The sequence below is a fragment of the Lacerta agilis genome, chromosome 12 (assembly GCF_009819535.1).
Source record: "Lacerta agilis isolate rLacAgi1 chromosome 12, rLacAgi1.pri, whole genome shotgun sequence".
NCBI lineage: Eukaryota > Metazoa > Chordata > Lepidosauria > Squamata > Lacertidae > Lacerta > Lacerta agilis.
In genome coordinates, this window is record NC_046323.1 from 20,303,036 (window position 1) to 20,369,753 (window position 66,718).

At 43.5% G+C, this 66,718-nt stretch overlaps 2 protein-coding genes across 2 annotated transcripts; both read right to left on the bottom strand.

Moving 5' to 3' along the window:
• Positions 1 to 10,651: 10,651 nt before the first annotated feature.
• PRR15 (proline rich 15) lies at positions 10,652 to 17,733 on the bottom strand. The gene is made up of 2 exons (XM_033166236.1): positions 17,639 to 17,733; positions 10,652 to 11,617 (listed from the first exon to the last, which is right to left on the bottom strand). The coding sequence occupies exon 2, from the start codon at positions 11,534 to 11,536 to the stop codon at positions 11,138 to 11,140; it is 399 nt and encodes a 132-aa protein (XP_033022127.1). The 5' UTR covers positions 11,537 to 11,617; positions 17,639 to 17,733; the 3' UTR covers positions 10,652 to 11,137.
• Positions 17,734 to 23,455: 5,722 nt separating this feature from the next.
• LOC117055494 (beta-chimaerin) lies at positions 23,456 to 48,730 on the bottom strand. The gene is made up of 7 exons (XM_033165035.1): positions 48,161 to 48,730; positions 36,786 to 36,870; positions 32,185 to 32,358; positions 30,063 to 30,140; positions 25,461 to 25,598; positions 25,183 to 25,288; positions 23,456 to 23,700 (listed from the first exon to the last, which is right to left on the bottom strand). The coding sequence occupies exons 1-7, from the start codon at positions 48,626 to 48,628 to the stop codon at positions 23,529 to 23,531; spliced, it is 1,221 nt and encodes a 406-aa protein (XP_033020926.1). The 5' UTR covers positions 48,629 to 48,730; the 3' UTR covers positions 23,456 to 23,528.
• Between the last annotated feature and the right edge of the window lie 17,988 nt (positions 48,731 to 66,718).

Here is a 66,718-nt window from a genome sequence, read left to right on the forward strand (position 1 = left end):
GACTCTTGAGAGTCCCATGGACTGCAAGAAGATCAAACCTATCCATTCTCAAAGAAATCAGCCCTGAGTGCTCACTAGAAGGACAGATCCTGAAGTTGAGGCTCCAGTACTTTGGCCACCTCATGAGAAGAGAAGACTCCCTAGAAAAGACCCTGATGTTGGGAAAGATGGAGGGCACAAGGAGAAGGGGACGACAGAGGATGAGATGGTTGGACAGTGTTCTCGAAGCGACTGGCATGAGTTTGGCCAAACTGCGAGAGGCAGTGGAGGATAGGCGTGCCTGGTGTGCTCTGGTCCATGGGGTCACAAAGAGTCGGACACGACTGAACGACTGAACAACAACAATCTTGCATTAGTTCACAGCAAAGGCAGCAGTAAAAATTGAGCAGGCAAAATACAGTGGTACCTCGGGTTAAGAACTTAATTCGTTCTGAAGGTCCGTTCTTAACCTGAAACTGTTCTTAACATGAGGTACCACTTTAGCTAACGGGGCCTCCCGCTGCTGCTGAGCCGCCATCACACAATTTCTGTTCTCATCCTGAAGCAAAGTTCTTAACCCGAGGTACTATTTTTGGGTTAGCGGAGTCTGTAACCTGAAGCGTCTGTAACCCGAGGTACCACAGTTACATAATATAATATACTATTATTACATAGTATAACCAGCTTCAGGCATGTGCCTGGAGCAAGTGGAGGCATGTCTGCATCCATCTCTGGTCAAAGGAAGAGATAGAGAGGAACAGGAAGTACTATATGCTCCTTCCTCTCGGGAGAGCAGGGGAAATGACATCACACAGAGCCCCCTCTACCAATTCTATTTCTGTGGTCTCAGTTTCAGCAATGCAGCTCTGTGGTCGTAGCCCCTTCTCATGCTAACAAGCAATAATACGCATTTGTTAGTTCAGGCTGCTAATCCCTCACAGACATGACCTTTGTTAACATTATAGCTTAATTGTAGTTCAGAAACAGATAACATCCTACTTTATGATAGCAATACTTTTTTTGCAATGCCGTGATATCCCTGCAGAGGAACTTTTATAGAATTGTCATAAATGTGGCCTAGGAACATAAATTACCTTGCAAATAAGCCTCAATCTCAGTTTGCCAAGCAGCCAGAAGAATCATGCTTGCCATGCATATCATTGCGACTTTGTGCGTTGAGTTGGAATGTGGCCTCTGCATGCATGGGGATGGGGGCGAATATGTCCCTTGATGCTGCCCTAAACAAGGACTATCGAGGCAAGCTATCTCTTTGATGAAAAACAAAACTTGGATTATTTTTACATACCGGTATTTAAAACCTGCCACTACACTGGAATTGTATTGCTACCTGATTGCCTGGAATAGCAGGAATGGAAAAAGAAACTCAGTGCAAAGCTGTAGACTAGTGTCATTTGGGCTTTATGTTAAGATTTCCTGCATATTCAAATAGAGAAGTAGTCTTCAGCTGTCTCATAACTGGGACCTGCCTTTAACCCAAAGACATATCTGTTTGTATGAAAATAGTGCTGCTGTTGAAACCCACCTTAGAGCTGACTGTGAACCAGTTCTGGGTCCCGGCTCTCCAGCTGAAAACAAGTGATCTAGTGCTATCACTCACAGCATGGTCACAACAAGTGTTTAAGCAAGTGCAGAGCAAGAACCAAGTGTGGTGAGCAAGCTAGAGCAGCCTCTCTCAACCTTGGGTTCCCAGATGTTGTTGGACAACAACTCCCATTATCCCTAGCCAGCAGGCCCAGTGGTCAGGCCCAGGGGCAGACTTTGGTAATCTTTCAAAATATGGCGCCCTTTGCGAGGCCAAAATTTGGCACCCCCAAATGGATCTTCTCAGTGTTGGGTCTTCTACATTTTGCGCTAGCTCTGCTCGGCGCCACGTGCGGCAGAACCGGTTGCGCTGCTCGAAATCCAGTGCCGTCGGAGATGATGCGAGTTGTAGCCCAAAACTTGTGGGGGGGCACCTTGTTCTTGTTGGCAATCCCCCCTGAATTAGAATCTTAGAAAGCTGATTATCAAATTCTCCGAGTGAAGGATGTGCCATAAAATATCTTCGGAAGTGTAACCATATAGTGAAGTCTGTGCTTTGGAGAGTTACTAGAACCAGCATGCACGCAAACACAAAGGTGTTATCTGAAAAAAAACAGAAGAAAATCCCTAAAAGCTAACAACCTTTCGAATCTCCATTGGGAAGGACCTTTCAGGGCGTGATTCATCACGAAGGGTGTGACCCTAAGAAATTATCAGTTCATTTGACCTCAGGGGTGTGGAACTTATTTTACTGCTTTATAATTGCTTGTGTTTATGATTGCATGGACATTGCCCATTCTTAATAGCTGCATAGCATGACCCAGGTCTGTTCTTTTTTTCTGCTTGTTTCAGGCTTCCTTTATCAAATATCAAAGAATTAAAGTTGAATCTAACTGAAGATACATGAGTATGCATTTCTAGAATCATTCCCATGCCTTCCCAAGATACTGCTTTGCCACAAATCTCAACTGAGAACAATGTGGTCAAAAAGCACCATCGCACCATCCTGCTTCTCATAATCATTCATGCCAGTATGATGTTTATATATTTTAGCCTCTCCATCTCTCTCTATTGCAAGTAATTGCTCTGAAAAGTGCCCAAGTCCTTTGTGGCCATATATCAGCTATCTAATGTGTAACATTAACTTTGTTGTGAGCCCCAGTGCCATATAATTTTTTTTGGGGGGGGTTCCCAATTTATAGAGGTAGAGGTAAAGGTACGCCTGACTGTTAGGTCCAGTTGCAGAGGACTCTGGGGTTGCGGCGCTCATCTTGCTCTATAGGCCAAGGGAGCCTGCGTTTGTCCGCAGACAGCTTCCAGGTCATGTGCCCAGCATGACTAAGCCGCTTCTGGCGAACCAGAGCAGCGCACAGAAACACCGTTTACCTTCCCGCCAGAGTGGTACCTATTTATCTACTTTGCACTTTGACGTGCTTTCGAACTGCTAGGTGGGCAGGAGCTGGGACCGAACAACAGGAGCTCACCCCGTCGCGGGGATTTGAACCGCCGACCTTCTGATCTGCAAGCCCTAGGCTCAGTGGTTTAGAACACAGCGCCACCAGCGTCCCTCCCAATTTATATACTGGTATCCAATTATACACCTCCAATTATACACCTCCTTATTGGAGATGAAATATAATAAATTTCTTCAATTAAATAGAAGTACATAACTTCAGAAAGCATATAAATTACAGCTGCAACTTTATACATAATACTCATTGACATAGCAACATTATGTTAGCTTATTATTGCCCTGAACCATGGGGTACCTGGTGGCAAGTGCCACTGGAGTGCACAGTCCCATAGTAGATGCTAGTATGCAGTCCAGCAGGCCAACAGGTCCCGAGTCCAGTCGGGCAAGGATCCCTCCTCTGCAGCCAATTCAGGGGTCATGACACCTGGAGGTCAGCCCTGAAGAGCTCCCTTGACCATCCAAGCCACGGTCTCACCAATGTGGGAAGTTGAGCAGACACAAAACCTCATATCTTCTGCCCTTTTATACTTTGCATGCTGATTGCAGCATCTGGGCTTGATGAGGCAGGTGACCCTCACCTGTTCCAAGCCTTCTCCTGCAGAAGAATCACACACTTCCTCCCACTGGTCCTGCTAGCTAGGGATGATGGGAGTTGTAGTCCAAAAACAGCTGGAGACCCAAGTTTGGGAAACCATGCCCTAGAGAGCCTGCTGTGGAGACAGGGCTCCCTCTACCTCTGGTGATGGGCCCTGCTGCTCTGGTTCCTGTGCATTGACACCCACCCCCTCACCATCCTCTGTCATCTCATGGGTGCTTCCTACACCAACCTCTCCTTCATCATCTCCAGCTTGCCCTGGGGTGTCCCAGTCCTGGCTACCCCCCTCGTCAAGATCCACTTCCTCCTCCCTGTTGCCCTGCAAGTTCATGACAATTATATTACAACAATGTTTTATTTCTTTGCGTTAGTAACTTTTAAAAAATTAGATAAATAAAAAGCTGTAATGTGTGTATGATTGTGGGATTTGGTGGGCCTCCTAGAACCTGGTGTGTGTGTGTGTGTGTCTTTGTCCACTGCACCCCTAATATGGCAGTCCATGTGACCCAGGAATCCTGGGTTCAAAGGCGCAAATCAGCCATTAACTCAATTCATGATTCGAGACAACTCTCACGTAATGCAATGGCAAAATTCCCACTGACTTATTTGGAAGTCCAAGAGAGCACTGAGAATTCCTTTGTTCTAGCCAAGATCCTACAAACAATGATCCAGATGAGTGCCTTATGCACACATAGATTTAGAATGTGATCACTGGAACTGGAGATGTAAGATGTGCCCAGAAATGCCTACTGTCATAGCTACTTGGTGGAGACAAACAGAAATATGAGCTTATGAGGCAACTTATTCCTCTGCACTATTTGCTCTCCTGTTGTTTTCCAAGAAGTTTGTAGCTGTGATTTTACAATTCTGTGATATTTCATTGTTTTTTATATAAGTGTTGTGTCCAAGAATTGAGGCAGGGGTAAATAATGAGGATTTTATTCTAAGAAAAGAAGCAGCAATCATAGCAAGACTAAACAAGTATGCTTAGGCCTAGCCATTCCCTGTTGTTACTCCCAATCTTTTTTATGAGCTGAATCTCTTCAGTTAGCTATTACACACAGCTGTTTTTAAAAGGAGAATTAAAGGAGGAAATCCCAACTAAATTACCACCATAAGCCAAGAGGTGGGGACATATACTGGTATTTAAAAACTAAGCATAAATAAATCCCATCACAGATGTGGACACATTACTGGCATTGAGCCTGAGGGAAAGGAAAGCAGAGCTCTGGTGTTGCTTCAGGTCTGTCCTGCTTGCAAGCTTCACCTTCACTGGAAAGTGCCTCAGATTGCTCCAATAGCCTTTTACTCCAAGAGAGCACTATAGATTCTGGTTGTACTGGGAGTTCTGCAATGGAAGCCAGAGGGGAACAATGTGACATCCTTGGGCCTGAGAGGAACTGGCACTTCAGTCACGTCTGGTGGAAGCGTTTCTGGGGTTGACCCTGCACACAATTCTGTTTCTGATTCTGAATTTTTAACCTCATTCCCCAAAGAAGGGGATGCCAATCCCAAGGTTATGATATGTGCCCTGAGTCCTTTTAAGTATCTAGGAATGTCCTTGCTATAAAGCTTGGAGGGCATCGTGGTCCTCAAGTCTGAATTCTCAACTTGCGTTGGCTGCAGTCAATAGTTCTGTGGCACCTAAAAGTCTAACAAACGTTATTCTTTCATAGGCTAGAGTGCAGTTCATTAGATGCATCCCATGAAGTGCACTATAGTCCCTGAAAGCTTATATCTTAATAAAATGTGTTATTCTTTCAGGTGCCACAACCCAAGTCTCTTTGTTGTTGCTCCAGTAGCTCACATAATTACCCCTCTGGGAATTTTTTTCATTAGCCTTGCCAAGCTTACAGAAAGGCTATATAGTTCAGCAAGGAATATCACTCAAGTACATTTTGTATTAAAGTATCTGTATTAACCACATAATAAATGTCCATTGAATTATGGGTGTAAATAATTTTGATTACTATACTACTCTGCCGGCTTCACAATGTGAACTGGAACCTCTGCCAACTTAGGAGGGATTCCTTCTCTGAAAGTTCACTACCACAAAAGCTCTTTACATATGGAAATTGGGTATTATGCAGCATGCTTTGCACATGTGTTTCCAACAAGTGGTCCACCATTTGCTCTCATACCGACCTATGAGAAGGTTATAGCACACATTTGAATTCCCTCTGATTTCCATCTGGCAGCTCAGAGAATGTTTAGTCTTTTGACCTAGATCAGGCTGAGTACATGTGTTTTACCCAACATCACATGATGTGTTTTATATCAAAGCATCAGTTTGAACTGGCTTCCTTATTCAAGGCAAAATTGGTGTATGTTTGCAAGCGCAAGCCCGTAACCATTTTAATTCTAACGCTGTTGTGTGTATGAAGTGCAGGGATCCCAGCCAGGCCAGGACAGCTGTCTCTCTCCTCGTGGCTTAAAGGAGGACCATTGCAGGCTTGCATAGTGGGTTACCCTGACTTCCAGCTGAGCATGTTCTGCTGCATCCAGGGCCGGCGCGTCCATTTAGGCGAACTAGGCAGTTGCCTAGGGCAGTGTTTTTCAACCTTTTTTCGGCAAGGGCACACTTGTTTTATGAAAAAAATCATGAGGCACACCACCATTAGAAAATGTTAAAAAATTTAACTCTGTGCCTATATTGACTATATATAAAGTAATTCTCTTGAATAGGAATCAAATAAACACAATTTTTCCCACGGCACACCAGGCAACATCTTGCGGCACACTAGTGTGCCGTGGAACAGTGGTTGAAAAACACTGGCCTAGGGTGCCAAAATGGAGGGGGCGCTGGTCAGCCTGCCCCCCGCCCCCGCCCAGTGCTGCTCCGCCAGTGGCAGAGTGGCGGAGGAGGGGGGAGCAGCCCGAAATCGGGCTTCTCCGCAGGGCCGGTGCTAGGGATTGGCGCCAGAAGGTGATCTCGCCTAGGGCGCAAAAAACCCTAGCACCGGCCCTGGCATCAATGGTGCCTGGTTTTTCACTGCTTAAATTCCCATCTAGGAGAATAATTGCTGGGCCCTAAATCAGGAATGGGGAACCGAATGCATCCCTTCCCAAGTGTAATGGACTGGCTAGATGCAGAAAAGTGGTGGGAGTCACCAGCTGGGGAACCCCCAAGGGAACCCCCAGGGGAAGAAAGCTCAGAGCCAGGGGATTGGTGGTGGGGCAACAATGCATGGTCAGAGGAGAAAAAACTGGGAGGAGGAAGTGTCAGAAGCTGAAGAGGCAACAGGGTTTAGTGAGCAGGAAGAGGCTGTGGCAGAGAGCCGTCCAGACTCAAATGCAGGAGAGGAGGGGAGCCAGGGGACAAAGGTGAGGCAGGCTGCAAAAGAAGCCAGGGAGTCTCCGCCCCCTGCTGCAACCAGTTCCCTTCCCCGCTGGTCTCCCAGAACATGCAGAGAAATTAAGTGGGTGGAGCAACAAGAGACAGGATGGCAGAGCCTTAGGGTGCTGGGAAAGGAACTAGGGCAAGAGCCTTAGAGAGCAGTGGGAAGGCTGGAACCTCCAGTCCTCGCAAAGGCATCATTGGGGCAAGACCTACTGGGAAGGGTTGCTGTGATCACTAAGACTGAACTGTTTTGTTTCTTTGAATGAAGAAGGTGCTTGGCCTGAAAAAGATGCCCCACCCCTGCCCTAGGTATTTTCTGTTTTTCACAGAAACAATGCACCAGTTCCTAGCATGACGGACAGTTAGGCATAATCAAGCCAGTACCCCCTGCAAGTTGCCGGACAGAATTTCAGTAACTTGTCTCTTTAAAAGCTTACCGGTTAAGTTGGTACATTTTCATGCATTGTTAAGTACTCAATGAAAGCAGAGAGAACTGGGAGCTGCTGCGGTTTATTTAGGCAACAGGGAGGTGTTCTTTCTGGGGAGGGAACAGATCGAGATTGGCGAAAGGGTGTGTTTGCAGATGGCCAAGGGGGGAGTGAGTCATAGCAAGGAGAAGTTTGGCTTCTGAGAAACATTCAGAAACAATGTCTTATGTCACAATATCGGCAGCATTGTGTGTGCTTAACAGTCAGACAAGCAGAAAGACCCTTAGACACACAAAAACCTGGTTTGTTTAGGAAATGTGTTGCAAACAGGGGGCTAAAGTCTACGTTCCACCTACGACAAATGTGTCTTTTTTGTCCCACTAATTTCCTCCTGTTGCATAACTTTATGAGAAGATAAATAAAGGATTTAGATGCCAAATACTTTGCTCAGTGTTACTGACCACTCTCATTTGTTTAGAGCTTTACACCACACCTCAGTGACACTTGCTTCTAGTTGTGTTTGAAATACAACTGCATCCAAAGGAGGCCGGGGGGGGGGGCAGGGGGGCGGCATCTGTCTGCTTTCAATATATTAACGAAGAGTTGAACACCAATTGATTCATTAAAATGGCTGAATACAAATTCATTCACGCCTTACCTGCATTTGCATGGTTGCTGACAAACCCACCTGCAATGGTTTCAGAAGAGCTGGCTATGCAGATTGTTATTTGGGTTAGATTGCAAGTGTGTAAGGATGTCATATCCTTTGGAGCAGCTGTGGGCAGCAACTTGAGCCTCAGCTCAAAGTGAATCCTGTCTCCCTTTGGGCAACTGCACTAGAAATGGTGCCGGCGAGGCGTTTTCTTATCGCATGCTGGTGGTTTTGCTTATATCAGAAGCTTCTTTCTTTGAAAGAATTAGAACTGGTTATTTTCTAGGGATACTTCCTATTTAGAGTTTAATTTTCCAAAGGATGAAATGTAGCCACCGTTCTCTTTCCCCCCTTTTAATATGTAAAAAAATAAAAATAAAAGAGAGGGGGTGAGAAGATAGGAGAATCCTTTAAGACAGCATTTACAACAAGGGACTGGATAGGATTTGCATTGTTGGATTAACAGGATCGAAAAGGCATCTCTAGAGTCTCCAAGGATGTATATTTCTGACATTTTAAAATAATGAACTAAAATACTATGGCAGGGTGAGTATTAAATGGTGCTTTTATTTTCCTGCTGCAGAAAAAGGATCCCCCCCCCCCGACTTAAAAGGAACAGAGCTATCTGCACAGTCAGAAGTAAGTCCCACTGAATTAAATGGTAAGTATGTATGGCATCATGGCTCGGCACAACTTCCACTGGTGTGTGGGTGGCCCCTGGAAGGTTCCACAAGAGGGAATGTGGCCCTTAGGCTGAGAAAGGTTCCCCACTCCTGTGCTACATACAGGCTGGCTGGAGCCTTCATGAAGAATTACCAAGGGCGTGTATTGAGAAGCTTGTTTAATTGAAACCTATGAGACACAGGGCTACAAAAAGCTCGTCTGCTTCCTCCAAACACATCCAATGCAATGCCAGAAAACATACGAGGATTTGTGCTGTTGTCTCCATGGCAGCATGTCTGGCACGGAGACTTTCCAACACACTAGCACACCTGTAACGGTTCTGTGGCGAGCTTTGACACAGTAAGAATTATTTGAAAGCAGCCACACTACAGCTGTAAAACAGAAAGTGGGTCTTAATTTTTTTCTTTTTTAATGTTAGGTCTCCAAATTTTAAATTACAGGTGTCCAGTTAATATATAGTTCACATAAAAGGTCAAAACAAAAGGTAAAGGACCCCTGGATGGTTAAAGATGACTATGGGATTGCAGCACTCAGGCTGAGGGAACCGGCGTTTGTCCACAGACAGCTTTCCAGATGATGTGGCCAGCATGACTAAACTGCTTCTGGCACAATGGAACGCCATGATGGAAACCAGAACGCACGGAAACACTGTTTACCTTCCCGCTGCAGCGGTACCTATTTATCTACTAACACTGGGGTTCTTTCAAACTGCTAGGTTGGCAGGAGCTGGGAAAGAGCAATGGGAGCCCGCTCCGTCATGGGGATTCGAACCGCCGACTTTCTGATTGGCAAGCCCAAGATGCTCAGTGGTTTAGACCACAGCACCAGTAGAGTGCTCTACCAAATAAAAATTCAAGCTTTTTTTTTAAAGTCTCCCATCAAAATCTCAAAGCCACACACTTTCCTATCCTACAGATAACATATCTTTCCATCTAAACTTAGAGAAACTCCTGGAGATATTTCTGTCATTCTCCTATGGTCTGGCACCAGGAGGCATAGGGGGATTTTGAGCTGCAGGGCTATTGGCACTGCATTGAGCAGACAGCCCAGCTCTGTTCTCCTCCAGCAGTCCTTTTACCCAGAGGTATTTAGGCTGGGTCCCTTTTGTTCAGCTTCTCCAGAGGAGGTATCGGTTACTTGAGAACCATAGTACTAAAATGTATCAGGTTCGTTTCTTAACAAGGAGAATGACAAATATTACTCCCTTATTGCATCCCAGTTGAAACAGCTGCTTCTAATTACTAGAAACAAAATGCAATGTTGTTTCCCTTTTCTCCTTCTTTGTAGAGAATAAATTTGGGAGCAAGAAGTGCAGTACTTCCCCAACTATAATCTCCCTCCCTTCCCTTTATAATCCACTGAATAGCAGACAGATTCGTTTACTGACATTTCTCCCAACAGGAATACAATTGTTAAGAATCTCCAGGTGCCACTAGAAGGTTTTGGCCTTGAAATAAGATAAGATGGAACATTTCCAACTCCCTCTCTTCCCAAAAGGAGGCTATTAAAAGCATACTAGACTAACACAAAGCCTCCTTGGCATAAAGGAAGAGAACCATAGGTTGTTGTTTTTTCTCCCTGTGTCTTTTTTTATTAAAATGAAGTTATTCATTTGGGACTGTGGTAATTAGTTCTTTGTAAAAAAAAAAAATTACAGCATGGCCTCTTTCATCGCAGGAGCAGCTGAAAATAGATAAACAAATTTAAAAATAGAAATGTGGATTTTCATAATTTTATCAGCAGCAGCTAATGCAAGAGATTGGAATTCTGGGTCCATTTGCATGACAGTGACTTGCAACAGCAGACAACTGGGTTGCAGGTAACCTTCAAAAATAGGTTTTTAAGCATGTGTTCTGAAATCTCATAAACAACTCACCTAGGAACCTCCCTCAACTTATTTTAGTTGGTGTGCCTTTTAAAATATATATATACAGATGTTCCGCTTGACTTGATTATCATTATCATTATTATTCCATATAGCAGCATATTGTGCACTGGCGGTTTTCTGCAATAGGTGGTTGTGGGCGTGAAATAAATCACAATGACGATTTCGTTGCGGACATTGCCCGCTGAACACTTTAATTTCATGACCGGAAAGGGCAGCTGAGCTTCAGCGGGTCTCTTCCTTACTGCATATTCCTATTGTTCCAGAGATTTGCGGCCCTCCCCGTGAAACAGGAGACCCCCGTGGTCGACTAAGGCGGACGCCTCGACATCATCAGTCCCCTCGGCGAGGGCGAAAGAAGCTTTGCAAACTCGCGCGCAAGATCCGCAAGGCCACAGTTCCCTAAAAGCGCAGCAGAGCGCGCGCGCGTGCACACACACACTCGCTCCTCCCCTCGGCCGGAGACGAGGCGGCAACCAGGCCGCCTTTCCCCAAGATCAGACAGGCATCTCCTCCTCTAGGCAAGCGGGCCTGGAAGGGGACGGCGGGGAGGCGTGGTCACTGGCACGGCGTCTCTTCGCCAGGGCGCGCCGGGGCGGGATTCCCGGCTGCGGCGGCTGCGGCTCCCGGCGCCCCTTCGAAGAGCTTCTGGGGACTGTCCGCCAGCAGCGTGGCGCGCACTTTCCGCTTCTCCTTGAAACGGCCCGAGCGGGAGATCTTAAGGTTCCGACGGCTGCCCGAGTTGGGCTGCTGGTTCTCTTGAGAGTCCGAGGGGCTGGGTGCGGCGGGGAGCATCTCCGAGGGCTCGGGCACCTGCCGAGGAGACCACGCAGCCGCAGCCGCTGGCGATTCCTTGGGCTTTTTCTTGCTGGTCAGCGATTTCCACCAGGCGCCTGAGGAGCCGCCTTTGGCCGCGGGCCCCGTCGAGGGGGCGGCCGTGCCGGCGCTCTCGGCCATCTTCCGGAGGGCAGGAGGCGCCCGCGCGCCTCTTCCTGGTCAGGGGGTCCTGGGCGATGCGGTGCACTCGGGGCCGGTGGCCTGGAGGGGAGGACAGAGAGGAAGGAGGCTTGTTTAGCAGCAGGAGCTGGAACCCTCACCGACTTAGGAAGGGGACATTCAAGGGGGTGCGGAAGACATCAGAGGCACGGAGCGCGATTAGTAGGCTCACGGCTCCATTGGAGGAACTGTCTAAGAGGGTCATCGTTTTACTTCCATTTTATTTTATTTTATTTTATTATCTACTTGCTTCCAAATTGTGATGCCAGGGCCTTCTTGAGGCCTAGTGCCCCCCCCAAAGGCTGTGCCAAAAGCGTTTTGGTTCATAAAGGTCCTGAAGGATAGCTCCTTGGTAGAGCCTGGGACTCTTAATCTGAAGGTTGTGGGCAAAAGATTCCTGCACTGCAAGGAGTTGGACTAGATGATCCTTGTGCCCCCTTCCAACTCTACAGTTCTATAGTCCTACTAGGAGTAGGACTAACATTGAATATAACCCTCCCCCTCCAAAAAAAGAGGGAGATACCACTGCATAAATAGGAAGCACCCAGCTGAAGAATTGTGCATGCACACAAAAGCTCATACCAAGAACAAACTTAGTTGGTCTCTAAGGTGCTACTGGAAGGGATTTTTTTTTATTTTTTATCTTGTTTTGACTATGGCAGACCAACACGGCTACCTACCTATAACTAGTATAATTTTTAGGAAGGGGTGGTGGGTAGGGAGAAGATCTGGAAAAATACGGACTGGCTGATTGAATATATGTTCTGGAAACCTGGTGAAAATATTTATTAAAGAAAAAACTAGCAAGTATACAGAAGAACCAACAGCATTGTTACTTCAAGTCACCTCATTAACCTTTCAGAGTTATTTGAGAGTGTCAATAAACAGTTATTGGAAGACTTTTGGCCTTCTCCTTATTAAGAATCCCAGAGTGGGCCACAACAATATCTTAAACCAGAAGCAGCCATAAAATAACAAAATTATATACGGTCCAGCGAGGAAGAGGGAATTCTCAACGTTCTCAACCGAACTCCAGAGTAAATAAGTTTTCAAAAGGTGTCCAAAGGACCAGTGGGAGGGCGGCTGCATTTCTGAGGTGTCTGAATTGAGAATATAGGTGGGATTCAGTAGACATTGTGCACTTAAATTTCAAAAAGCTTTCAATAAAGTCCCTCGCCAAAGACTCCCGAGCAAACTAGCAGTCATGGAATAAGGAGACAGGTCATGGGTCAGTAACTAGACCTAGAACAGGAAGCAGAGAGTTGGAATGAATGGACCGTTCTCAAATGGGAGGGATGTAAGAAGTGGAATCCCTCAAGGATCTGTGCTGTGTAACTTCATAAATTATCTGAAGTTAGGAGTAAGTACTGAGACATCCAAATCTGCTGATAGCATACAATTGTTGAGGATGGCAAAAACAAAAAAAGGTTTGAGAAGAGTTCCAAATGGAACTCTCCTGAATTGGGAGACTGGGCATTAAAATGCCAAATATGACTCAGTGTAAGCAAGTATAGAGCGATGCACATTGGGTCAAAAACAACAACAACACCCCAATCTTCATATATGTATATGCCAATGGTGTCTGATCTGGAAAAGAGATCTTAGGAATCATAGTTAATAGGTCAGTGAAAATGTCAACTCCATGTGTGCAGCTGTGGAAAAAAAAAATCAAAACCCATGTCTACTAGGATCATTAGGAAGGGAATTTAAAATGAAACTGCCTAATTCAATTATACAAATCTATGGCATGATAACACTTGAAATACTTTGTTTAGTTCTGGATGTCGTATCTCAAAGGGAATATTCCAGAGCTGGAAGAAGTGCAGAAAACATGCATCCCACATGATCAAGGGGCTGGAGCAACTTCCCTATGAGGAAATGTACATTTGGGACTTTAACGTTTAGGGGGGAAGTAAGGGGAGACAGGATGGAGATGTAAAGAAAAAAGGAAAAAGAGAGATGCATAGTGTGAAGAAAGTGGATTAGAGGTATTTTCTAGAAAAGGGACAGCAAGCGTTTTTTCCAGCCCAATGGATGCACTTACTGATGGCCAGTCTTCTGAGGATTGCAAAAGTGGGCGTGGCGTAAAAAAATAACCACACACACACTTCAGGGGCTTTGGAGATATCTCAACTACCTTCTCGCATTCCATAATCACAACAGGGGGTCTTGAAGGAGTGGTCCGTACAAGAATATGTGTGTGTGTTTTTATATAATTTTTTACTTTTAGAAATTTAGGAAACCTTTCAGCATGGATCCTTAGGAATGGTCATTTAATTACTATTATTTAAATGACAATTATTTACTGCTTGCAGGCTCCAAGTTATCTGTTCCTGTACTGGAGCCTGGAGTCATGCAATGAAGCTCTTGGAAGATTAAAGATGGGCAAAAGGAATGCTTCACACAGTATATAGTTAAATAGTGCACAGTAAGCCTGTAACTTAAGTGGGTGTTACGTTTCGGGGATTGTGCCTAAAGCCAGAATCGCACACAGTCAAAGCACTTTGAGTGCAATGGCAGGTGAGATTACCAATGTCTTTTTTCCTGTATGTCCACCCCCTTAAATTTATTTATTGTGAAGTACATAAAGCTGAATGTGCCCAAGTTAAATGCACATAAGTTGTGGGCTTACTGTAATTCTCTACTACTATATGTAGTAATGGCCACAAACTTGGTTGGTTTTAGAAGGGAATTTGACAAGTAATGGAGGATAAGGCTCTCAAAGGCTTATTGAGGATGTGTGTACCACCAGTACTAAAGACAGTGTGCTGGTTACCACAAATGCTGTTAAGCTTGTGTCCTGCCTGTGAGTTCCTCATAGGCATCTAATTGGCCACTCTGAGAATAGGATATTGACTAGATGGTCCTTTGGTCTCACTCAGTAGGCCACTTCTTATGTCTTGCTTAGGATGTTTCTGAACTCTGCTTCTTGGCCTAATGTTCACTGGGAAGTCTTCGGTTGCAGTTTATTAATGGCCAAGTGCAAGCTAATGGTGTTGAAAATCAAGAGGTCTAATGTCCGCAGAACTGGGCAACATTTTGCATTAATTTGTCAGTGTCTTATCATCTTTGCTTCTAACAGCAGTAGCCTGCACATGTCTACTCACAAGTAAGTTTCATTGAATTTAATGGGACTTACTCAGATAAAGACAGAGGACTGAGGGGGACCTGCCACTGTTGATAGATTTCATAGGATAGGAACTGTGTCCATTCCTAAGCACATCGGTGAAGAAACTATGCAAACTTTAATTCATCTAGAATGCTTTGGAGAGTTAAAACCTTTCCACACTGCATAACCTTCTTTTGTACTAATGAAGTCATTAGCAGTAGTTAAACCTTTCCAAGACTGGCTAAGCAACCAAGAATTCAGTTGCTTAGCACAATTCATCAAAAGCTTCTTTGGTTTGAAGATTTAAACAGAGACTTGTGGTATTTCCAGTACACTGGGTTTCTGATCCAGCAGTACCTCCTGATAAGTCCAGCTACAGTTGAACATTTGCAGCAAAGTTCAGCACCATCAGCTTACAAAAATTTGCTAAGTGGGATTGAAATGTTAACTTTTCAGGTTTGTGAATTTTGCATTGGTATGTTGTTCACAGCAAACAATGGGAACAAAATGATTTGGTCTTAGGCCAAAACCACCCAAACTGAGTGAGCAGAAAACTGCAGTTCAGCATAAGTTTCACTGAACTCAGTACCCTAACTTCCAAGTAAACACGGATAAGGGTGGGTTGTGAGCCAGCTGATAACTAGCCTTCTCCTGCAGAGCAAATTTTTATTCAAACTAGAAGAGACAGAATTAAAAATGTATTCTGTATTCTAGTTTCAGCATATCTGCATAATCAAATATACCCAATTATCAGTGTTTTGTCTCGGTTGGGATTGTTTCTTCTCTTCTCCATTCCCTCTGAACACACGGCACAAATATAGCTCATTTTTCTGCACTTTCGGAATTTCATTTTAATGCATTCCTTTAAGGCATCCAGACACCAGATGCATGTAGGTCTCATTTGCTCCCTAATTGTGGCCTACTTTCTGATCAGATTTAAATGCAGTTGTCCATCTAGTTCCAATAATTGACAGGAAGATACCTTAAGGAAATATCCAAGCAAATCACAATAGTAATGGCTACTCCCCCCCCCCTCCCCAGCACCTGGAAGTCACACACACACACACACACACACTGGGGGTATCTTATGACAAAGGGTGAGATGTTAATAAATAATAGTACACTGTCTCTGAACATGGAGGTTCAATTTAGCTATCATGGCTCTGACATGGAGATTGAGGATTAATTTCCTAGGACTACAACCCCCTGGGAGTTGAACTGCTAGGAGGAGACAGTCACATGCATGCCCCTTCCGTTCTGCAAACTTAACTCACTGGTTTTCTATTTTGTGCACACATCGGCTGAGTCACTACATAAGTGGTTCTTCTCCATGCAACTGCACAAACCAACTATAAATGTTTCTGTAAAAGTTTGCTGTTGGGTGTTCCTTCAGCTTGATAAGGAAATGGAAGGCAAGCCTTGCTCCTTTCTACAAGGGAGCTTTCAGATTTTGCACAAACAGTGCTATGGTTTGTCGTCATAAACTGATGATCATGACAGGTAGGGCCAGGCACTTTAGAGACTCTCTCTTAAATCTTCAACATGCTTTCATTTCTGAGAAGTTTCTTGCTTGCTTGTGAAGCGAAAAACATTCTTGCTCTGTTGAATGATGGAACATTCATACTGGCTGCACTGGGGCCAGGATTTCACCCACATCATGTAGCATTTTGTACACACAGAATCCATCGAGCAGAATGCAACCTACTGAATTGCTGCAAAGACCAGAATGAGGCAGGTTCCTTTGAACAGCAGGTAAAAGTGATAAACTAAGCTTTTTTTTGGAATGGCTAATTGCAACATTTATCTAATAGTGGCAGCCCCCTTTCCAGCAGGACTTGGATACTGAGGTAGCAGCTCTTTGTTTCCTTTGTTAATTAAGCTTGTTGCAAGTCATAGCTGGAGGGCCCGAGTCGCACCTGTACTGTGCAAGGAAACAACTCAGGCAGGTGCAACTGAGGACACAGCAGAAAAAATGCACCTTATAACTGGGGTTATTTTTTTATGGCTAGAAAACCCTTAGCTGTCAACATTTTGCTAATTTGAAAGGTGGCGTGGAATTGGGGATTTTTTTTCTAGTAGAACTATAACCCCCAAACTGCATCACCTGCTATACACATGCTTCTTTCTCTACCTCTTCAGGATTGTCCTTTACTGGTTACTTAATCCAGAGTTACTGGGGGGAAAGGAAAGCCTGTTGGATTTCTGCAGAAAGGGAGGGAAAGGGTGTGTACATGTGTAAATAGCAACCCTCCATTTCAAAGCTCTTCAGAGATTACAGTAGTGTACCAGGACCCTCAGACATAGTTTCCGCTAAGTTCATTCAGCAGGATTGTAAAATCGACCCCATGCACCTTTAATCAGAAGAAAGCCCAGATGTGTTCAGTGGGGCTTGCTGCCAAGTACATGACCCAGAATTGCATCCTTGGACTGCAATCTTGTACACACTTAACTAGCAACAAGTCCCACTGAAATCAAAGGGGCTTTCCTCAGAGCAAACATGTACAGGACAGCACTGTTAGTTCACTGCACGTGTCTTTAGGATTGAATAGTAGAACTGTAGGGCTGGAAGGGACCCAAGGGGTCATCTAGTCCAACCCCCTGCAACGCAGGAATAAATAAATAGTGTTGGACTATCACTTGGGAGGCCAGAGTTCAAATCCCCACTCAGTCACGAAGCTCCCTGGGTGACCTTGGGGCCAGTCACCATCTCTTAGGCCTAACCTACCTCACAGGGTTGTTGCGAGGATGAAATGGGGAGGAAGGGAGAACCATGTACACCACCTTGAGATCCTTGGAAGATAAAGGTAATAAATCTATAAATAGTAATAAATCTATAAAGTAATAAATCTATAAACTAAATAGATAGACGGATGGATAGATAGATAGATAGATAGATAGACAGACAGATAGAATCCCATGCACACTGCTTGGGGAGTAAGTCCCACTCAACTCACCGGAAGGCACGAAAATCCCCAATTGCTCCGCATCAGCCACGCTGTTGCGTCCACACTTAGGACCACTGACAGGAAGGGGGTGGCTGCCTAGTTCCGCGCACGCCCACGCAGCTGCTTTTGCTGGCTGCTCCCCCTCCCACTGACCAGGCTGAGAAAGCCCCCCTCCCCCCCGCCTCTCAGGCGCGCCCCTCCCCCTTGCCTTTCATGCTGCATGCAAGGTGCGCTCGTGCAAGGTGACCAGTGCGCGCGCCCTTAGCGCTGCGCGACAGGTGGGCGCCTCTCGGCAGATTCCCACACACACACACGCACACCCGTCCAGGTCGGGAGCGCGCGAGACGCAGGCGGAGGGGGCTCTTGCCGGGCACCTGTTGAAGAGAGCACCTGCCGCTTGAGGAGAAAGAAAGCAAAGGCGCGTTCTCGTGGGCTCTCACCTGTGCGCCGGAGGAGCGTCTCTTCGTCTTCCTCTTCTTTCTTCTTCCCCCTGAGAGCAGGCGCGGTGCTGGAGGGTGTCAGTCCATCCTCTCGCCAAGAGCGTCGTTACCTGGGCTTCCTTCTCTGAGGAAACTACCCGCTGCCTCAGCAACAGGCTGACTCTTGAGAGCGAGTCAGGGAACTTGGCCTCCTTCCGGCGCCCGCCCGCTCCAAAAGGGAGCGCCAACTTTCGCAGGTGAAGAACAATCCGGAGGGGGAGCCGCCGTCGGAAGCCGGCCTTTCAACTAGCCGTCTCTAGGGACGACCGCGAGCAGCTGGGTGGCGGGTGGCGGGGCGAGGGCGCTTGGGAAAGAGAGGCCGCGCTGTAAGGAAGCCAGCTCTCTCTCTTTTCGTGGCGCGGGAATCCCACCCGCCCGACTCACTTTCCTCGAAAGGTCTGAGCGGTGCACCTGATGCTCAGGCAACAAGGAAGCAGGTGCAGGTGAGCCCTCGAGAAGGGACCCCGCCCCTTCTCCTCCTCCCTAAATGGGATTGGTCCCTCTCGAGTGGCAGCTGGACAACGATTGGCCTGGAAAGAAGAAGGAGTAGTAGTAGCATAAATCAAGAGGCAAGGGAGTTACAGAGAAGCAGGACACAACTTTGATCTCCCTCCATGCATTTTGGAAGCTGGCCATGGCGGCAGCACACAACTTGGCTCTCTTCCTTAGCCCTGCGCTGATTTCCTTGTAATGCTGTCATGAGTTCTCCCCGCTTCTGGCAGTCTGGGTGCCCATGTGACCATTTGGCTAGGAGCAGGGATGAGAGAGAGCCAGGCACAACCGTTCTCTTAAGGCTTTGTGAAACCCTGCTTGTTTCATAGAGTGCTTTCCGTTGTACACATTTTGTGTGGTGTCTTAGGCCCTGTGTTCCCAAGCTGTGATGAAGTCTTAGGATGTGTCTGTAGGGGGTCATCTGGGCTCTGGGGGGGCTGAACTGGTGCGCCTGATTCACCCAGGCAACCCTAGGCCAGTACCCACAGCAAAACTGAAGCAGCTGCAGGGTACACGTCTCACAAAACACGGGATAACACAGCAGTTCCTGTTAATGGGCATTTCTGCTTGCACTTCTGAAAGCAGGGTGCTCCTGCGCAGGGCTAGCTGGGATTTTTTTTTGCCCCGGGTGAAGCTTTCAGATGGGCACCATTGAGGCTCCCCTCCTGTATGTGTGTATTTGAAATGGCGTGGGGTGGCGCCAAACTGGTTCTTTGATCCAGGTGAAATAAAGCCTCGTTTCGCCGCTGAAAGACAGCACACTTTCTTTGTATGAAGTTCCAACAAAGCTGAGAGCATTTCCAAGTAAACATGTGTAAGATCTGGCTGTATATTCACCACAGGAGTGTTTTTTAAGCGAAACAGGCCATGTGCAGTGGCTTCAGGCAGTAGTGTAAAGGCAGTATTGCTCAATAGTTGAATGCTGGCCTTGGACAGAGGACACTTTTTCTTTCTCCACAACAGATTCCAGCGCTTAGGAATTTAAGGATGGTGTGTACAAGCAGCAATTGTTTTAGGCATGTCCGATATTGCGCAACTGAACCCGGAAGTGACCCCAAAACGTCACAAAGGGGGCGGAACGGGACAGGGGCGGAGACAGAATGGCGGCTTTTTCAAAGGTGTTTCAGATAAATATGCGATATCACTTAAACACATGGTGCCGTGGAATGTAATCCCCATGTAAATTGGGAGTTGGGTGTACAATAAAATAAGCAGGTTCTTTGACCTTCTCTGAAGTTGTTTTAGGAAGGGAGCCTTGCTAGGTACCTGAGACAGGGAACAGGTGGGCACATAGAGTTAGCATGATGGATACAAAGAGCATTGGAGGGCTTTCTGAACTTGTTGAAAGTTATCAGTACAAAACAGTCACGGACCTCAGAAGATTTCACACAGACCTTAGAAGACCTTTATGCACTTCTGTGTTTATACAGTAGCAGTTTAGTTGGAAATGAAGACACTATGTCCTGTTACTCCACATGCAGCTGCTGGGTGACCTTGGGCTAGTCACACTTCTTTGAAGTCTCTCAGCCCCACTCACCTCACAGAGTGTTTGTTGTGGGGGAGGAAGGGAAAAGGAGATTGTTAGCCGCTTTGAGACTCCTTTGGGTAGTGATAAAGCGGGATATCAAATCCAAACTCTTCTTCTTCTTCTACTGACCCCTTTAAAGGCCTTGATTCATTTGCCCTCAGTCTACAGGCTCACAGTGTACTTAAGAGTTTGGAGATGCATCAGAGAGCACAAGAGATGCTGGGGAATGTGTGTCAGGGATGTTTGTGAAACTCAAGGCACGCAGAGTACCCTTCCCCAAATACCGGTAAAATTGCAGAAGCCCACCAGTGAAATGATGGCTTTTTAGGCAGAGATCGGTTTTACCTCTTGAGACATAATTGCCAGATTTCAGTATGGACTTTGGGCACAGCCCTGGGATGTATTATGTAGTCATTGTATTATGCACAATGTATCTTGAGCTCAAAAAACAAACTGGCAAAACCAGTTTCCATAAAATAGCACAAGAAGAAACTTCTGTAATATAGTTCAGTGTGTTTTCTCATTCCGGCACTTAATAAGCCTTTGAATAATGTGATTCAACATACTGAGAGCCATGTCGAAGTAAAGGAAATATTAAAAGGGAGTGCATTTCTTGGATAACATAATGTAACTTTCTTCCATACTTGAGTTTTGTATAAAATTGGTAAGATAATGATAGGTGACTGTAGTACTTAATACCAGGAAACTAAAACATAAAATATATTATCTTCTATCTTGTTAGGCAAAGGAAAGAGTAACATGGTCGGGTTACATGTAGGAAGTTGTATGAATCTTAGAACACCTGATAAGTCTATATATTATTTGAATTACTTTTATATTAGTTCTATCAGAAAAATCATTTTTAAACAATTTGTTGCATGTAAACTGTATGAAAAATGTGCAGATCTTTAAACCAATATTTTTTTTAAAAAAAAAATGCATAGAGAAACCAAGTGTTTTCGCTTGCAGTGAAAATTACAGACAGGGACTCAACACATTTAATGGGACATTTCCCCCCCTTTCCATTTACACTATCATAAATTACAAAGCATATTTCACTTCACAAAATAAAACCATTTCCATACCATTTTATGACAGTATTTAGTACATAAACCTACAACAATTGAAATCTGTACAACTTAGGAGAATCCCTTCTAGCATTGTACCAGCAAAGCAGACCTCACTTACATCTGGCCTGCAGCCTTGGTCTGTCTACTTAGCCCTTGGTGACCAATGTAAAGGATAACTGATATACTTTATTTCATGTGCCTCCTTTTGTCTTTACTCTTTTTTAATTATCCATGTTGCACACTCCTCACCCCAATTTTAATAGAAACCTATGCTCCCTGAAATAATTCAGAAAACAGCATAATTGGGCTTTGAATTTGTACAAATCAAGGAGAGCTCAATAAGAGTCTTTCGTATTGCAAATTCAGTTTTGTAATAAACTATGCTACCTTTGAGTTTGAAATATTTGTACAAAAAAAAATCTCACGATGAGAAAATTCCATCTGAGAAAAAAGTCTAATATTAGGATGAATTTCATTATATTGCATTGAGAGGTCAACCTTTTGAAAGATACCCCCCCATGAGATTTGGTAATATACCAATTCTCTATCCTTCACCTCTCTTTCCTTTATTAACAAATTTGTCAGAAGACACTGGAGAAAAGTGTGTGATTTTACAGATGTTTTACTTTTATAAATACAGAAGCAAAGTAATGCAACTAGATTTTTTAGAAAAAAAATAACCCTAAATAAGTGCTAACTTTTAAGCAAGGCCAGGTAATATCCAATATTCTGGCATCACTTATTTTAAACATTACTGTACTCCAAAAAACGTGTTATGTGTAGTAGTTGATGCTAGTGTCTGTTTATAAACCTCTGATGCTCCTCTTTTTGGAAGGAGGATGGATAAATAGAATACTGTATTTGTATACCTCTAAAAGCAAAGAACATGAATTGCTAGAACATAACAAACCAAATAATATTAAGATGAGCATGAGAAATGAAGTCTCATTAAAAGCATTTGCAATGAAAGAGGTATGTCAGGGTAATACTGCACTAGTGGTAAATGTTTTCAATATCCATAGCAATAATGCTTAAGAGAACTATATGGAAAGTCATCAATGCACCGCATTGAATTACATCTTGCTAAAATAAAATGACATTCCTGCAGCTAACAGAAGTAAAAATATTCTTTAAATACATGTTTCCATTTAGACATAGTATAATTATGTCTTAATTAGAAAGAAATCGTATACCCCTATAAAAACTAATACTGACAAACAACCTGATCCTTAAGATATTGGACAAGATAAAATATCCTGAATGTAGGGTCTTCCTTTTCTCCTGTGTGAATAGAAATGCTCCCCATGTACAGTCGTACCTTGGAAGTCGAACGGAATCCGTTCCGGAAGTCCATTTGACTTCCAAAGCGTTCAGCAACCAAAGCACGGCTTCTGATTGGCTGCAGGAAGCTCCTGCAGCCAATCGGAATCCGCGGAAGCCCCATAGGACGTCCGGCTTCCAAAATAACGTTCGGAAACTGGAACAGTCACTTCCGGGTTTCGATCGTTGGGGAGCCAAAACGTTCCGAGAACTAGGCTGTTCGAAAACCAAGGTACAACTGTATACAGAAATTCTTTGTTCTGTATACAAGGCATTATACAGTTCATAGAAGAGAACCAGGAAGACCCTGCCTGTACAGAAGCTCTGCTTGGCATCAGATCATGGACATTGTTACAATCCTACTACATAATTTGCCATTATTTTCAGTAAGAGGGACACAACTGAAATACTAGAGAGCATGTCTTGAGCGCTACATTATGGTTGGTACGGGGAAAATAAATCCCACCAAGTCCAATGCCACTTATTTCCACATAACTACCATGATCTAGAAATCATTGCATGCCAAAACGGGATGCTGGAAACCTGTTTTTTTCATATATGGTTTACCCTCCTTGAATCAAAGTTTACAACTACAATCCTACAAGTCTGCTATGCTGACCCAGTTCTTTTCAATAGGAACTGTGCCAGCATAGCACTTTGAGCATCAGGTTGAAAGTACCTTTTTGCTTCAATGATCTAAATAAAATACAAAGTTTGTGTCCTTTAATAAGTTACAGTAGAACAGTCTGTAACCTTTCTACATCGTTAACACTGGAAGCAAGGCAAAAGATACAAGGCAAGATGATTTTCTTCTGACCTTTGTTCTTTCTTAAATAATTAAAAAAGAGGAATATGTCTATAAGACATACCCTTTTTACTAAATGTTTTGGTGTTCATCTGCAACACTGCAGAAAATAATGTGCTACCCATTTTTTTTCTTATGGGAATTTGTTTTCCCTTTAAACTTGCTTTTTCATAGCAGATGGCTATGAGTTTACAGCTTTGTTCATTTAAAACAAAACATCTTCATTTTCTATCAATATTTGCACAATGAGTTTCTGGTACCGCATGTCATTGAGCGTAGCAAGGGTGCTGTCTTCTGGGGGTCTCATTAAAGTAGGTCCAAACACTATTCCCAAATTTTCAGCATTCATAAAATTGTCTTTTTCATTCATGGTAATCCTAAAGGTGAAAGAAAAGCGATATCTCTGTTAAACTGTTTCCCCACCCTTTCTTTCTACCCAGAACTGATTGGGAATTCTAGGAAAAACAAACAAACAAACAAACAAACAAACAAACAAACAAACAGTGCAGTTTTGAAAATCTTAGTTCAGGCATAGGCAAACTTGGCCCTCCAGATGTTTTGGGACTACAATTCCCATCATCCCTGACCACTGGTCCTGTTAGCTAGGGATCATGGGAGTTGTAGGACAAAAACATCTGTAGGGCCGAGTTTGCCTATGGCTGGCTTAGTTAGCAATCTTGATTCAAGGTTATGTCCAAACAGAAACAGACACCTGCTCCGTGATCTTAGGAACCATCATGCAAATTTTCCGTATAATATCTTAAGAGGTGTCCAAATGCATAGGGCACAGAGAAACTACTTTTCAAAATATATAGTAGATGTTTGCTTCGCATGCTGAATAATGGTTGTTTCTGCACTGCAATAGTGGCCTGGGGGGGGGGGAGCTGGAACCACCTTTCCAACACTGACTTTTTGGCAACCTGCATGGAACTATTGTAGGGCAAGGCAGGAGTAAGGTTGGGCCTGTACCATAATGGCTCTGTTGGTTCACCCACAGGCCTATACCATATTGGCTCCAGCTCCCACCGCAGTGTCAATTTGTTTTGCAACTGCCCTGTCCAAGAAAGCTGCAGTGACGTCAGTGTTGGCAGGCTGGTGAGTTACGCCATGCACTTAAATGGAGACTGGAGCTCTGTGCAGCACACTCACCTATTCTAAATTGGGGGGGGGGGCACAATTACACGTGGGCAGGATTGTTCCATGTGAAGGGCGCCCGTGGACAAATTGATGGTCAATTTTCTTTCTACACATTTAGTAATAAACTAGACTTTTATTTGTGTGTGAGCCCACTTGGAAACAAAGTTCTGAATTAACTGTGATCTCTGTGATGACTGATTGTATACTCCTAGGTATCTTTGTACATGTCTAACATTTCTGGTTTACTTATATGGCCGTCACTTGTTGATTGGTACAACTGGTTAAAATTTGAAGATATTACTACTAACTTACTGCCAACCTAGCAGTTCGAAAGCACGTCAAAGTGCAAGTAGATAAATAGGTACCGCTGCGGCAGGAAGGTAAACAGCGTTTCCGTGCGCTGCTCTGGTTCGCCAGAAGTGGCTTAGTCATGCTGGTCACATGACCCAGAAGCTGTATGCTGGCTCCCTCGGCCAATAAAGCAAAATGAGCGCTGCAACCCCAGAGTTGTCCGCGACTGGACCTAATGGTCAGGGGTCCTTTTACTACTACTACTACTAAAATTACTCATAATACTGTAATTTTATTATTTATACCCCATCCATCTGGCTGGGTTGCCAGAAATTTCTTCTGCAGTGACGGTTTAAAATGTTTTTTAAAGCACATTTCTTTATGAAGAATGACAGATGATCAAGCCTCCTTTTACAAGCAAGTTCACTTACTTTTTGAGATGAATCATCAAGTATCTAAGAGTCTCGTAGTGTGCTGCAGGAAGTAACATCAACACTTCGTGGACAGCTTCTAGTCTTTCATCAGGATTGGGGAGCTCTATGTGACACAAAACAATATACTTGTAAGCTTTATCAGATGCAAATTTCAAAGTTCAATAAAAAAACAAAAGCAAACAAATCCAGTATTCCTGCTGCTGCAGGAGTTTTAGAATTATAGAGTTAAGGTTATGGCAAATCTATATAAATAAATGAAATGCCTCAGTACTTACTTGCTGCATCTATAAACTTGGAATACGTATCATAGGTGATAACCGGGATAGGCAGATCTCTGAAATACAACTTCAGTGCTCCAGCAATAATATTTATGTCTGGGTATATGTTGGCAGAGACGTCTGCCTTGTCACCATCTAGAAAAGAATGAGATGGTTTAAAGGTCCTACTTTTTCTTTCGCCAAAGACATTATTGAGTTATCTTGTCAAACATTGCTCATGATTGGGTTTTGAATTACTTGGAAATGAAGGAGAAGTTTCATAACCTGGACACTACACAGGATCATAGCTGTCAACCTTTCCCCCTTTTTTGCGGGAAATTCTCTTAATATAGCATTGGGAAACAGCAGGGAGGGTTGACAGCTATGCACAGGATACCTTTTCACACATCCCTACCAACTATACCTCAGATGGAGCTGGGATGTGCCTATGGGTCTTCCGATGTCAACCTCTGTGGATGGACATATGACCATATGGGAAGACAGGTTCCCTTATGAATGCTTGTCCCAAACTCTTTTAAGGCTTCGAAGTGAACACCTTGATTTATATATCCCTGGGTTCATTTAGCCAGTGAAGCTAAAACAATCAAGAAGTTGCACGTTCCCATACACTGGCTCCAGCGAACACATTTGCTGGATCAATTTGTACCAGCTGAAATGTTTTATCTGAATGCATTTCAAAGACACTCCCTTGAACAGTGTACTGTAGTAGACCAATCTCATTTTATTTAAAAGATTTAAGGATACCTTTCAGTGAAACTATTAGTGCAGCACATGAGGAACTATTATAAAACCATGAGTATAAAATCTTATTTATGTGGTGGGGTGGGGGGGGGAGAGAAGAGAGAGTGTTTTAGGAACAGTTTACTAAGTAGTTGAGTATTCAGGCACAAAGTTTAAATTTGTTCAGAAGTAATCCACTCTTCTGTCGCTTTAGAAAACAAGTGATAAACCTGCTTTCTCAGGTCTTGTTTTAAAATACAGTGGTACCTCGGGTTAAGAACTTAATTCGTTCTGGAGGTCCGTTCTTAACCTGAAACTGTTCTTAACCTGAAGCACCACTTTTTAGCTAATGGGACCTCCTGCTGCCGCTGTGCCGCCAGAGCACAATTTCTGTTCTTATCCTGAAGCCAAGTTCCTAACCTGAAGCGTTATTTCTGGGTTAGCGGAGTTTGTAACCTGAAGCGTATGTAACCTGAAGCATATTTAACCCAAGGTACCACTGTAAGTCCTTGTACCTATTCCTTCCTCTACGTCACGGTACTTTGTTTTGCTTATGAAAGGCCCTGCAGTAAAGTTTTTAAATACATTTGTATTTAGCAGAATAAATAATCATTTTGCGAAGAAACCTGTGGCATTAAACTTGAAGCGATATAAAATATATCCATAAAAATTTCCTTTAGAGCAGAAGTATAGCTGAGTTACTTGTGAAGGCCAAATTGTAAGTTTAACACCGCAGCAATAATCAGACTTATTAGGAGCTAAATTGTAATTGGATGAATCTTCAAATGTAATTATAAATGTGTTTGTGACTGGGGAGCAAGTCTTTAAAACAAGCAGTCTATTTATCTGATATAGCAGAGTGAACCCGCATATTAGCATTTACTCTAATACAGCACCAGTACTTCCATCACAGTGTTTATTCTGCACCAGCCAGTCTCATATTTATCCTCATATACTTGGCACGGTAGCGTTGGTATTATAAAACGTTGTTTGGACAGCTCTATTTAATTGCAGTACAATGAGATCTAAAGTGCTACAGTGAAAGCAAATGCTTTGGGGGGGAAAAAAATACTGCAGCTGCCTCTATATCCATCCAGATATGGTAAAGCAGAATGCCATATCCTTTTTCCAGGCTATCTGCAAGTTTACTAAATAAAAGTGACATTCATAGGTTATCATAGCAAGTCATATCACCGAGGAGGTTTACTTGGAAGCTGATAAGTATCTCTCTGCCTGTAACTTGTTAAAAGCTAAACAGATGGTGAAAGACTGAAGGCCACTTAAATAGCAGGAATGTGTGCACCCTACACACACACACAGCAAATCAAGAAATTAATTCTGATGAAAAGCACTGCTCAAATTGGAATTGCTCTAAGAATCTATGGTACCTATGGATTCCATCACTGTATTCCCCCCCCCCCCTTTCAAACATTCAAAAGGCACTACAGAAAGCAAATGTACTATTTGTGAACTGCAGTATGCCACAAACTGCAGGCGTAAAAAATGATTGCTCATTCTGAAAATTGGTGCTATTGGATGCTAATAAGAATCAGCTGGCTGGAGAAAATAAGTAGTTTTAGAGAGCAATGGTACTGATAAAGGAAGCTGCAGTACTTTGGAGACCATGATTCGGTCAAGGGATCCATCACAAACAAGCCACATGCAGCCATCTTTGTTTGTTTGCTTGTTTAGTGACTTTGTCCTCATCAGCTCACTGTCCTGAATAGAATTTAAACAAAAAAACAAAAAAACCAGTAACATCTTGAAAGCAACCTGGGTGGGCATGTGGAAAATACCAATGAGGAATGAACCAGAAAAATAACATCTTAGTCTACACATAACTATCTCCGCAACTGTTGAATTTCCAGGGTACAATTCTTGCAAATTTCGCAAATTCATACAGCCTATAAGCTATTTTAAATCCAAACACAGGGAAGCTGTTTGGCGTGATGAGCTGTGTGCAGCTGTTTACCAAGTGGAACCGCTTTGATTTTTTTTTTTAAATGAAACAGTAGTATATAAGCATTTTAATAAATTGCTATGTTAATTATGCCACCACAGACCTCCAAACAAGTTATGGTGGCATGTTGAGAAATAGGTCACTTCTGGAGTCTCCTGGTGGTTGGAATCATATGCATCTCAAAGTTCAGTGGCCATATTTTTATGTGGTGGATGTGCCCAAAGGTAAAAGACTTCTGGGAAAAGATTTATAATGAAATGAAAAAGGTGTTGAAAAACACATTTAAAAAGAAACCAGATGCCTTTTTACTGGGCATCCTAGGCCAAGAAATTCCAAAATGTGATAGAACTTTATTCATGTATGCCACAACAGCAGCTAGAATTTTGATAGCTAAAAACTGGAAGACAGAAGAAATACCAACGATTGAAGAATGGCAGATGAAAATGATGGACTATATGGAGCTCGCTGAGATGACCGGGAAACTTCGTGACCAGAGGGACGACGCGGTGGAAGAAGAGTGGAAGAAATTTAAATTATATTTAAAAAAACTATTGTATGATTGAAAATTAGATATAATTTGGAAAAAAAGCTAGACTGTAGATTTAAAGTTTGGTTAAGTGTGTTGGAATTGTGAGGGAATGAGTTAAAATACTAGATTAAATTAATGATTCTTTATAGTAAAGTAAGATGTTTTAAGATGGTAAGAAATTACTAAAGATGATTCACAAGGAACGCAGGAAGTGGAGATAGGAGGAATTCAGGATACAATGTAAAGGATAGATGTTAAGGATAGTATAAGTTCTTTGTTTTTATTGTAATTCTGTTTTTGTTTTTTCTATGGTTGTATTATTTTGTATTGGTTTGTTTGTATTGATTGTTGTTTTTATAAAATTTAATAAACATATTTTTATAAAAAAAAACCAAAGTTCAGTGGCCATATTTTAAACAAGCTGACAAGAGAACTTGTGCTTGCCCTTAGTTTATAACACACACTAAAGGTGAATCTACCCACAATCCTAAATGCATAACATGCATTACAGCTCTAATTTTTCTTAAATTAACTGCAGTTATGAAGGGCAGAACAAAAGAGGGGGTGAGGTTTATCTCTTCATTTGCTAGCCATGTCTCCCTGAATATCAACCCCCTTATGTGGCTATGAAGCTTAGTAAAAAAAAGTTCCCATTAGTTCCAATGAGGCTAATGCAGCTTTGCAAAAAACCAAATCAAGCAGACAAAAATAGTGATGTAGATCCTTCTTTAGTAACAACCCTCAAATATGAGATGTGTGGTGCCAAGCAGGACAAACAACCAACTCAAGCTCAGAATGCACTTGTTACAATGAGAACTCTATGAACAAGCTGTACAATGAATGTTTTATATGCTAGCAGGAACAGAACTGGTCAACAATACCAGCACAGTGAGCAACTGTTGCTGTACAGCATCCATATTCATTCCATGGAAGAATAAATAAACATTATTCCTATCAAGCTTACTCGGGGCATCAGTGGAATTAACAGTCACAAATATACTGACCTGATTTTTACTCTAAAGCTCATCCGTCCTTATAGTACAGTGATGATGTAATTTAGACCCTCATTATTTTAGAGATAGTGGGGCAGAATTTAATGTGCTGAAATAGAATGTGGTATAGTCCTTCCTGAAACGAAGCAGTTCAAATAGGTGTGTTTTGAGACGCTGTGCATCTTCCTACCCACCCCAAGACATGTTTTGACATACGTGGTAAATGCCAATAGAAACCAGTACATAATAAAATACCCAGAAAGTATTGTGGCAGGGAAACGGCTCTCTCATTATTACGCCATCAAAACATGTGCAACGCCAATGAACACAGGGTATGTACAAGCTTTCCAAAGCAAAAATATTGCCGACAGGCTTTCCTCAGCTAAAAAATACTGTACCTCGATCAAAGGCCATTTTGACATCTTCAATGTGTTCAGTGAACCCCGAGACTCTGTAAATCCCTTCTGACTTCAAACCTGCAGGCAAAAATTTCATCAGCTGCTGTTTAGTCCATTTTTACACTCCAGTTATATTTTACTTCTTTTCACAAGTTAGCTTCTGCCTCCCAAATTCTCGGAACAAGAGAAATTACTCATCCTATGGCCATCTTTTGACAGAGCTCTCACAGTTGGTTAGTTATGTCCCCTTTAAGCCCATAACAGCAATCATTAGCTTTTAAAGAATGAGGGTTTTTTCCCACACACCATGTGTGTAGGGGAGAAAATTGGGAGATCGGTTTGAGGATCTATAGTAGATAACTTGAAATCACTACATTGGAAAGGGAAGCTGACAATATTTAAGCACAAGGGTACAATTCATTTTGTAACAACTGAGCGTTGCGAGGAAGTAGAGAGATGCTTCAAGTGATGCATGGAAGGGGCCTTGAACCTTCTAGTAACAGCTCTCTGAGGTCTCAGGCAGAGAGCCTTCCAAGGCTTGCTAGCCTTTTTTAAAAAAACAAAAACAAAAACAAAAAACCAGGAATTTTATGCATGCAAACCATTACTATAGTTCTCTTACTGAGCTGTGTGACCTTTCCCACATAAGGATGATGACTTAATTTAAGCTAATGGCTTGGATCAATTTAAGGAAGTGCATGGAAGGAAAGTTTCCTATCCTCTCCTTGTCCCTGCATCCATCTGAAATTTCATTTCTCTGAACTTCAAAGCGCCTCTTCCAGCAGCCTCAGATGCCATATCCCACATTGTTCACAAGGGTGGATACTTGGGGGTAGGGGCACCGGTGGCTTCAGGTGGGAAGAGGGCATCAAAAACTGCTGTAAAATTCCTGAACTTCACTTCTCTTGGGATCCACACAGGGCTGGATTTAGGTTTGATGAGGCCCTAAGCTACTGAAGGTAATGGGGCCCTTTTATATGTCCAGATGTCCTTTGTCAACAACAATAGTTGCTGTTTTTTTGTGTTGAATATATGCCATATGGTAATTTATGGACCTAATAGGTATCTAAAGCCATTTGCACATGCAGAATGCAGGCACCCTATATATAGAAATGAGCAAACCAGTGATATTTTAGGGAGCAGGCTAGCAGGCGGGGCCCATTACTTACATCATAGGAGCCTACACTACACAAAACACTGTTGCTGTATGTAGGTTTTATTTTATTTGTTTTTTTATCTTATATTTTGGAAATGTACATCCAGTTTTTTCCCCCTTTAATTTTTTGGGGGGCCCCAAGAGACTGGGGCCCTAAGCTATATCTTGTTTAGCTTATACGTAAATCCGGCACTGGATCCACACCATTGTATTCTAATATCAATACTCACTCAGCTACTAAGATGGGTAAACTGGAAATGACTAACTTTGGTCTATTAATTAAATATATTCCAGCCCGTTTTACACTGTGTAGAACTTAATTGGACACAACCCTGGCGGCACAACCGAGATATTTAAATTTCCTATAACAGTTCTAGGTTTGATTTATGATATACACATTGATTGATTGACTGAATTTATATATCGCCCTATTGAAGCCTTCTATAAGTATTTTCTTCTATTATTTATAAGCTAAGAGTTTCTTTTACATTAATATCCTAACATGCATTTGTTCATTTCACTTTAGTTTCTGTGACATAGGCTTGGTTATCATTTTGAAAGCAATTGGACTTTACTATAGCTCCCAATAGTTTTAATCGGAAAGTGCAATATTCACTGGAAAAATTAAATGTGAGGGGGCGTTGTTTTTTACATTGAAAAATATAGCTAAGTATATCAAATAATTAAAACAATGCACTTTGAAGAACAACTTAACCTCATTTGGTTGAGGAAGCGAATTATAGTTCACTACTACCACCGCACAAAGTAAATGCTTTAAACAATTTGTTCATAAAACTTTCCCTCACAAAGGAATATAAAGAAATCAGACTTTATGTAAAATATGTAATTTAAAAATTTCTTAGTTTTCTGTAACATAATATCTGATTACGTTTGTCAGTCAGTGATATTATATTAGTGTTTTAGTAACCCCGCGAAGGAAATCCTCTTTCATCAACACGTAAATACCTCTTGCTTCGATTTCTCGAATACATATGTCCACTACCATGGGTCTCTGTGAATTGTGGGCCTTCACTAGTGTGGTGAGGTCACAGCAGTAGACTCGTTTGATCCTCTTGAGGTCTGGCTGGCAGTCATTGGGGACGTATTTTGAACACTGTTTGTGTACGTTCAATCCACAGTCTGTAAAGAAAGTATTAGTGTTACTTTTTATTCTAATTTACTCTCAAAAAGAATGAAAACATTCTACATGTTTACATCTTAGCTCTCACAATTACTCTTACTTTTAAGGAAGTTACTGCACACAGGGCAACAGTTCAATTTGTAAATATAACCAAGGATGGCAGGCAAAAATATGCAAAGGAATGAAATTCTATGAGTATAGGGTTGCCATATTTCAAAAAGTGAACATCCGGACACAAAAGTTGTTGAGCTTCTGATATGGGCTGCCATATGCCTGGGTTTCCCCAGAAATTTTTGAGAATTTTTTAGAATTCCGCCCAGACACTATTTCCGATGAATGAATCCTAGACGTATGGCAGCCCTATGTAATATAAAATTTGAATCTTACTCTAATTCTCTAGTAATGTAGCAGCTACACAAAGCACATATGAGCAACTGTTAAGGCTGAAACAAAAAAAAAAAAAAATGGCCACCATGTGGAGAATGTGGGAAATGCTTCCAAGTGCCTGTGGTTCTAATAAATTTGAAACACGATGACAAGATGTTCAGATCATTTCAGTGCTAACTGAAATAATGACAGGTAACTGTAACAACAACAATAAATTATGTGTATGCTGCCCATCTGACTGGGTTGTCCCAGCCACCCTGGGCGGCTTCGAACAAATTGAAACAAATTTTATGGACCAAGATTGTAATGAAGACTGTAATGGATACAGGAGCTCTTCAAGAATTCTAGGCCCATCCATGTGGTAAATATTACATTTATAGTAAAATTTTATATGTTTCTCTTCAGAAGGGATGCGGGTGGTGCTGTGGGTTAAACCACAGAGCCTAGGGCTTGCCGATTGGAAGGTTGGTGGTTTGAACCCCTGCGATGGGGTGAGCTCCTGTTGCTCGGTCCCTGCTCCTGCCAACCTAGCAGTTCGAAAGCACGTCAAAGTGCAAGTAGATAAATAGGTACCGCTCCAGCGGGAAGGTAAACAGTGTTTCTGTGTGCTGCTCTGGTTCGCCAGAAGTGGCTTAGTCATGCTGGCCACATGACCCAGAAGCTGTACACCAGCTCCCTTGGTCAGTAAAGTGAGATGAGCGCCGCAACCCCAGTTGTCTGCAACTGGACCTAAAGGTCAGGGGTCCCTTTACCTTTACCTTTACCACAGAAGCAAGCTCCACTGAGTTCAGTGGGACTTAGGTAAAAAAGGTAAAGGACCCCTGGACGGTTAAGTCCAGTCAAAGGTGACTATGGGGTTGTGGCGCTCATTTCGCTTTCAGGCCGAGGGAGCCGGTGTTTGTCCCCAGACAGCTTTCTGTGTCATGTGGCCAGCATGACTAAACCGCTTCTGGCACAAGAGGACACTGTGATGGAAGCCAGAGCGCATGAAAACGCCGTTTACCTTCCCGCCATAGTGGCACCTATTTATCTACTTGCACTGGCATGCTTTCAAACTGCTAGGTTGGCAGGAGCTGGGACAGGGCAACAGGAGCTCACTCCATCACGGGGATTTGAACCGCCAACCTTCCGATTGGCAAGCCCAAGAGGCTCAGTGGCTTACATCACAGCAGTGGGACTTATCCAAGATTGTAGCCTAAGTGTAGTTTCTACCATATGACCCCTAATGGAAGCCTAATTGCAACAGAGGTGGAGTGATGTTCCAGGAGAGGGGGGCTGCCAACTCCATCTCCCTGTGTGCAATCAGGCTTCAAAGAAACCAGCTATTCTAGCCAAGAGAAAAATAAGCCTTCTGTTGTAGCTGGGTAGGGAAGGGTTAACCCCATGCCAGAGCCCTCCAGATGTACTCTCATCTGACCATCATCCCTGTCCCATTGGCCATGCTGGACTGACAGGTGCTGTAGTCCGCAACATCTGGCTGGCATTAAGCGCTAGTTTGGGGAAGCCTGAGAACAGTAAAAAATGAATACGTGTTTAAAATATATGCTTGCCGTTTGTTATATAACCTTTGCACTCATTTGCTAGAAAACTGGATTCATTGCTCTTTCACTGGAACATGTGAAGTAATAATGAAAGTGTGTCTCTATGCATGTGCAGAGTCAACTACCCGTACAAATGACTAACCAGAGCTTGGCTCATTCATTAAGCAGGGCTTCAAACTCCGAGATTAGGGATTCTGGGCAGGCTTAGACTTCTGCACTTCTTATAAAAATTAACTCTCACAAGTACACAGTGTGATTCAGAACCATCACTGTCCCTTTCAGCCACCAACATAAAAGTATTCCACTGCTAAACATGAACAGTTTCTTTCCTTGCAATATTCATTTTTTTTTTATGCAGTAGCAACATAACCCAATTTGTAAAATCGCAGGTTAATACAAGCATCGAAAGTACCATTATTCACACTATTTATCTGGTTGGGTGGGAGACGCAACGCCTACTAGCTTAAAAATAGCTCTTCGGTATCTACAGGTAAAGGACCTCTGTGCCTTTAACTAAATCTGTTTGGTTTATTGGGCTCGTTCAGACAGAAACTAAATGCATAATACAGTATTGTTCAGTGAAATCTAAACAAACCCAGCCAGCTGTACTTAAGATACTCCCTTTAGGTTTTTTTTTTTTTAGTTCTTGCTAAACATTTCCTGTGTAGTTAAAAACTTGTTTGTCTGCTTAGAGTTAAATACTGGTAACCTAATGAAGCAGAACGTTAAGCTTTGGACTAAATAAACATACTTTTTTCACAGGTTAAATGCTAAAATGAATGAAAACAAATGCAGCCAGACATATTATATTTAAACGTACAGTTCTTATAAGAATAATTCGTTATATGTCTGCTCGACCTCTTGTGTTAATTGTGCAAAGGGAGTCTGTATTTGTTTAAAGGGGTTGGCAGTGACCCTGAAGTCACACAGGTCTCCTGTGTTTAGCATGGACACCTCAGCCATAGAGACCTGTGTATAGCTCTTTATAGGGGCTGAAACAATTGGACATGCTGGCTGGGGCTGATGGGAGTTGAAGTCAAGTTACAGTATTGTTGGCAAAAACCCATACCTACTTAAGTATGACAACTGACAAGAAATTACCAAGGAACGGTTATTTAAGTCATATATTGTGTATGGTTGACTGAGAAAAAACCCCAGCTTTAGGCACCGTAATATAAAATAGCAGTATGATGTCCCCATCACAGCGGGTGGCGCTGTGGGTTAAATTACAGAGCCTAGGGCTTGTCGATCAGAAGGTCGGCGGTTCGAATCCCCACAATGGGGTAAGTTCCCGTTGCTCGGTCCCTGCTCCTGCCCACCTAGCAGTTCGAAAACACGTCAAAGTTCAAGTAGATAAATAGGTACCGCTCTGGCGGGAAGGTAAACGGCGTTTCTGTGCACTGCTCTGGTTCTCCAGAAGTGGCTTAGTCATGCTGGCCACATGACCCGGAAGCTGTACGCCGGCTCCATCGGCCAGTAATGCAGATGAGCGCCACAACCCCAGAGTCGTCCACGACTGGACCTGATGGTCAGGGGTCCCTTTACCTTTATGATGTCCCCACCACAAATCCAAGAGCTTTGGGGCATAACAAATCTTTCCCACCTAACTCACCTTACCCTATGGCATGTTAAATTGCAACTGCACCTATTTTCTGGGTCGCACATTCATAGAACTACACCAGCTAATTCAGCCGTGACTGTCTATCAAGCTTCATCAACCCCTGACAATACGTCCATTAGTCAAGAGGGACAGGAGTTGCAGTCCCCACAATATCTGGAGGACCACAGGTGCCTAACCCATGAATCAGCAGGTAATGTTTTTTGACTTCATGACATGAAAGCTACGATTGCCTATTTCTTTATATCGAATCTCTGTTAAAGGCTCAGAACGTACGCCGTTAGATTCTTCTGGACAGTTAACAACCCTGTTGGCAATTGTTAGCTAACATATATTAAACGCCCAAAACCAATAACAGCAACATGACTAGTACCCATTAACCATAGGTCAGTGAGGTTAGAAATGGAGTCCAATCCAGTCCAGTTGAGCAGTTTAGTTGCTGGACTATCAGCTCCATTATAATCCCCCAAATGGCTCAATAGTTACTTATATATTTTAAACTTGGAATTCAAATTTTAGCCAGGATTTCCCATACCAAAAGTTTTACTCTTTCCCAGTTTTGAACTTCATTAAAGAAAAGGAAAATAAAAATAGAAACACCAGTTGTTGACTTCATTGAGTGAAATGGAGACATCCACTTTAAACCAGTTACTACTATCATCATCATTAAGTGTGTGTGTATGTACACACACACACTGCTTTTTTTCTGTGGGGACGCAAGGGTACGCATACCTCTAAACATTTTGTGAATCTAAGTTTGACCTCATTGAGGGGCAGTATTTCAATATGAGTAGGAAAATGAGAGTACCCCTAAACATTTTTTTTTAAGGTTTTGTTTTTCAGGGGTAAAGGGCCTGGCCAATAAGATGTTTAAGATTACCTGAGCATCTGACTCCCTGAGCAATGAGTCCCCACATGAAGTTGGCACAGTATTCACACCAATGTGGACCTCGGAACGTGTGGACCTGTAATACAGAATGGAAAGCAGTCCAGGGTCATTGGGAGGCAGATGGCCTGACAGATGGAACAAGCAGAAGAAAGAGATAAGCAACAAACGACTCAGTTTAAAGATCAGGTCTTCCTCACAGACAGCTGCATCCCAAATACTGAGGGTAATTAGAGGCCCGGGGAAAAGAAAGCTGCCTTTGGTCTCAGGGCCCTCTTCATTTTACAAGGCAAAACAAACAAAACCTAATAACACTGTAGGGCATTGAAATCAATCTGTGTTAACTCTTTTAATGGGTTTCTTGTTTCTCATGTGCTAGTGAAGTGCAAAGCGAAAGTGCCAGTACTAAAGCATGTGCTTTGCATGCGGAAGGTCCCAGGTTTCGTCCCTGGCATTGGCAGGACAGGTAGGAGAGCATCCTTTGTCCGAGACCCTCGAGAGGCACTGCCAGTGCAGCAGACAATACACTGAACTCAGAACAAGGCAGTTTCATATGGCCACCTGTTTGCAGCCTCATATTAAAAACGTAATGTGAAAGTAATTCCAGTGCAAGTGGCCGGCATGTTATAGCCACTTTATAGATGACATTTTACATGCCTGTGTATGGTTGCTGTTTTCTTTGATTTCTTTGAGAAAACAGCAACCATACACAGGCAAGTAAAATGTCATCTATAAAGTGGCTATAACATGCCGGTCAAAGAAATCAGCCCTGAGTGCTCACTGGAAGGACAGATCCTGAAGTTGAGGCTCCAGTACTTTGGCCACCTCATGAGAAGAGAAGACTCCCTAGAAAAGACCCTGATGTTGGGAAAGATGGAGGGCACAAGGAGAAGGGGACGACAGAGGATGAGATGGTTGGACAGTGTTCTCGAAGCTACTAACATGAGTCTGGCCAAACTGCGGGAGGCAGTGAAGGATAGGCGTGCCTGGCGCGCTCTGGTCCATGGGGTCACGAAGAGTCGGACACGACTGAACGACTGAACAACAAGTATGGTTGCTGTTACTACATGGTATATGGAAGAAGATGGAGGAGGACGAGGAGGAGAGGACAGAGGGTGAAGGAAGAGCTGCGAGTGGAGAAGGCCCCCTTTTCGCCTTCTTTGAACCACCTGGGAAACTCAACAAATCCGCTGCTTCTAGAACTGGGTGTAGCTGAACGGGACACATGAAGGCAGCCTAAGGAAGTGCTATCCACCTTGGGCCTGCCCATAAAAAGCAAGTTGAAAGAGAGAGACTAGGGTGATGCCCACTCTTTCTGGGTGCTCTTCTCACTGTGAGACTTTTGTGGGTAAGCTGAGAGTTTGTTTGGACCCTGGGTGAGAATCTGGAGGCTGAGAGAGAGGGTGTGCCAGAAGGAAAATGAACTGATATTGATGTTTATATATTAGTAACTTTCTATTAATGAAACTGTGTCTGTATATATAACTGTGTACCTATATGTAACTTGTGTTTTGTAATACAGTGGTACCTCGGTTTTTGAACGTAATCCATCCCGGAAGACTGTTCCGAGTTCCGAAACGTTCAAAAACCGAGGAGCAAACGGCGGCCTGCAAATTTAAGAGAGAAAACTGGGGGAAAAAACCTCAGCAGAAGCTGTTTGACTTCTGAGTCATGCTAGAAAATGGAAGCACCTACTTCCGGGTTTTTGGCGTTCGAAAACTGAAACGTTCGACTTCCGAGACATTCAGAAACTGAGGTACCACTGTATTTTTAAGTTGTCGGTTGCTGCTTTCGCTTCCTGAGCACACACACATATATATATAACATTAATATATGTATGTGTGTGTGTGTGTGTGTGTGTGTGTATATATGCGCCAAACAGCCATTATGCTCACATGCATCAGACCTTTGTGAAAAATCGCCTGATCTGTGAGGTTTGCTGCTAGTAAAGAGCCGTCACATGGAGCAGTGGGGGTCAGCATAATGAGGTGGTGAGGATGACTGCACCAGTTTCAAACTGTGATGGGGATGCATTTTAAAAACTATCAAAGCTTTTAAAAAAGAAAAAAAAAGAAAAACTAGTTGAAAATAAATGACAACTAAACTAGGCCATCAGGTAGAAAAGTTCTGGTGCAGTTTGCTCTCTTGTTGCACTCTCTCTCTCTCTCTCTCTGCTTGTCTTTTAACATAGTGCAGCATTTGGTGTAGTTTCCCCCGTGAACGGTATGAAATATACTGTTGTAGAGTTCAAAGATGGTAGAATGGAAAGCAGTTTATTTCATGGGGTGGCTGCCACATATAGAAATCTATCTCTAACTTGCTTGAAATGGTTGTGATCTGGACCATATGGGCAGAGGTTTCCCACCTTTCTATGAAGCCCATATACTGGCATTCTCTTCCATGCATACCAAATACTTCTTTCTCGAAAAAAAAATATAAGGGATGCCTCTGAGCCCAGGCTCTCTGGGTGGCAGCACTGTGTTTTTTTCAGATTGTGGTACCAGGCTGCAGATTGGACTGAAAACTCTTTTAGTAAAAGAAACAATTCGCTGAATTGTAGAGGACCTTTTGAAGCAGCCCATTAAAGACAAAACAAAAGGGCAAAGTTCTGAAAACCCTGCATCCGTTAATCACACGTTAGAACAAGAATCTGGTAATTTCTTCCTGCTTCCTAACAGCGCACATTCTTCCTGCTTGACTTCCAGGAGGGCTTTCTGGCATCTTATCGAGGACAATGTTTGGACAAAATCTAAAAAGGGTGTAACCAATGTATGAAAGGATCCTGACACATTTCAAACCTTAAGTTCCATCTCAGGAAAGCAATATTTGTGCCAAGACAGATTTGCTTCCTTGGCATGTGAACACTAAAAAAAAAAGAAACTCTTTTCTTAAGAGTCTCCATGACCAGACAATAGGGTCACCTTTGTAGAAGAAAAGAAAATATTCCCTTGGGGAATAGCTAAGGAACAAAAATGCATTGAGATTCCTCCATAAATATTGGTTTGGACCATTTTGATTTTTTTCCTCATGGTTCTGCTCTATTGGTGCCACCCTTCTCTGTTGTTTCAGGACAGCACTTGATAATTTATGTAAGTTTCATCTAATTTTCAATATTTAATTAGTCATAATGGATCATAATTAGAATGTAACAGTTGCACGAACCTTTGTATAATTAACACACATCACAATCACTAAACAAAAGGGATCATTGACTCAAAAGGAATAACGAGAGGTTTGTGTAGACGCTGCAGGCAATTACTGACTTTTGCATGTTCGAGTCAACAATTTTTGTCTCCTTCTCCTCTCCAAGTTAAATAAGTAAACTTGTTTTATGGAGACCACAAAAATCTAAACAGATCCCCATTGAAAGAAAAATACAGTATGTGCCATTTTGCTACCCATCTCCATACAAGCCATGACAATGAACAGCATAAGACAGATGAAAAGACTATTTTACAGAAAATACTAGTCTCAAATCCTGCATCAATGAAGCAAACGAACACAGAAATGTTTTGAAATCAGAAACATGGTCATGATGTACAAAATGTTAAGACCAGTTTCTCCCAGTTTCTTCTGGATGATCCAGAGTTGGTTCAGCCAGCATGGCCTTTACACGAGTCTTATCATGACCTGGAAGTCTGAAGCAGCTCAAGTAATGTAGGCGTATCAGAGGTAGGGATCAAAGATGATACCAGTATTGTAGTTGCATATTTTGACATTTTTCAGAGAAATGTAATGTATAATTAGTTTGAAGTTTGGCAAGTGCTAGAAATGTATCTCTTTTGGAAAGAAAAAAAAAATCTAGTGAATAAAAGAGATGCTGCCTGTGCCCCAGTCCTATAATGAATTTCCCATCCAATATTTATTTTAGGATTGCTCACGTGCCATAAATGTTCAATGAAGTTTAAATCTGTAATGATGTGCTACTAAGAATTTCCAAGTCCTTCCAATCATGTGCGTAGCTCATGAAAATATACTTGGATAGTTAGGCAGAACAGAGCGAAACGCTACTCATTTTTTTTGCAAAGATGTAAGCTATGTTTGTTCAATTTTTGCACTGTCCGCTAAAAAGACATCGGGATTGTTATCCAAATTTAGTGGAGTTAAATATGCTGTTTGATTGACCCATTAAATCTACAGATATGGGTCCAAGATGAAAGAAGGATATGGGAAGAGTGGGATTTTTTTTTGTTCAGCTTCACAATGACCCATTTCATGCGTAATGCTAAGTCAAACCATGAATAAGCAAACTTGTGGGCTCCCAGAGAGATCACACGTGCTTTACTCCCCTTTCCGTCATTCTGTTGCTGTGCCGTGTTGAGCTAAGCAGTGGTTTGGCTTAGTGTGTCTTCCAAATGCAGGCTAGTGGTTTAGACCTAGCAGGCAAACCACGAGCTGGAAAAACGATGGGGTGAACCTTGGTTGCATGGTTTGTCTTGGAGAGCTAAACCCAGGGCCTTGGGTTTGGAAGGCACACTAAGTCAAACCATGGCTCAGCAAGACACGGCTCAGCAGCAGAACGACTGGAGCCAGGAGCAAAGCAGCTTCAATCTTCTCATTAGGAGCCTTCACATTTGCACGTTCATGCTGAGCTGCGAATTGGCTTAGGGTTATGTGCAGATGAGGTCAGTGAAAGTACTAACCAAAATGTTTATAGAAGTTAAATGCATTTGAGTTCATTATTAAAACAGTACTTTCCTAATCTCCTTAAGCTGCTCTACGCTAGTGACAGGGATATTTTAGGTCTGCTTGTGACATCACACAGAATAGTAATTTTTGCTGGAGATTATTTAGCTAACTGCAGCTGATTATTTTAGAAAAGAGGGGTTGCTCATGAGAGTCTCCCCCTCCCTTCTTGGCGCCACTGCTGCACACAAGCCCTGCGGTGCTTCCCTGTCTAATGGTTTCTGCCACCACCCCTTTTTTCTAAGGTCGCTTTCAGCCCCAGAAAAGGGGCAAATTGTGGATGCCCAATTAACTATTAGACCTGGGAAGATCTAGCCTGGAGATGGTGCGAGGGGACAAAGCTGCAAGGGCAAACCAGCTTTTAAATACCCTTTCATGGCCCCTGGTTCTTTCTGACCAATGAAACCCACATTTTCCAGGCAGAGATCCTAACTACCCTTGTGCATTTGAATAGAACTAGCAGGAGATACATGATTGCATGGCTTAGAGCAGGCATAGACAAATTCTAGCCCTCCAGATGTTTTGAGACTACAATTCCCATCACCCCTGACCACTGGTCCTGTTATCTAGGGAAGATGGGAACTGTAGTTCCAAAACATCTGGAGGGCCGGAGTTTGCCTATCCCTGGCTTAGATAAAGGGTGGGGGGCAGGTGACCAGGGGTTTGTGTGTGTGACAATTATTTCCTTCTCTCCTTTTGTATTATTAGGAAACCAAAGTTCTTATTAATTTGAAGCCTACAATTTGAAGTGTAGATTCAGTTCTCATAGACTGAAAATTTGTAAACGACAACAACAAAAAGCAATAAGCACATGCTTTTTATGCAGAAGGTCTCACATTCAATCCTTGGCATCTCCAGGAAGGAACAGGAATGTCCGAAATCTTGGAAAGCCACTGCCAGTGTCAATAATACTGTGTCAGATAGACCAATGGTCTGATTCAGCATAAGGCAGCTTTCTGTGTTCCTTTTACAAAAGGTTCAGTGGACAGAATGGAGAGCCAGGGGAGAAGAAAGTACCTATCAAGTTCCTCGTCAAACCAGAAAGTTAGCTAAAATTGTTGGTTTTTTAAGTACAGAAGGAGTAAAGGGGGAAAGCTCCTCCAGGTAATCAAAAGCCTTCTCTATGTTTAATGATAAAACTGCTAGCATACAGTTGCGATGCTTGCAATAATTAATATTTTTTGAAGTTCTCCAGGCACTGTCCATGATAGAGCTGTCTGTGAAAAAGCCATTTTGATCACAGTTGACAGATGAATTAATAATATTGTTTCATCCATGAGCAAAGAGAGAGATGTGGTATCATGGATATTTTCAAGAAAGATATGACATGCTTTGAAAGTACCACTCTTTCAATCTGGCTACAGCAGGGGTAGTCAACCTTTTTGTACCTACCGCCCACTAAGGCATCTTTCTTGATGGTAAAATTTCCTTGCCGCCCACCAGTGCTCGATGGAAGGAGGATTCAGCTTGTGCCATAGAACCCCCTACTGCCCACCTAGAATCCTGAAACGCCCACTAGTGGGTGGTAGGGACCAGGTTGACAACCCCTGGTCTACAGTCACCTTGGGCCAGATTCTTTAGTCTTCTCTCCAGTCCAGACACAGCTTTGCTATTTCATCTGCTGTTTGTGAGCACTGTTTAGCGCTATACATTTCAAACCAGGAGCTTCAGTAACTCATTATGATGCACAGTAAAACAATTATCACATTAACAAAATAAACAATTATCACTGCATAACGTGTGGTGTCCCTTAGCTTGGCAGTAGATTTTCTTGCATCTTTCTGAGCCTTTAGTTCTTTTTTGTGAAAATGAAAACGGTCAAATGAAAGCTTTTGTTGAGTTCTTTAACCTTGAGAGCCTGATATTTTGTCCACTGAAAGCAAAGTTTCCATTAATTAATTAGAATCCGTGTTCCAATTTTCACAGGACAACACTCTTTCTCTAGAACAATTTATTAACTCATCTAAAACAACATTTACAGTATGATGAGTCTATTGTTCATTCCTGGTTCATTTATAGCCTAATAATTAAAGGAGTAATCATTTTGCTCAAGGAATGAAAGTCCAACAACTTCTTTTACTACATCCCTCTCATCTTCATTTATGATTCTGTTTTCCCTTCTGTGGAATCAGAGTAGATGTAAACTTGCGTAAGATGGACTTGATTTAATGTTCTAAATTTGGACTACCCAGTAAATTTGCAAACAAATAATTGCACAGCGTTTTAAAAAGCTTTGGTTTGACAGTTTGATTTTGTATGATCTGTTAGTGTCAGAAAATGAACTCAGAGCAAGTTTCAACCCAATCGAAAGGAAGTTACGTAGGCATACACTTTTTAATCGCATTAAAAAAAAACACACACACACATGGGTACCAGAAGATCTAGACCCACATTTGCTAAACTTACATATTGAACATATTGAGTCCTTGCAACCCGAGATGGAATAAAGTTGCAATTGAATACTTTTTATTGATTCTTCGATGACAGCATACACCAAACATTCTGATGAACTTCTATGCCATTAACACACCCTCCTTACATGCATTCAGTTCTACAGAATATTATCCTTAAACTGTTCTATAACAAGTGGCAAGGATAAGAGCACAATGAGAGCCTACTGGATAAGGCCAATGGTCCATCTAGTTATAATTTTATTCATTATTTAGTTCAACCTCCTGTCTTTGCAGTGGCCAGCCAGATGCCCATGGGAAACCCGTAAGTAGGACCCAAGAACAATAGCAATCTCCTCTCATGTGGTTTCTATCAACTGGTATTCAGAACCATACTGCTTCTGACTAGTAGCCACTGAGTCATCCAACTTGGTAGCCATCACTGCCTCCTGTGGGAGAGAGTTCCATAGTTCAAATTATGCGCTGCATGAAGAAGTACTTTCTTTTATCTCTTCCGAATCTTCTAATATTCAGCTTCATAGAATGTCCACGAGTTCTGGTGCTTTAAGAACATTTTGCCTTTTATCATGTCTATGGCATAATGTGCTACTTTTAATCAACTTTCGTAGTGTCATGAGACAACCACGGGAGAGCTAGCATAGTTCTTAGGTCCATTTTTTATCTTTGCCACTCCTAAATTAAGATAAGGAAGGAAAACTATTTTAACTTATTGTGATATTTACACAAACATGAGCTTAGAATCCTATCATGATAGGCGTGCTATCTGAAAAACTACGTATAGATTACTCAAGAGTTCTTTCGAAACAGCTACGATCCTGCCAATGGTATTTAACAGCAAATGAAGCATGGAGGCTTAATACTACCATGTTCCCAAAGTGCCGATAGGAAAAATATTCTGAAAATTGCTCCATGGATGCACTGCATTGGAAAAGGAACCAATTGTTCCATGTGTGTAGTGTGTAGTGTAAAGGTAAAGGGAACCCTGACCATTAGGTCCTGTTGCGGACGACTCTGGGGTTGCGGCGCTCATCTCGCTTTATTGGCCGAGGGAGCCGGCGTACAGCTTCCGAGTTATGTGGCCAGCATGACTAAGCCGCTTCTGGTGAACCAGAGCAGCGCATGGAAACACTGTTTACCTTCCCACCAGAGTGGTACCTATTTATCTACTTGTACTCTGACATGCTTTCGAAGTGCTAGGTTGACAGGAGCAGGGACCGAGCAACGGGAGCTCACCCAATTGCGGGGATTCGAACTGCCGACCTTCTGATTGGCAAGGCCTAGGCTCTGTGGTTTAACCCACAGCGCCACCTGGCTAGATCAGGGAAAATAGGCTTGATCTAATAGGGGTTGGTGATCGGTATAGTTTTCAAATGCACCTATTTATATGGCTGTAACCACAGCTTTTGACCAAAGGGAATGGCCATAGATTGGGTATTCATTGTGTTAAAATGGCAGCTTTGTCCTTATCTAGAGGTCAGGCCTGGCGTCAGTCATTAGCACTTTAAGCTACTGCAACGACAGAGGTGACAAAACTGTTTCCTACCGGGGACACAGGCTCAGGATGTGTGTGTGTGTGTGCGCGCAAAAATAATCGTATCATACTATGGAGTGTATGATGTATACATATGGGGCGATGAAACACCTCTGTCACAGCAAGATCAAACACAAGAGAAGCTTCCTGTCCTTCTTGCACTGTGGCATCAAGTTGTTTTTGTGTGTGTGGGTGGAGGGAGAACCGATATAACTCCTTGCCAAGGGTGCAAGGGACCCTAGGTAAGCCTCTGTGCAATGTATTGTAGGTAGGGCTATCCATGAAGACAGGTTGGAATCTCTAAATGGCCCAAAATGCAGCCACCAGGGGTTTGGCTGGAGCCACAAGACAAGGGCATATTACTCCAATCCTTTACCAAGTGAACACATTACCAATTTGTTTCAAGGCTCAACTTGGAAGTGTTGGCATTGAGCTTTAGAGCCCTCAATGTCCTGGGCACCTACAGAATTGTCTCCTTCCATATGAATATGCTCAAGAACCCTTAGTCCACTACAGAAGTTCTTGCCTGTGTCGTCTTTGTTATCCATGGTCCAATGGGAGGGCAGGTGACAGAGGGCCTTCTCTCTTGGAGCGCCCAGACTGTGGAAGAATCTTCCTGGGAAGTGACAACCCACCACTGTCCACTGACACTTTTATTTTGGCACACTTTTAATTAAACATTCACTCTCATTTTAATTTTAAGCTGCTACTGATTTCTTTTTAAATTGCTGTTTAGTTATACTTGTGATTACGTTGTTTTATTAACTGTCAACTGCCCTGCATGCGCTCCTCTTAAAAGGTTGGCTATAAATCATGGTAAGAAATAGATAACAAATAAGGTATTTCACTAAAGCCTTATACCTTTTTGTTGGCCAGTTGACATTTTCAAAGTACTTCTTAAAACCCACACTGAGTTTTTTTTTTTTAACCCATTTCAAGTCATGCGTTTAAAGTTTTGAAAAGAGAATCATATGATTTACCAGTTAAATTATAGCCCTTTTCAAACAGGAAGCAAGAGGGCATGCAGAACAGCTAGAGTGAGCAAATAAAAGGTTCTGGGCACACATCCAGTTTTAAATCAAAGACCAAACAAGGGGAATTTTGAAGAGGAAAGAGAGAATGTATAGGTCAACGTGGAAAATATGCCCTAAGTCATGAGAAAATATTTTTCTGGCTAAAGTGAAACCATTTTTCATCTAAACTGATGATTATGGGGAATCTGCAAGCATCAAAGCTGCTTCAAACAACAAAGAAGATCCCCCTTTGGAATGGTCCAAAAATATATTTGGGGGCTATTTCTAAGATAACCTGGGTCTTATGTCTAAGGGTTTTTATATAGTGCATGAAAAGAGAAACCCACATTATAGGAGTTCAAAAACAGTGTAAGTGTGCAAGAATTCCTCCCCCCCCCTTTTTGCATTGGGAGGTGACAGACTAGTTAATACATTTGAAAAGTACTATTTCCAGCATGTATGACATATGCACTCATCATGTCTGTGCTCTAGTTTACTCTGCAAGAGCTGCCATCTGTCCCTCGAGGAGGAAGACTGTAGTTTCAACCCTCCCCCACCTGGCAATAGATCCTTGATTCTCTTTTTGTGAATTACCCCTAGCAACTGCTAGAGATGGGCTTGTTTATAGATAGTGGTAAAGACAACCTAAACTTCCTAGCAAAGCAAAGCACCAGAGGAAAACAGAACATATGCCCAAGGCCTTATGAATAAAAATCATTGTTCTCCATTCCCAGTAAACATCAAACAGGAGTTTGGAGATTTTTTTTAAACTGTGATAGTGGGAGTGTGTCTCAGCCTGGAACAAATGCAGCTCTTCCCACACAAAAAAAGAAAGAAAGAAAAAGACATTGAACAAGATGCCGGGAAGCCAAGTTTCTAAAGATGAGTCACCTCTTCTATGTATGTATACTGTCTCAAACACTGTCTGAGGGATGGAAAGACTCTCTAGATATAAACCTATACTGTAGAGCTTCAGCTGTTGACAAGCGAGGGCAACGTTTCACTCCAAGAATGCTTCCTTGGCACATTGAACCAACAAAAGAGATTAGATAATGCCATCACACCACTCTGGTTAGGTGCTGGGGCTGCTGTAGTCGACTTTGCGGTTGACACGGACGGTTAATGTTAAGAACGAGCTTCATGGGCAAAACTTAAGATTGGGCAAACACATTTTTATCTATTCCAGAGAGAGCTTGATGAGAACTGCCACAGAAGAATAACTGTGAATCCAGTGAGCTGGTTTAAAAGCATAAGGACTGCTGTCGTGAGTCTCGTTCTACCCATGTAACAGATCCAGCTCTTTTATTATAAGGCTTAATGGTGTGGTTCCTATACATGTCAGAAAAGACCCGCTGAGTTCTCAGGAAAATGCGTATAGGATTGCAGCCTGAGTTACATGTACATACACTTTGGTTTGCCACCCCCATTGCTTTCAATGAGATTTAAGTTAGTTTTGTCAGGAACACGCATTTTTATTCCAGCAAGGTCCAATGGGCTTGTTTTGAGTATTCACCCTGCCTGCCTGCCTGCCTGTCTTCCTTCCTTCCTAGGAAGCCCCTTGGTTGTATCACAAGTTTTATTCTCTTAACGGTTCTTTAGTCCTGCTTAAAACCAATCAATATTACCTTTCTAAGAGAGAAATATAGATAAAAAGACACACGCAGAGCGTACTGACAATATAAGCAAAAGCACAAGTAAAAAACAAAACAAAACACAAGATGTTCTTACCTTAAAATTGTGTGCTTTTTCATAGTTGAAATGGTTGTCATTTTGTGTTAATGCCGCTCTCCGGACCAAAGAGGTGATCTGTGAATAGGCAAAGAGTTTGAGAGGTTGCCACAAGAGCGCTCCCTTGACTCCCATTTTCACCCCCAAAGCCACTGCCAGCAGCTCCTGGCGGTTCCTTCCTCGCTTAGATTTGTGAACCACTGCGGCGCAGGCTTTCTCATTTTCAAGCCACAACTCCTCTGCAAACATAGTGCAGCTCGGATCCCAGAGATTCTCTCTGTCTTCTCCTTCTCCTCCTCCTCCTCCTCCTCCTTCCTCAGAGGCCGGGAGGCTGACTGCTGTCAGGTTCGTCCAACTGCTTCTAATGTTGGACAGCAGATTCGAAGCAGCTGCAGCAGCCCATTCTGCCGAGACCTCTGGCATGTGACTTGAATGGGCTGTCTTGTGTGATGGAAGGAGCTTCTGCATCTGAATGAGTAACGGGTCTGCTTTGTGATAGTTCTCTTTAAAGCAGACGTGTGCCTGAAACAATAGCCTGGATTCATGCAGTGGAGCAACTCCGCTCCACCTCCTCCTCCTCCTCGCCTCCAGCAGCAGCAAGAGAAAGAAGTACAGGCAGCCGGGCCAGCTTCACAGATTCACACTACAACACATTTCAAAGGAGAAATCGCTTCTACTTGGGAGCACCCCCCTCCCTCCTTTCATAAACGACTCTGGGTGCTGCATCCAATTGCACTCAGAGCTGGGGACTTGTGTGCTATTCCAATACAAACACCGGCAGATTAAGCCTTTAAACCCTAGTGATTGTTTAATCTTGCAGGGCTAAAAAATCTCCTCTTTTTTCATATCCTGTATAAGTGAAAATCTGGTAGCACTTCAAGGATTAGCGGCGGCTCTTTGCAATGCATTAAATTAATAACGTTTTTTTTTTTTTTAAGTGCACACTGGCTTTAGAATAAGTGAAGTAATTAAATTATTTCAGTATGCCTGCGGATTACTTCAGTGTAAGGGGCTAGCGACGGATCCAGTCTATAATTTGATTTACCTAGAAAATACCGAGAGTAACAGATTGACTGATGAATTAAGGACTCACCTAGTGCAATACAAGTAGGACAGCAATTTTCCTGTTTTTCTCCTTCATATGGTTGTTACAGTAGTCATGCTATATGCAATGGGGACCCATATGCAACAAAATGTGTGGAGCGTTCCTGTTTCCCAGGATGCTTCATTCCATTCCATTCTGCCCACCCCCACCCCAAAAGAGGTTGGCCATTGGGATGCTTAGCCTTCACTGGGCTACTTTTGGCGTTCTTCCTTAAAAAAAAACCTGTACTACAGTCGTACCTTGGAAGTTGAACAGAATCCGTTCTGGAAGTCCGTTCGACTTCCAAAATGTTCAGAAACCAAATCGCGGCTTCTGATTGGCTACAGGAAGCTCCTGCAGCCAATCGGAAGCCGTGGAAGCCCCGTCAGACGTACAGGTTCCGAAGAACGTTCGCAAACTGGAACACACACTTCCGAGTTTGCGGAGTTCGGGAGGGAAAATGTCTGAGTACCAAGGCATTCGGGATCCAAGGTACGACTGTACTGCAAACCTTTGTGCTCCCAAACCTGCTGATTCTTCCCTCTCATGATACCATTTTGGCTACAAAATGATCGGCACATGAAAAATGAGCTCATTGTCAGTTAATATAGGTTTTTTTTTATGAGGGCCACATTTCGGTTGGGATAATCTATTTGGGTCCTCAAGCTGTTCCACGTTAACTAATCTGAGTCAAGATTTCCGTTTTCTCCATGGTTTCCTCACATTAGAGTTACCACTCATACGCAGCTCCGCTCAGAGTAAGCCCCATTGGCATTGAGTAATGTGGCTGCTCTCAAATGAGTCTACATAGAATTCGCCCCCCCCCCTTGGTATAAAAGACCAATACAGCGTCTAGGTGGAAAGCAAGTGAAAGTAATCATATGGCATCAGGTGTGGGAGTGGTAGAGCCATAGCTTGAAAGCAAAAAATGGAGAAAATAATTCCAATTGTTCATCTGCAAGCGGTTTTTTTTCTTCTTTTTGCATCTGCTACCTTTTAAAATTGGCACCCAATGCCAGGCCCACTGGGATCAGCTCCACTCAGGAGCCCCCAGGTGTAATTTCTCCCTGCCAAAGTGGGGCTTTCAATTGGCACCGAATTTAAATTCAGTGCCTACAGCAAGCCCCACTTTTGGCAGGGATCTCTGCAGCCCTGGCCCCTTCCTCCTTGCCCAGATGGATGCTGGAGGAGGGGCAGACCACTATTTCCAGGGGTCTCACCTATTGCAGAGGGCTTCCCTGCTCCTGTTGTTTTGTCCATTTTGGCTTTTCTTCATGGGCTCCTCCCAACCACCTGAACTCTGGTGACCTTGGTAGGCCCCAAATATCTCAAGGAGCACCTTTTCCCATATGATTTCTTCCCAGGTTTTTTTTAAAGAGCCGTCTGTGCTGTCCACCAGACATTTAGGAATGGAGGTCACAATACTGTTAAGTTTTTTATTTATTTATTAGTGTTATACCTGCTGACACTGTATAACATTGCAGCCTTAGAGCCACTTTACAGACACTCTACTGCAGGGCTCAGCAAACTTTTTCAGCAGGGGGCCGGTCCACTGTCCCTCAGACCTTGTGGGGGGGGGCAGACTATATTTTGGAAAAATAAATAAAAATGAACAAATTCCTATGCCCCACAAATAACCCAGAGATGCATTTTAAATAAAAGGAAACATTCTACTCATGTAAAAACACGCTGATTCCCGGACTGCCCGCGGGCCGGATTTAGAAGGCGATTGGGCCGCACCTGGCCCCCGGGCCTTAGTTTGGGGACCCCTGCTCTACTGCTTATCCCTAATCCTCAAAACCCTTTGAGAGAAACCCTTGCTTTAATTTACAAACATAAAAGCAAAGAACAAACATCTAATGACTTGGAGCATGTGAATGATCATGGGCTGATTTGAAAAGCTGCAGAGACACATGGACAACCACAATCAGATCTGGTGGTGCAATTTTCTATAGAGTGTTATTTACTTGTAACATTCTGCAAGTTCAGTAAATTGTTAAGACTGGATTTTCAGACATGCATGCATAGCTGAATCTATTTATTCCTTCAGGTAGATTGCAGTGTTCTTTCCCAGCTCCCTCTTGTCTCCCCTTTAAATAATTTCTGCAAGTTTCATTGCTGCAATATCCACTGAGCCCTGTTGCAAAATAAATCATATTCCCCAGCTGATAAAGACAGCTGACTGCTGCTATTAAGCAGGGAGTTTCAAACACAGCACACAGATACGGGTCTCCCCAGGGCCTGATGTTTTGGTGCTATTCTGTGAATCATCATCATGCCATTAGTGTATCAACTCCTTTGGCAGCTCAGCAATCAGAACAGCAAGCCCTAAACAATCTTCTCTTCCTGCACTTATGGACCAGCCTTTAATCAGACGGTAAGTGTTTTAGGACAGACTGTGCTGTTTAATGGCTGAAAACCCAACCTCCCCAACTGTCTCACAACATTCAGCTAGCACTGAATAAGAGATAGATGCTTCGGTTGTTTACATCTAAGAGGATAACCACATTATGTACATCTGTAAGTTGTATACTCTAGAGGAGCCGAGTTAAATAGATGACGTGGATGTAAAAAAAAAAACCAAAACCCTTTTGTTTGAAATACTTATATCATTTTCAGTCATTGTATATATTTTCTAGAAGCCCTTCAGTCAGAATGATATGACATTATACTGTATTATATTACAAACTTTTTTTAAAAAGTGCTAAGCACCTCATTGAATTCCTGGCATAGATACATCTTGCTATGTAATTGGTATTATTTTTAGTGGCAGTGAACCCAAGCCACGAGAGGTCAATTTTATAGTAATTCCATGGCATCTGTATTATTGATGAAAATCCTATTACATAAGGAACATCATTATATAATACGTCAGATACGGTGTTCGGAACTACAGATTATGCCAACAATCCCGGACATCTTTTTAGAATACTTATTAACAGTGTCATCTTAGGGACAAATTTCCAGAAATGAGATAAAATTGCAACCTCTTTTGTAGCATTGTTAAAACATGTGCCAATAAAGGAGGGAGAATTCAGCTATGTGACTCTGATAACAGAGGGTAGGCTGGCATTTGCTACACATATTATACCTGAAATTTCATTCATTCACCTAGGTTCCTTTGTCAATCATATCTGTCAGGGTTCCTACAAAGGGTGTCTATAGATAGGGATATAATAAATGTGTTCCTTTAATGGGGTAAATTGCATGAAGGAACAGTGGAATTCTTGGTACATATGTGTTGTACGCTCATGTATACAGGGTCTTAGTAACTTTAGAAAACCAGGCTTCATAAATAAAAACATAAGAGAAATTAACTGGTTCTTTTATCGCGATAATAACTTGAAACTCTCAATATGATTTCAATCTGAATTTTCCACAATCCAGCTAAAGTTATCATACCCTGCCCATCTGGCTGGGTTTCCCCAGCCACTCTGGGTGGCTCCCAACAGAATAATAAAAGCACAATAAAACGTCAAACATTGAAAACTTCCCTAAACAGGGCTGCCTTCAGATGTCTGCTAAAAGTCAGATAGTTGTTTATTTCCTTGACATCTCATGGGGGGGGGGGCGCCACTACCGAGAAGGCCCTCTGCCTGGTTCCCTGTAACCTCACTTCTCGCACCAGAAGGCCCTCGGAAATGGACCTCAGTGAGCTCAATGGGCTGAACGATGGGGTTGGAGATGCTCCTTCAGGTATACTGGGCCGAGGCCAGTGAATGGGTATCCAAAGCCACATCAAAAGAAGTATCCTGGCGCAGGGGGGGTACCCAGGATCAAAACTAGGGGGGGGGGCAAGCCATGGTCGTTCAGGTTGTGACATTTCAGCACGGAAAGGCGAATGAAACCATAATTTTAGGAAAATTATATATAATTATAGCAGTGCTTTATTATGGTAGTTATTACAATTATTTGCTTGAATTTTTTTTAAATTTTTATTCTAGTTACATGTCTTATACCAGAGGTGGCCAACTCCCAAGAGACTGTGATCTACTTTCAGCAGTGATCTACCCCCGTTTTTTAGGGTTCAGCTCAAAGTTGTTGACCTTTTCTGGGGATGAGGAATGCCCCATTTTTAAGGGGTTCAGTTCGTTTTTAGATTACTGACCATATTATGTAAACAGCTTCAAAAAACAGCTTCAAAAAACAGAAAAACTCCCCCCCCCCAACAGAAAGCCCCCAAATGGCTGAAAAACTCAGTTTCCCAGGATCCTCAGCCCTTGCAAAGGAACTACTCACCATGCAAGGGAACTGTTTCCAAAGCTCCTTTGCAACGATCAGCGGGCGCAACACACACACACACACACACACACACACACACACACAGTGGCCGGCTGCCGGTCGGCAGAGCTCAATTGTTATTTAGATTTTGGGAGGGGGAGAAAGACCAGTAGTTGAGCTTTTTAGGAGAGCCTTTTTTTTCCTTTTCAGCTGCCGATAACCATTTAATTATTATTATTATTTTGCTTCTGGGGGGGGGCAGGTGCCCCCCTGCCCCCCCAGGTACGCCCATGTCCCGGCGAGTTCAATGGGGTGCAGATCAACATTCCATTGCAGATGTGCCCCCACATCCACATCGGCTATGTGTATGGATGTCTATTTCTGCACAGGAATCTGCTTCGCTCAGGTGGACCAATTGAGATGCATCTCCACTGATTTCAGTGGGACTTATTTTGAAGTCAGCATGTTTAGAATTCCAAGTTTAATCCAAGAACCTCAGCTCAGCTGGGGTTGTGGATCCAGCCATAGGCCTGCCGATACAAAGTATATTTGCTGCTAAGTTTAACATGCCTCTTTCGTGACAGCTGAGGCCGTTTTTGAGATTGAAACAAATGTCTGAAGTGTTTTTAAAAAACGGATGCCAAAGATAGAATGCACCTATATTTAGAGCATATCTATAACATCCATCAACTAGACACACTTGACAGCAAATTTCCAGCTGAAGTTCAAACAATTGCTATTTATTTGAGGAATCTAAATAAAAGGAAGTATATAGTTGCCCTTGCCTCTCCTTTTTTCCCTACTTCCCTGACTGCTGAAACTGAAGGGACATGTCTTTTTAAGCTGTTGCTTAAACACACACACACACTTTTCATAATAAACCAGCCAGTTCTTAAAGGGCAAGACCACACTGTTGCTCTGATACAACATATCCTTAGAGCCAGTGTGGTGTAGTGGTTAAGAGCGGTAGACTCATAATCTGGGGAACCGGGTTTGTGTCTCCACTCCTCCACATGCAGCTGCTGGGTGACCTTGGGCTAGTCACACTTTGAAGTCTCTCAGCCCCACTCACCTCACAGTGTTTGTTGTGGGGGAGGAAGGGAAAGGAGAATGTTAGCCGCTTTGAGACTCCTTTGGGTAGTGAAAAGCGGGATATCAAATCCAAAACTCTTCTTCTCTTCTTATCAGCAAGAGCATCAAAAACAGAGTGCCTGTCGATATATGGTGGTCATCATTCCTTTTAATTGGGTATGTAACTTCCTATGCTCGGTTATTTGTGTGTTTGGAGCTGCCCCTTTCATTGGAATGAATCAGAAAGTTCACAAGTGGGAGCTTGGTATGTACATCAAAGCACCCCTAAAGCACTGATTTGTGTCGGCTGGGCTTTATTTCCCTCGTTGCAGACTAATACAGCTATTCTTTTTCGCAGATGAGTACAGTGACCTTCACATGCATGCCCAGCAGTGTAGGAGCTTCTCAGGAATGCTGCAATCCCACACTGCAGGGGTGTGTGTGAATAACATGATCAAGTGAGTGGGACCCACTGAGAGAATTATGAGTTAGCACCCTGAATGGTGTACAGATTCCATATGAAAGACCTTTTTCTTTTAAACAATCTGGTGGATGGTCCTGGTGACTGCAGCAGCAGCAACAAACCATGAGCAACAAGGACCAAACCTATGACTGAACACACATAAAAGGGGTATCGTGCCACTTTAAGGAATCATAGTTTCGCCAAAGAAAAGAATAGATAAGAATCTTGTTCTTGTAAGTAATTTTGATTCACAGAGTAGTGCCTTTGAAACCAGTTTTCTGTATAAGTAAGACTGCTAATTCTGTGAGTAGCTACCCAAAATATTTTGGTCTAAACCAGAGGTAGGCAAACTAAGGCCCCGGGGGCCGGATCCGGCCCAATTGCCTTCTCAATCCAGCCCGCGGACTGTCTGGGAATCAGCGTGTTTTTACATGAGTAGAATGTGTGCTTTTATTTAAAATGCATCTCTGGGTTATTTGTGGGGCCTGCCTGGTGTTTTTACATGAGTAGAATGTGTCCTTTTATTTAAAACGCATCTCTGGTTTTTTTGTGGGGCATAGGAATTCATTCACCCCCCCCCAAAAAAATAATATAGTCGGGGGCCCCACAAGGTCTGAGGGACAGTGGACCGGCCCCCTGCTGATAAAGGTTGGTGACCCCCTGCTCTAAACAGTGGGTAACAGACACTCCGGAGGAGTAATCCTGCTTGTCATTCTGTCTTTCCCTAATATCAGTTGACTGTCTTTCCCCCCATTTTGTTTTTCCTTTGTGTTGGTCCAAAGAAAAATAGGTATAAAAGGAAAATTCCCTCAGGAGAATTCCCAAGATCCAAGTATGAGGCTAACATTTTTTGGTGAGAGAACCCCAGCAGAGATTTAAAACCACAAAATATGCAGCAGTGTAAAGCATGGAAATAAAGGCTGTTAGACCTTTAAAATGTGCCCTTTCAAGTGAGTTCCAAAATGGTTGCCTCTTCCCCTAGCATAGAATAAGACCACAAGTTTAGTAAATTAAAATTGTTTAGTTACAAATTTTCCCAACATAATATAAATATATTTTCCCAGTAGTAATGTATGGAAGTGAGAGCTGGACCATCAAGAAGGCTGATCGCCGAAGAATTGATGCTTTTGAATTATGGTGCTGGAGGAGACTCTTGAAAGTCCCATGGACTGCAAGAAGATCAAACCTATCCATTCTCAAAGAAATCAGCCCTGAATGCTCACTGGAAGGGCAGATCCTGAAGTTGAGGCTCCAATACTTTGGCCACCTCATGAGAAGAGAAGACTCCCTGGAAAAGACCCTGATGTTGGGAAAGATGGAGGGCACAAGGAGAAGGGGACGACAGAGGATGAGATGGTTGGACAGTGTTCTCAAAGTGACTGGCATCAGTTTGGCCAAACTGCGGGAGGCAGTGTAGGATAGGGGTGCCTGGCGTGCTCTGGTCCATGGGGTCACGAAGAGTCGGACACGACTGAACGACTGAATAACAACAATATGTGGGTTCTCTCTGTTGAACTCTGTAATTTGTGATAAATTCAGGATCAGTTGGTGGATATTTCATACACAGGATCAACTGGTGTGAATTTGTTTATTTTAAATCCATTTTTTGTATTCACTGTCAGGGTGGTTATAGGGTAGGAATGTGGTAGATACCTTCACAGCTTACTGTCACAGCTTTTTATCTGATAGCAGGCATTCAAATTCAAATGAAAAGGTCTTTACTTGCAAGTCACTTGGTAGTCTAAAGACAATGCAAACCAACCCCACTTTTCATCCAGGTAGTGTTCTCTCTGTGTTAATTAAACTACAATACATCTGAAGATCCACACAGATTAATTCACATTCTCCAGGCAATATTGTTCCATATGAAGAGAACAGGGATAAACAAAAGGCTTCTAACTGAGAAAAAAGAATGCATGGTCAAGTAAGTCATACCACTTCTTACAAGGGCAAGTTTGGGAAGGATTCCAGTGTAACAAGGAGGAAATGGTCCTGGAGTATGACATAAAGGGTTCATTTGTACATCCTATTAATTATGTGAGAACTGCTGTTTTCACATGGCTGTTTGCTGCATGTCTACTTGGAAATAAGTCCATTGAGCTCAGTGGGACTTAATTCCAGGTAGATTGTGCATTGGAATGCAGCCATTAATTGCGCAAAAGTGCAATGTGAGAAATCATCACGGTCATTTCTGGCAAACAACCACAAACTAGAGGCTTATTAGGGAGATAAGAGACAGCGACCTTAGCCAGAAGTGAGCAGAGGCAGAGGTATTGTGATCATCATCAGAATCCTTGGATCCCAAACATGACTCAACACTGATGTAAAACCACCAATCCCCACCCCCTCCCCCTCAACCCAGCTTGGAAACCCACATCTCTTCTCATCTATTAGGATAGAAGAAAGGGGGGAAAATCCAAGATTTTTATGGAAACAAAATAAAATTTACATCGCAGAGACACTTAGGTGCTGTTTAAAACCTCATTCTAAAACATGTTATGATTTCATTAGTAATAAAAATCTGGAATGTAGTTAAATGTGTCATCCTAATTGTTTCAAGGCCTGTGTGATCAAACCACGTTTCGTAATACACCCCCCCCCCCGAGACTAAAAGGCACCAGAGCAATTTTCTGTCCCCCGTCCCCCAACTATTTTATAGATCAAAAGCTAATTCTCATTCCTCTTTCCCAAGCAGTATAATACCCCCAGAGGTTTTTGCTATCTGACTGTTACACATGCCTTTAAAATAGCAGGCTGCTTCAATTTAAAATGTACATTTCTTCAGCCGAGATTCACTTACTCTCTTTTTCTTTTTCACTTTCTCACTCTTTCTTAGGGATCATGAACTGGTTCAAACCTTAGAACATTTCCCCAAACTTGGGACTCCAGCTGTCTTTGGACTACAAATCCCACCATCCCCAGTTATCAGGACAAGTGGTCAGGGATGATGGGAGTTGTAGTCCAAAAAGAGCTGGAGACCCAAGTCTGGGAGGTTTGACTGGGTATGGGGCAGCTTTTTTATGTTCCAAAAGCAACGTATCGCTTTGGATACTGTGTGATGGGAGCTTCCTTCAAGATGAGCCACAAATGAGCAGTCTTACTATGTACTCCTTTCAAACCATGCGTACCAAAGTTAATGCTGGTGTTCATGTTGAGAGCATATAACATCCAGTCCCTTTGGGATTATGACCAAATGAGGAGGGCGATAGTTTCTCAGAGACATTTCCCAGAAATCATAGAACCAGACATAAATAGCAGTTATGTTCTGAGCCACCAACCGCTGACCTCTGAAAGTATTGTATAAGCAACTTCAGGCAGAGCTGCCAGAAAGAAAAGCTCCTTGTGGCATTCTCTGGAACGAAAAAAAAACATATTCCCATGATCCTCTCTGCCACCCTCTGGCAAGCAAGCAAAGTAGCACAAGGTGAGTGAATTTTAAGGTTACCTGCTAAATCAAAGGCTAAACTAATTGCTGAATTTAAATTTGCAATGCTCTACAATGAATAACCTCCTATTACAAACAGACATAGGATATCACATGATCCACAGGCCTATGATGATTTTCTTTTTTTTTAATGTGTCCTGAGAGTCCCTCTCAGTAACTCTCTTTTCTCAGAATCAGGTTGTGGTTTTCTTAGTTTTTTGTGTGTGTTACAGTTTTAAAGAAGATTGAAAAAATACAACAGCATGGCTACCTCTAGCTTAAAACAAAAGACATATGTCCCTCAGAAAGAACCATCCACTTTTTTTTCAAACCCTGTGTTTTATGTTTTATGCAGAGTGCTTTGAAAAACACAAATATATAGGAGTGTTTGCTTCCTCTCCGGCAAATGGATAAATCTGCTCTATGAAAATTTGTTGTGCTGAAACAAATGCATATGAAATTAATGTGAAATTTTGTCCAAGCTTTCCTTTGATCTACATGCACCAACCACATACACCCGTTTGTATCCAAGGGAAGATGTTTATTGGGTGATTTTCCTAGGTGCTTAACAGCAAACTCTTTCAGTTTTTCACAGACTAGGGACTTGCTTGTAAGAACCCCCATTTTTGTAAGAAGCATCATTACCTGAGATTACAGGTTAGTGAAGGCCCGGGCAGCCCATCCTGTTTTGCCACCTGAGGAGAAATGGGAAGATGCCACTGCCGCCCCCTTTGCTGCCTCCGCCAGAGCCTCACTTATTGAGGTTGCACGGCCTGTTTCTGGGTTCTGGAGAGAGATTATGGGAGCCCTGCAAGATTGCGCATGAGGCTTCTGTGCAATTTCACGGGGCTCTCATCAGAGGCCAAAACAACCACTTCTCCTCGCTTTGGTGGCCGTGTGTCTGCAGAAGTGCCCCTTGAATTCTGCCGCCTGAGGCACCTGCCTCAGTCTGCCATGTGGCCCTGGAGAAAGCTCTGCTCTGCCAGCTGTATGCTGCTGCATCCATTTGTTCTACACTGGTTAAAAAGGCAATATGGTGTGCGTTATAATGAGAGTCATATTACAAATATCTATCGGCCCTACAATGTGCTCTCACCACTTCAGTAGCTGGAAAGTCTGAAATGTGAGACATTATATAAGTATGCTTTGGTGCTTGTATGCATACATGACATTGATGTGCACATCAGACACCCCACAATACCCCCAGAATCTGATGTTCTGGGGAACTGTGGCTCTTCCATCAGTCCCAAGCAGCATACAGCAGGAAGCCAAGGAGGCAGGCAGTTCAGAGAGATAAGGGGTGTGTATGTGAATTTCTCATACAGATTTGCAATAAGCAGTCATTTTTTTTAATAAAACAACAACTGTAGCGCTCTAAAACATACTTTCACTGCATGCAAGTATACAACCCATTTGAAAGCTAAATGCAGTAATTAAATAAAAGCCATTTTGGCAAGATAAATTTGCCATATAATTGTTCACTGTCCATTATTAGATAATTCACGTGAGAGGACTTTTAAAATAATATTTGTAATGGTGCAGTCTGTTTTCCAGTCCTGCCTTGGAGCTAAGTCATTTGGAATGAGTGACCATGGGCATAGCTACCCTGCATCAGGCTCTATTAGGCCACAGAGTGAATATATAAAAGCCACAGTACGGTAACAGTTTTATTAAGGCCAATCAAAATATCACAAATTCATGAGCAAACTTCTCCGGATCTGGGAAACACTCTTCTTACAGCTTGTGGGCTTCCAGCGAATCTGATAAATAAGGATTCTGTCCTGCAACTACCCTCTACTTTAGTCTGCAAACTACCCTCTACTTTAGTGCTCTGATGTCATGGAACATTCACAAATATTTAAACTGCTCACAGGGAAGCGATCTGCATCAAATGATGCAACTGCTCTGAAACTACGAAAAAGGCTAAAAACAACAACAGCAGGAACCAGGGGCTTGAAGGAATGATGAATGCAAGTATGAAGAACGTTAAGAAAGAGCGGGGGGTGGGGTGGGGAGTAGGCAAGGAAACAGAATTGCAGAAAGGATGGAGGACGTGGGGCTACAAAACAATAAACTATAAACACCTCAGGATCTCTAAGGGCAGGAAGGAACAGAAGCATTCCATGGAGATGAATGGATCTATGGAAATGACGGGTTCCAGGGCAAGAAGGCATGGAAGATGACTGAATTAATATTTGAACTGAGCAACCAACGCTGGCCGTGGGGCTGCAGTTACAGTCAAACATAAGAAGACTTGCATAGGTCCTCGTTTTTGTAAACTTTTTTGGGGGGTATTCTTGTATCAGAAGCCCCAGAAGTATACTTTGAAGGAAGACCCTCAAATGCTTGAAACATTAAGAACTGTTTGTAAAAAGCAATGCTATGTGTCTAAAGTCTCACTGTGCTCTCTGGGGCTTCTCCTTGTGAAGTGTATTCAAGCCACAGGCTGCAATCATCTTTCTACTTACCTGGGAGTAAGCTCCACTGAACTCAATTGGAGTTACTTTTGATTAGGTGTGTTACATAGCAGTAGCTTAAAACAAATCTTCAAGCACATTGTCAGTTTATACTCTATTTAGGCATGCCCAGTGTGCCGTTCATTCATTAGATTCAGGCTCTGGACCTGTTTTCCTGTTAGCATGGACACAAATAATAAGCAGGATCCTACAGATGCCGTCACAAAATCAGGTTTATTTATTTAGGCATTAGAATTGATGGTTTTAAATTTGACGTAACACATATCTAACTTTCAAAAACACCACAATGCCCTGATCTTTAACATCTGTTCAGCACATCTGCTTTTGACACCTGCATAAAATAATGGCAGTGCTTAAGATCCCATAAATCGTTCCACCCCATATTACGACTGCTATTCTAAGAGGAGTAGGAAGTCTTAGGAAGTGGCGGGTGGTTTAATACACATTTATTAATATAATTTATTCAACTTGTATAGTTTTCCCATAAGGGTGGGTCCCTCCTGGCTGCTAAGAGGAAATGTACGGAAAGCAACACAGATGCCGACTGTGTTCCTATGCTCCACAGCATCAGGTGTCAGCTGACCCTAAGTATCCTTTACAGCTTCCAGCAACCTCCAGTCTGCTACCTCTGGTACGAAGTGGGGTCCTTTGTTATCAATGCCACAACATGCACAGCTGCTTCAGTGGTTGTTCAAAGAGGGACAGATGGCAGCTCTCAATACAAAAACGGGATTTAAAAGAGAAATGTGTGGGTGGGGTAGGGGGGACAGCAGTGGGAGTGACAGCACTACTTTGTTTGGAATTTATTTTGCTAGATTTACGGAACTAGCAGCAGTGTTAAGAACAACAACAGCCAACGTCGGTGCGGCAGCTTTCCAAAGTCGGTTGTGTGAAGTTACTTGCTAAATTTTGCAATACTAAGCAATTGCTTTACTCTTCTGCTGAAATCCACAAATATTTAACTTGCTTTGATCACGCCGGCACTAATTCCTACCTGGTGGACCATCAGGCTGAACGGCACTGTATGCTCAAGGATAGCATCACTGAAAACAGGGTCCATTGGTTCTGAACACAGGCAAGCAAAGCGTTACTGGAAGGTCCCTTTTTATTGGATCTTTATTGTATGCACCCCTTTATTATACCTTAGGGATATATTTCTATTAGTTCAGAAGGTGGGTGTCAGAGCTCAGAGGAATAACAAGTTCTACATCTTCATCTGATATATCTGCATGAGCTACACAGGAAATGATCAACAAGGGCAGCATAGTTTTCAACATGCTAATAATAATAATAATAATAATTTATTATTTGTACCCCGCCCATCTGGCTGGGTCTCCCCAGCCACTCTGGGCGGCTTCCATCAAACATTAAAATACATTTAAAATATCACAGTTTAAAAACTTCCCTAAACAGGGCTGCCTTTAGGAATTTTCTGAATGTCAGGTAGTTGTTTATTCCCTTGACTTCTGATGGGAGGGCGTTCCACAGGGCGGGCGCCACTACCGAGAAGGCCCTCTGCCTGGTTCCCTGTAGTTTTGCTTCTCGCAGTGAGGGAACCGACAGAAGGCCCTCGGCGCTGGATCTCAGTGTCCGGGCTGAATGATGGGGGTGGAGACGCTCCTTCAGGTATACAGGACCGAGGCCGTTTAGGGCTTTAAAGGTCAGCACCAACACTTTGAATTGTGCTCGGAAACGTACTGGGAGCCAATGTAGATCTCTCAGGACCGGTGTTATGTGGTCCCGGCGGCCCCTCCCAGTCACCAGTCTAGCTGCCGCATTCTGGATTAATTGCAGTTTCCGGGTCACCTTCAAAGGAAGCCCCACATAGAGCGCATTGCAGTAGTCCAAGCGGGAGATAACTAGAGCATGTACCACTCTGGCGAGACAGTCCGCGGGCAGGTAGGGTCTCAGCCTGCGTACCAGATGGAGCTGGTAGACAGCCGCCCTGGACACAGAATGAACCTGTGCCTCCATGGACAGCTGTGAGTCCAAAATGACTCCCAGGCTGCGCACCTGGTCCTTCAGGGGCACAGTTACCCCATTCAGGACCAGGGAGTCCCCCACACCCACTCGCCCCCTATCCCCCAAAAACAGTACTTCTGTCTTGTCAGGATTCAACCTCAATCTGTTAGCCGCCATCCATCCTCCAACCGCCTCCAGGCACTCACACAGGACCTTCACCGCCTTCACTGGTTCTGATTTAAAAGAGAGGTAGAGCTGGGTATCATCCGCATACTGATGAACACCCAGCCCAAACCCCCTGATGATCTCTCCCAGCGGCTTCATATAGATATTAAAAAGCATGGGGGAGAGGACGGAACCCTGAGGCACCCCACAGGTGAGAGCCCAGGGGTCTGAACACTCATCCCCCATCACCACTTTCTGAACACGGCCCAGAAGGAAGGAGCGGAACCACTGTATAACAGTGCCCCCAGCTCCCAACCCCTCTAGCCGGTCCAGAAGGATGTTATGGTCGATGGTGTCAAAGGCCGCTGAGAGATCCAGCAGAACTAGGAAACAGCTCTCACCTTTGTCCCTAGCCCGCCGGAGATCATCGACCAGCGCGACCAAGGCAGTTTCAGTCCCATGATGAGGCCTGAATCCCGATTGGAAGGGATCCAAATGGTCCGCATCCTCCAGGCGTGCCTGGAGTTGTTCCGCAACCACCCGCTCAATCACCTTGCCCAAGAATGGTAAATTTGAGACTGGGCGATAGTTGGCCATATTGGCCGGATCTAAAGATGTTTTTTTAAGAAGCGGTTTAATGACCGCCTCCTTCAGCGGGTATGGGAAGACTCCCTCACAGAGGGAAGCGTTCACCACCCCGCGGAGCCCATCGCCCAGTCCTTCCCGGCTCGCTTTTATTAGCCAGGATGGGCAAGGATCAAGGACACAGGTGGTTGGTTTCACTCGTCCAAGCAGCCTGTCCACATCCTCGGAGGTAACAGATTGAAATTGATCCCATGAAACATGACTAGACAGAGCTCTAGCACTCTCCCGCCCCAGCCCTGCTCCCACGGTGGAATCTACCTCCTTCCAAATCTGAGCGACTTTATCTGCAAAAAACTTTGCAAAAGCATTGCAGGAGATCTTGGGGTCCCTACCAGGCCCCGATGACGATGGTGGTTCTGCTAAACTGCGAACCACCTGGAAGAGTCTCCTGCTGCTGTTTTCTGCAGATGCAATAGAAACGGTGAAGAAGGCCCTCTTCGCCGTTGCCATTGCCACTTGGTAGGCTCGAAGTTGAGCTCTAGCCAGTGTCCGGTCAGATTCAGAATGAGTTTTCCGCCACCGGCGCTCTAGCCGTCTCAGCGACTGTTTCATCGCCCTCAGCTCCGGGGAAAACCACGGGGCTGTCCGGGCTCCATGCAATCGGAGAGGGCGCTTCGGAGCCAGACAGTCAATAGCCCTGGTTAACTCCACGTTCCAGCGGGTCACCAGGGAATCAACTGAAAGGCCATCAACATGGGATAAAACATCCCCCACCACTCTCTGGAAGCCCATTGGATCCATTAAGTAGTGGGGGCGGACCATCCTAATTGGTCCTACCTCCCGGCAGAGGGGAAAGGTCGCGGAGAAGTCCAGTTGGACCAGGAAGTGATCTGACCATGGCACTTCTTTTGTTTCACTTTTACTTAATGTCAGATCACTAACATCCATAGAGGTGAATACCAGGTCTAAGGCATGTCCGCGGCTATGAGTTGGGCCAAACTTATTCAGGGACAGCCCCATGGAGGCCATGCTTTCCACGAAGTCCCGAGCGGCCCCTTGTAAGGTCGTGTCGGCATGGATATTAAAGTCCCCCAAGACAACCAAGCTAGGTGTCTCCAGGAGCACATCCGCCACGACCTGAAGCAGCTCGGACAGGGAATCCTTGGTGCAGCGGGGAGGTCGGTACACCAAAAGGAATCCTGTACTGCCCCTATTGCCCAACTTCCAGAACATGCACTCAGAAAACTCGGTCTTCCCAATAGGACGCCTGGTGCAAACTAATGACTTCCTAAAAATCACTGCAACCCCCCCTCCCCGCCCAGATGGCCTGGGTTGCTGTGCGTAAGAGAAACCTGGTGGGCAAGCAGCGGCAAGGACAGGCCCATCTGCTTCATCCAACCAAGTCTCTGTTACACATGCCAGGTCAAATCCTCCATCCACAATCAAGTCGTGGATGGCAGTAGTTTTGTTCATCATTGACCTGGCATTACACAGCAACACTTTCAGGTCATGTGGGTATCCCTTGTTGATTCCAGTATCCGTCCGGTCAGGACCAGACCCGGAGGCAGGGATAGTCCTCAAACAACGACTAAGCCTGCCTCCTCGGTAATGACATGGTCTGGTTTTAGCGTGACTCCTCCTCCTGCCCATGATCACTGAGATCGGGTGTACTAGTGCATCCCCCCCTGTGGAACATGCCCCAGCCATTCTGTTGGCTGAGGCCCACTCCCAGGCAGCTCTGATCCCACCCCTTAAAACAAAACAAAACTATACAACAACCAATAAAACAAAAACAGAACAATTATACTAAAATTAATCCCCAACAAAATATCCACCCCACCCAGCCACCCCCCCCCCCAACAACCCAAAAGGAGAAAAAAAAAGGAGGAGAAAAATTGAAATGCCATCGACAGCTTAAGGACATTTTCTAGCCCCACTCTCTAAGCACTAGAGTGTCATTTTTATGGCTGGGAGTGTGAGGTTTGGGCCCCGCCCCCTAGGCCAGCTGGAAAAGGCCTTGGAAGGGAGCAGGCCTTGCAGTCCTCACCACAGCCGCTGATGGTCCCAGGTCTCACTGCAGCAGGAGTCCTTTTTATAGCTGGAGTGTGAGGCTTGGGCCCCGCCCCCTAGGCCAGCTGGAAAAGGCCTTGGAGGGGAGCAGGCCCTGCAGTCCTCACCACAGCCGCCACATGCTATGCAGTAAAGGTCTAAATATTACATATCTGCTATACAATGAAAGATTAGAACAAGATGTAAATAGCAGGAACATGCCTCAGATTTAGCCAGATCTGAATTCCCAGGCAAAATAGGGTGCTTTGGAATTTCTTTCTTTCTCCTTTTCTTGCCTTTTAAGAAGAGAAACGGGATCTCTACAAGGTGGCCTGAACAAATGGGGAGGAGAGGCTGAAGAAGTGCCCCAGTGTCTCAGTCATCAAAAAATGTTGAAGACAAGTGTCTGCTAAAGCCAAAAATTATGTTCTTCCATGCACTGCTCTGGTTCGGCAAAAGCGGCTTAGTCATGCTGGCCACATGACCCGGAAGCTGTCTGCTGACAAACGCCGGCTCCCTCGGCCAGTAAAGCAAGATGAGCGCCACAACCCCAGAGTCATCCGCGACTGGACCTAAAGGCCAGGGGTACCTTTACCTTTACCCCCAAATGAAGTTTAAAGATATGCTTGTCTGCAAGTGAGGAGACACATCTTTATCCAAGGGTACCTCTCCTATGTCTGCAATTTTCAGGCCAATTGCCCTCAAAACTCTAGGAAGGACTAAGTGATTTCTTCCTTTTTTTAACTCACTCTAATACTGTAATAGTTGCCCCTGCAGGAAAACCACTGCAACCATCCTTTTAAAAATTGCCAGGATTTAGGCACTGAGAAGAGGAGGCCTTGTCTGCAAATTTAATCCAGTTCTGCTGCAAAAAAGCAGTTATAGATGTCATTAAAAGTAAAACAACACAAAAGTCCTTGGACTAATTTGCCTGTAAGGTAAAGGTAAAGGGACCCCTGACCATTAGGTCCAGTCGTGCCGACTCTGGGGTTGCGGCGCTCATCTCGCGTTACTGGCTGAGGGAGCCGGCATACAGCTTCCGGGTCATGTGGGCAGC

What these genes read in the sequence shown, in the direction of transcription:
- PRR15 (XM_033166236.1), bottom strand. Translation starts at nt 11,536, where the DNA reads ATGGCCGAGAGCGCCGGCACGGCCGCCCCCTCGACGGGGCCCGCGGCC.
- LOC117055494 (XM_033165035.1), bottom strand. Translation starts at nt 48,628, where the DNA reads ATGCAGAAGCTCCTTCCATCACACAAGACAGCCCATTCAAGTCACATG. An exon ending in CAAAATGGCCTTTGATCGAG is followed by an intron (nt 25,599 to 30,062) that starts GTACAGTATTTT and finishes ATTCTTTTCTAG; the next exon opens with ATGGTGACAAGGCAGACGTC. An exon ending in CAAGTTTATAGATGCAGCAA is followed by an intron (nt 25,289 to 25,460) that starts GTAAGTACTGAG and finishes TGTGTCACATAG; the next exon opens with AGCTCCCCAATCCTGATGAA.